The 57544-nt window shown below is 42.8% G+C and overlaps 1 protein-coding gene across 1 annotated transcript; it reads left to right on the forward strand.

Annotated features, from left to right (window-relative positions):
• The first annotated feature begins 3136 nt into the window (after positions 1-3136).
• LOC139156102 (M-phase phosphoprotein 9-like) lies at positions 3137-47656 on the forward strand. The gene is made up of 24 exons (XM_070731417.1): positions 3137-3216; positions 3461-3593; positions 4455-4602; positions 6663-6752; positions 10071-10588; positions 12490-12589; positions 15241-15340; positions 18132-18235; positions 20238-20360; positions 21872-22314; positions 25374-25529; positions 26936-27023; positions 28048-28263; positions 30527-30574; positions 32853-32917; positions 33900-34001; positions 34712-34849; positions 36165-36352; positions 37789-37953; positions 41005-41125; positions 41541-41638; positions 43199-43455; positions 45544-45612; positions 46859-47656. The coding sequence occupies exons 2-24, from the start codon at positions 3490-3492 to the stop codon at positions 46958-46960; spliced, it is 3543 nt and encodes a 1180-aa protein (XP_070587518.1). The 5' UTR covers positions 3137-3216; positions 3461-3489; the 3' UTR covers positions 46961-47656.
• The last annotated feature ends 9888 nt before the right edge of the window (positions 47657-57544 follow it).

The raw sequence follows: 57544 nt of genomic DNA on the forward strand, positions 1-57544 counted from the left end.
AATTTTTTTCTTTTAATTTCAAAGGGATTAAAGTGAAGGACAGCAGAAAAAGCAGGAGATGGATGGATAAATCTAAATATTAAAAATAGATAGGATAGACCGATGAATGTTATGTATGTTTGTAGTCTGAGTGGGAAGGCTTGACTTTTTAATAATTGGGGATTTTAGTTGAATTGGATTTAGGGCATTGTATTATATGCTGTAAACTGCCCCGAGTCCTTGGAGAGGGGTGGCCTGTAATATCAATCAATCAATCAATCTTTTATTTGGTATATTTTCAACTGGAAACATTGATAAAGAAGAAAAAGGAGACAGCGGTAAGTAATTTCCCAGATGGATAAAAATTCAGGAAATAGCATCTAAATGTTGCTAGGTCCAGAGTTGAGAATTGATTTCAAAAAATTGGCTGTAACAGGGGAAACATACCTAACCGATCCTGTAGAGAAGATACATTCTACCCAAAATCAGAAGGAAGAAATATATATACAGTGGTACCTCGAGATACGAGTTTAATTCGTTCCTGACCTGGGCTCTTAAGTCGAGCAGCTCTTATCTCGAACGACTTTTCCCCATAGGAATTAATGTAAATAATTTTAATTGGTTCCAGCCCTCAAAAAACTCACAAAGTTAGTCTAAATTATGCAGAAAGACAAGTTTTTAATGAAGAAATGTACATGTACATATAAATGAATAATGAAGTTTCTTTCACTTAACTTGTAAACTTTCTTAAACTTTTAAATTCCCCAACCCTTTTTGCACCACGGACCGGCTTTAAGCGATCAAGAGAGGAATGGGATAAATGAATGGACGGAGGGTGGGAAGGAAGGAAGGAAAGAGGGAAGGGACAGGAACAGAGGAAGGAAGCAAGGAAACTTATGAAAGGGGAGAGTAAGAGAGGAATGAGTGAAGGGAGGGAGGGAGGGAAGAAGGTGGGAAGGAGAAAGAAAAGAAGAAATAGAGGAAGGGAAGGTAAAAGAGAGAAAGAAAAAGAGCTAACTTCCGCGTTCAGCTTCAGGAGGCAGCTGCGAAGCCGCGCGCGTTTTAAAAGGTTGCAGCCGGCCTGGGGGGCTCGGGGGGGTGCTGGCAAGCCCCCCAGGCTGGCTGCAAGCACCCCCCGAGCCCCCCAGGCCGGCTGCAACCTTTTAAAACATGCGCGCCGCTTCGCAGCTGTCTCCTGAAGCCGAACGCGGAAGTTAGCGTTCGGCTTCAGGAGACAGCTCCTTGGCGCTTGTATCTCGAATTTGGGCTTGTATGTAGAACAAAAATATCTCTCCCCTCCCAGCTCTTATCTCGAGTTGCTCTTAAGTAGAGCAGCTCTTATGTCGGGGTTCCACTGTAAAGCTAAATGTGTTCCTTCCCAGCCTCCTTTTATATTATAGACTAACATGGCAAATGTTTATCTCTTAAGTACAGCTGTCTCTGCCCCTGTTTGATTATGCACTTCTAAAACTCTGTGGAGTTGAAAAAGGAGAGAAATTTAGGTGTGTGTGTGTGTGTGTGTGTGTATACATATATACTGCATATATATTTGCAATCCTACACGGGAAGAAACCCTACATACATACATACATACATACATACATACATACATACAGTGTATATATATACAGTACATACACTGTATGTATGTATGTATGTAGGGTTTCTTCCCGTGTAGGATTGCAAATATATATGCAGTATCTCATCATCTTCAGGCTGGTGTATATATAGAATATATAGAATTTAGAAATTTCTGGCGACGTTTCGTCCCACTCGTCATCTTCAGGCTGGTGCTTCTGTCCTTGTTCTAGGGCGAACACAGACAGAAGCACCAGCCTGAAGATGATGAGTGGGACCTCGATGAAACGTCGCCAGAAATTTCTAAATCCTACACGGGAAGAAACCTGAATATACCAAGACCATCATACCTGTACCCGTGAAAATCTACGAAAACAAATATATATAAAAACATTTGATACATATATATATATATATATATAATAGGATATAAAATAGAATTCTTTATTGGCCAAGTGTGATTTGACACACAAGGAATTTGTCTTTGGTGCAGATGCTCTCAATGTACATAAAATACATTTGTCAAGAATTATGAGGTACAACACTTAATGATTGTCAAACGGGTCAACTAAGCAATGAAGAAGCAATCAATATTAATATAAATCGTATGGATACAAGCAACAAGTTACAGTGGGAGGAGATGGGTGATAGGAACGAAGAGGAGAGTAATAGTAATGCAGCCTTGTGCAGAGCTAAACCAGACAGTTATGGAGCTGCAGATGACAGATTCATACACGAACCCATGCACACATATACATAGAAATGTTGTTTGGCGTGGCCTAGGGGAAGAGCCTTCTCTGTGGGGGCCCCAGCCCTCTGGAATCAGCTCCCTCCAGAGATTCGCACTGTCCCCCCCTCCTCACCTTCCTTAAAGTTTAAAGACCTATCTTTGCCGCCAGGCTTGGGGCCAACGAGTGTAGTATGTCTTACTGTCTGAATGGGAATGAATGATTTTAAATGTTATTAGAGTTTTAAAAGTTTTTTAGCTATATTAATTGGATTTTTTTGATATGTATATTGTATATTGTTTGATATATATGTATGTATGTATATATGTATGTATGTATGTATGTATGTATGTATGTATGTATGTATGTATGTATTAGATTTGTATACTGCCCTTCTCCAAAGACTTGGTGCGGCTCACAAGATACAATATAAAACAATGTTTATACAAATCTAAATAAACTACAAGTTAAAAATCTCACTATATTAAAAACAATCAACAGATATTTTGTGAGCTGCCCCGAGTCCTCGGAGAAGGGCAGCATTCAAATCAAATAAATACTTACTTACATACATACATACATACATACATACATACATACATACATACATGCTAAATTTGTGCTTAATTATAATTGTACCAACATTTCATTTCATTATTCAAAGGACAATTTCAATCTGTTTTGGAGAGTAAATTTTTAAGAATGCTGCATTAATAAATTAAAGTCCTCTACAAATAATTAATGCACACAGAACTCTGGTTGGGAAGAAATAGGTCAGGCATATGATGTTTACCAGGAAATGGATAACTTCCTTTGTGTTTTACAGCGGTCTTTTCTTTGTTCACATTGTAGAGTTTATTTTGGATTTAGCCACCTGAACGAAACAGCAGCAGTAAAAAAGCATTTGTCTGGAATGTTGTGGATATATAAGGCAAGTAGAATTGTTTTCTGATACCAAAGAAACTATACTGAGTATAGGTGTTAATAAAAAAATCGAATGTTTTTCTAAATATTGGCTGGACTTAGTAATGCAATGGTTTGGTCAGACCAAGCAATGAATCTGTGCTTTACAGATTTTAAACACATTTTATGCCAACGATAGCAATCATACTTGCTTTCCTTGCCGAATTATTTTATCAAAGCAAACTAATTTATATGCGTCTAATTTTTTTAAGGATAACCACAATCTTTGCAAGCATGAGATATGGAAAACCTGCGTTTGGTGAAACCAGAGCAAGAGGCACCATCAGCAGACGGTGATGCAAAGAACGTTCGCAACTCGGGTGATTATAACATAAGTAACAACAGGTTAGTGAGATGTGAAGCCAGTGACACGCTTCTTAAACTCTGATCCTATTTTCGGAATCCAATTTTTCAAGTAGAGAAACAAATTTTGATTTTTGGGCTGAGCTTCTCCAAAATCCTGCTTATGACTGACAAGGGATTCATTTTAGTCAACAACACTCATAGAAGAAGAAGACTGACGGCAGAAAAAGACCTCATGGTCCATCTAGTCTGCCCTTATACTATTTTCTGTATTTTATCTTACAATGGATCTATGTTTATCCCAGGCATGTTTAAATTCAGTGACTGTGGATTTACCAACCATGTCTGCTGGAGGTTTGTTCCAAGGATCTACTCCTCTTTCAGTCAAATAATATTTTCTCATGTTGCTTTTGATCTTTCCCCCAACTAACTTCAGATTGTGCCCCCTTGTTGTTGTGTTCACTTTCCTATTAAAAACACTTCCCTCCTGGACCTTATTTAACCCTTGAACATATTTAAATGTTTCGATCATGTCCCCCCTTTTCCTTCTGTCCTCCAGACTATACAGATGGAGTTCATGAAGTCTTTCCTGAAACGTTTTATGCTTAAGACCTTCCACCATTCTTGTAGCCCGTCTTTGGACCCGTTCAATTTTGTCCATATCTTTTTGTAGGCGAGGTCTCTAGAACTGGACACAGTATTCCAAACGTGGTCTCACCAGCGCTCTATATAAGGGGATCACAATCTCCCTCTTCCTGCTTGTTATACCTCAGTTAAGATCAGTGGGAAAACCCTGCAGCTTTTCCGTGGGTTCCACATTGTCTTCGGAGCAAGAATGGATTGTCAGCAAAGCTCAGCCGAGTTTCAGTAAATCAATAATTCATATTTGTGTTTGTTCAACAGAAACAGTCCTTTATTCCAGCCAGATGTCATATCCAATTTCTCGGGCAAAGTTGGTCCTCCTGCAATAACGGAAGAGGTCCGTTTGCTGGCTTCGTCTATGCAAGATGCTCAAAGCAGCAGGGACCCCCAAATACTGAAGAACTGCGAGGTATGTAACATAAATGGTCTTTCCGTGTAGGTCTCTCGGTTATTTTTTAAAAGCAGCCTCACTTCCTCTTCCTACGTTTTATTTATTTGCTAAATGTACACCTTGCCCAGCTCACTATTAAAAATAATAATAATTAATAATAATTTATTAGATTTGCATGCCGCCCCTCTCCGAAGACTCGGGGTGGCTCACAACACAAAGATATTTCACCAGGAGAGCCCTTCACTCCTCCACTCGAAACAGAATATCCTATGAAAATAGACTAACAATCCTGGGCCTAGAAAGCCTAGAGCTAAGGCGCCTAAAACACGATTTGAGTATTGCCCACAAGATCATATGCTGCAATGTCCTACTGGTCAATGACTACTTCAGCTTCAACCGCAACAACACAAGAGCACGCAACAGATTCAAACTTAATACGAACCGCTCCAAACTTGACTGTAAAAAATATGATTTCAACAATCGAGTTATCGAAGCATGGAACTCATTGCCGGACTCAATTGTGTCAACCCCTAACCCCCAACACTTCTCCCTTAGACTCTCCACGATTGACCTCTCCAGGTTCCTAAGAGGCCAGTAAGGGGCGTACATAAGTGCACCTGTGTGCCTTTCGTCCCCTGTCCAATTGTCTCTCCTTTCTTTCACCTATCTTATATATTCTCTTCCTTTCATATATCCTCTCCTCTAAGTTCACTTTTACCCTTATATATATTAGCACATGTCTTTTTTTTTCTTCCTATGTATTTGTGTATTGGACAAATGAATAAATAAAATAAATAAAACAATACACAATGAACAAATCCAATATTAAAAAAACAGATTAAAAACCCCTTATCATGAAAAAATTAATCACACTATCCAAGCAAATCATACATAAATCATAGTGGCTAAGGGGCATATCAACTTCCCCAAGCCTGGCGACATAGGTGGGTTTTAAGGAGCTTGTGAAAGGCAAGGAGGGTGGGGGCAGTTCTAATCTCCAGGGGGAGTTGATTCCAGAGGGTTGGGGCCGTCACAGAGAAGGCTCTTCCCCTTGATCCTGCCAGACAGCATTGCTTAGCTGACAGGACCCGGAGAAGGCCAACTCTGTGGGACCTAACCGGTAGCTGGGATTTGTGCGGCAGGAGGTGATCCCTTCTGCCGCACGAATCAACTCTGGGCAACTTTTGCACAATTATAAAAAGGTAAATGTAAAAAAAAGGCAAAAGATTTATACGATCTGAAGAGAGTATTTTAAAAAATTATAGAATGTGCAGAACTACACATGATGACTAAACGTCTGAATAATCAAACTGAAACAGAATTTTATAAAATATGGGACAAAGTATATGATTGGTGGAATTTTAAAAATAGAATTAATAACTAAATATATAAGAATAAATAATGATTTGAAGAAATATAAGATAGAATGAAATAGTTTATATTATAACTAACTTAGAAGTGTTTATCTTCTCTTTTTTCTGTATTACTAACACTTTGTTTATTCCTTTTCTTTTTATATAAGTACATAATATTTTAAAATATAAAGAAATTTAATTAATAAGTTTAATATTAAAAATATAGAATTAAATTCAATAAGAATGTAATTTACACGTGTGGCATTTCTGCATAGATCTGGTAACAGAGGGGGTTTTATATTCTGTTTATATTTTAGACTTCTACGACAAGCGGAGCAATGGCAGCTCCTTGAATGTTTAATGTTGTATGTCTTTGTCTGTCTTTTTTTGAAAACAATAAAAATATTTTTAAAAATAAAAAGGTAAATGTAAAAATAGTTAACCAATTAATATGTGGTGTTGCCAAGCGCTGAGGTCTGAAATCTTAAATATCTTTCTAGGACTCTAGAATTTTCTAGATTTCAGGTTTTCTTTCTGTCTTTGGATTCTTTTTATTTCTGTTCAGAACAGGTATTAGACAATAGGCTCAAGGCAAAAAGAGAAAACCATCCGTTGTATTATAGTTCAACCAATCGCCTAGCTAGATGTGGGCAAATGGAATTTATAATTCATCAAGGGTGGAAATGCTTTATTTCCTTTGCCGAATCTTATCTTTTCCCCCAGACCAGGTGGCTCCATTTGTTCAGCCTGGTGGAGAGGCAATGCCAGGAACAGATAGTCACGCAGCAAAAAGTATTTTGTCATCAAATCCACGTAAGTTGTTTCATTTAATCTTTGCCCTTTAAATGCTGAACGAATGTCTAGTTTTAGAGCAGTGTTTCCCAACCTTGGCAATGCTGGCTGGGGAATTCTGGACGTTGAAGTCCAGATCTCTTCAAGTTGCCAAGGTTGGGAACCACTGTCCTAGAGAACGTGAGCTGGGAATTGCCAGGGAGGTGGGAATAAGCGATAAGCACGGGGAATACTGTTTACCACAATTTTATCAAATGCCTAAAACAGCTCCTTCGTCGGTGGGGAGTATCGCTCTGTTTACATTTCTCCTCGAAGCCGCGAGATTATTAAATCCATCTGTGTTGCATATGGTTTGAGTGAGTGCGTGTGTGTATATGCACACTTCCTGTCGACCCAGGCTTTCTTTTCACACTTGTGTTGAAATGGGTTTTGTCGATGAAAAGCATCCTCTCCGATAGCTTTGTTTAGTCTCCGCAAATAAACTGCAAAGTTATTTTTTCTGGGAACGTCAACTTTTTCTTTAGCAAGAAGCTTCCGTGGGGCCTCTCTAGGAATCTCCTGGGAGGAAACAGGGCCTCCACCCTCCCTGTGGTTTCCCCAATCGCACGCATTATTTGCTTTTACTGTACATTGATTCCTATGCTAAAAAGTGCTGCTTCTTACAAACCTTTCTACTTAAGAACCTGGTCACGGAATAAATTAAGTTCCTAAGTAGAGGTACCCCTGTAATATGCCAGTCCTCTTTTCTCAGAAATTTCAGTTTTCACCTCCTGTTAAATATGGTCCTACAGGTGAAAATAGATGTCTTGATACATTTCATCTATGCGTTATTTGGTGCATTTTGGAGAAAAGGAGTCCTCAATCTGAGTATTGCATTGGCAGTTCTGTGTTAGCAAAAACTTCAGAAGAGAAGGATTGAGGGGTAGCGATTTCTGACAGTCTCAAAATGGGTGAGCAGTGTGGTCGGGCGGTAGGAAAAGCAAGTAAGGATGCTTGGCTGCATAGCTAGAGGTATAACAAGCAGGAAGAGGGAGATTGTGATCCCCTTATATAGAATGCTGGTGAGACCACATTTGGAATACTGTGTTCAGTTCTGGAGACCTCACCTACAAAAAGATATTGACAAAATTGAACGGGTCCAAAGATGGGCTACAAGAATGGTGGAAGGTCTTAAGCATAAAATGTATCAGGAAAGACTTCATGAACTCCATCTGTAGAGTCTGGAGGACAGAAGGAAAAAGGGGGACATGATCGAAACATTTAAATATGTTAAAGGGTTAAATAAGGTTCAGGAGGGAAGTGTTTTTAATAGGAAAGTGAACACAAGAACAAGGGGACACAATCTGAAGTTAGTTGGGGGAAAGATCAAAAGCAACATGAGAAAATATTATTTTACTGAAAGAGTAGTAGATCCTTGGAACAAACTTCCAGCAGACGTGGTTGGTAAATCCACAGTCACTGAATTGAAATATGCCTGGGATAAACATATATCCATCCTAAGATAAAATACAGGAAATAGCATAAGGGCAGACTAGATGGACCATGAGGTCTTTTTCTGCCGTCAGTCTTCTATGTTTCTATGCTTCTAATATTTACACCCTTCTTGGTAACTGTTTCTCCCTTACCTTTCCTGATGGCCCTCTCCAATAATAGTAACCAACTGTTCCTGAAATTGAAACCAATAAGCAGAGGTATTGTTCTACCTTTCTCTTCTTTCCCTGCATACATTGGTCTACATTTTCCTTTTCTTTAATTTCTGGGTGAATTTTTGCCATTCATACTCACGGAATACTCACCTGTAATGTACGTGTCTGAGGTTGCGTGTTGCATTGGAGAAGCGAGACTACTTACCAAATAATATTTTCTGCCGTTTGATATTTGGAAAATTACCTCGAAGGAATGTCGGTGCCTGTTGCAAACCTGTTTTTTTTGGCTTAATTCTCAAACTTTGTCCTTGTCCGACTCATTGTGGTGTTTTTTAAGTCTTGAGTTTGTCGTGAAATAACAGCGTCGGTTGTGGTTTAATGGGGAAAAGTTTCCAACTTGTAATTCTTCGTTGAGAGAGGCAAGAGAGCTCAGCCCAACGCTCACGTTGTCTTCTTTCGTTTAAGGGCCACTTGGATGGATAGTTCTTACGAACTATGATATTTTCATGCAAGATTTGTTGGGGTGGGGGGTGTCTCGATTCAGTCTCAGCCAAGCCCCCACGAATGGGTCCGTGCATGTGTTGCAAAAAAGAGATTTCTAAGTGTTCATTCGTCTGTCATAACATATTTCAGCATGTGTGTGTGTATGTGTGTGAAAATGTGCTACAGACTAAAACGTGGCTCTTCTCGTGGAGTCGATGAAATGCTGCCTGTTTGAATAAAAGGTTTGATTTTAATGAAAGGTTTGATTTCCCCCCCCCCCCTTCTTCTGCTTCTGTTTCTCCTCCTCCTCCTCGCTTCTTCTTCCTCCTCCTCCTCCTCCTTCCTTTTTCTTCCTCCTCCTCCTCCTTCCTGCTTCCTCCTCCTTCTCATTCTCCTTCTCTTCTTTCTTCCTCCTTCCTTCTTCTTCCTCCTCTTTCTTCCACCTCCTCCTTCTCCTCTTCCTCCTTCTCCTCCTGCTTCTTCCTTCTCCTTCTCTTTCTTCCTTTCTTCCTTCTCCCCCTCTTCCTTCTTGCTTCCTTCTCTTCTTCTCCTCCTCCTGCTCCTCCTCCTTTTCTTTCTTCTCCTTCTCCTCCTCCTTCCTGCTTCCTCCTCCCTCTTATTCTCCTTCTCTCCCTTCTTCCTCCTTCCTTCTTGCTTCCTTCTCCTTTTTTTTCCTCCTTCCTTCTTCCTTCCACCTCCTCCTTCTCATTCTCCTTCTCTTCTTTCTTCCTCCTTCCTTCTTCTTCTTCCTCCTCTTTCTTCCACCTCCTCCTTCTCCTCTTCCTCCTTCTCCTCCTCCTTTCTTCCTCCTTCTTGCTTCCTTCTCCTCTTTCTTCTCCTCCTCCTGCTCCTCCTCCTTTTCCTTCTTCTCCTTCTCCTCCTCCTTCCTGCTTCCTCCTCCCTCTTATTCTCCTTCTCTCCCTTCTTCCTCCTTCCTTCTTGCTTCCTTCTCCTTTTTTTTCCTCCTTCCTTCTTCCTTCCACCTCCTCCTTCTCCTCTTCCTCCTGCTTCTTCCTTCTCCTCCTTCTTCCTCCTTTTTCCTTCTCTTCCTCCTCCTCTTCCTTATTGCATCCTTCTCCTTTCTCTTCTTCCTTCTCCTCCTCCTCCTTCTTGCTTCCTTCTCCTTTTTCTTTTCCCCCTTCCTTCTTCCTTCCGCCTCCTCTTTCTCCTCTTCCTCCTCCTTCTTCCTCCTCCTCCTTCTTCTTTCCAGCACATACAAAATGAAATCAGGCGCTTGGGGAAACTGCAAACCCAGAACGCCTGCTCGTGTGCCAAACAGTCCTCGTCCGTCAGGCTTTCCGACGGCTGCCCATCGCTAGGAAGTCCGATGGGGCTGAAGGCCAACGCCTTCGAAGAGAATGAGCTCTTCAGCCGTCAGTTCCACCCCGGCCCTGCCGACCACCCAGCAGAGGCCACCACCATGCACTCGGAAGGCCTCGCCAACAGTGTTTCAATAAGCAGCGGATACGGTACGTTATCTGCTGCGGAACTCAGTCCCAGCAAATGCGACGACCTTCCGTCATGCATGGAAGACTCAGAGACAATGACCGAACGGCCCAGCCATCCAGCACCAGCCACAGAGGAGGCAGTCGTGTCCAGCAGTCGGGACAAAAGAGAAAGTTCGCAAACCACAATAGGATCTTTTCCATCTCTGAAGGAGAACGAGGGCGACATTCCCGCTCGGTTTGAGCACCGGGTTCACCAAGGTCAGGCCGAGGAACCAGATGGGTAAGCGACTGACACTATTCAATTCGTTAGCTCCATCTTTGAAGTTACCAGCTTTAAAACTTGGCTCTTTATTCTAATACAGTGGTACCTCATGATACGAACCCCTCGTTTTACGAACAACCCGAGATACAAACCCGGGGTTCAGAAAATTTTTGCCTCTTCTTACGAACTTTTTCCTTCTTACGAACCCTCCGCTGCCGCCGCCGAGAAGCCCCGCCGCCCGGCTGTCGCTTTTTGAAACAGCGGGGGGGCTTCCCAGCGTCCTCTTGAACCCGAACTTCCGGGTTCGGCGTTCGGGAGGCCGCCGAGAAGCCCCCCGACTGTTTCAAAAGGTGACAGCCGGGCAGCGGGGCTTCCCACGGGCCTCCCGAACGCCGAACCCGGAGGTTCAGCAAAAGTTCGGGTTCAGGAGGCCGCTGGGAAGCCCTGCCACCCAGCTGTCACCTTTTAAAACAGCCGGGAGGCTTCCCGGTGGCCTCCCGAACCCGACCGAACTTCCGGGAGAAGCGCTGGGGAGGAGCAGAAGGGCCGGCTTGCCTCCCTCCCCAGCGCTTCTCCTAGGAACACAGGGACAGTGAAGGGGCGGCGGGGGAGAACGGGAGGTTCAAGACTCCTTTGGTGATGGCGGCCCGGCTTCCGGGTTTCTAAGTTCTGGGCTTGCACGCATTCATTGCTTTTCCATTGATGTCTATGGGAAACATTGTTTCGTCTTACAAACTTTTCACCTTACGAACCTCGTCCCGGAACCAATTAAGTTCGTATCATGAGGTACCACCGTATAGGGTTTCTTAGCCTTAGAAACTTTAAGGCTAAAGGTTTGTAGGCTCCTGCCCTCCGCACAAAACAGTATAGCTTTAGCAACTTTAAGATGGGTGGGCTTCAACGCCTAGAATTCCTCAGCCTGCATGATTCAAGATGGGTGGGCTTCCTGTCCCAGAATTCCCCAGCCAGCAAGCTTCAAGAGAGGAAGGACTTTAACTCCCAGAATTCCTCAGCCGGCTATGCCGACTGGGGAATCCTGCAATTTTTCCCCATAGGAATCAATGTAAAAGCAAATACTGTAATGCGTGCGATTGGGGAAACCACAGGGAGGGTGGGGGCCCTGTTTCCTGCCAGGAGATTCCTAGAGAGGCCCCACGGAGGCTTCTCCCCACCTTTTCCGGCTCTGTTTTCTCCCAGGAGATTCCTAGAGAGGCCCCACGGAGGCTTCCCCCCGCCTTTTCCGGCCCTGTTTCCTCCCAGGAGATTCCTAGAGAGGCCCCACGGAGGCTTCTCCCCACCTTTTCCGGCTCTGTTTTCTCCCAGGAGATTCCTAGAGAGGCCCCACGGAGGCTTCCCCCCGCCTTTTCCGGCCCTGTTTCCTCCCAGGAGATTCCTAGAGAGGCCCCACGGAGGCTTCTCCCCGCCTTTTCTGGCCCTGTTTCCTCCCAGGAGATTCCTAGAGAGGCCCCACGGAGGCTTCTCCCCGCCTTTTCTGGCTCTGTTTTCTCCCAAGAGATTCCTAGAGAGGCCCCATGGAGACTTCTCCCTGCCTTTTCTGGCTCTGTTTTCTACCAGGAGATTCCTAGAGAGGCCCCACGGAGGCTTCTCCCCGCCTTTTCCGGCCCTGTTTCCTCCAAGGAGATTCCTAGAGAGGCCCCACGGAGGCTTCTCCCCGCCTTTTCTGGCCCTGTTTCCTCCCAGGAGATTCCCAGAGAGGCCCCAACGGAGGCTTCTCTCTGCCTTTTCCGGTTACAATTTCGGAGGCTCGGGGTTTGTAAGTGGAAAATGGTTCTTGAGAAGAGGCAAAAAAAATCTGGAACACCCGTTTCTTATCTAGAAAAGTTCGTAAGTGGAGGTGTTTGTAGGTAGAGGCACCACTGTATTTTGATTCCCCGTCTCTCGGTTTTCTTCTTTGGCAGCATACCTTTAACCTCCTGGGCTCAAAAGTTGAAACAAAACCACCTGAAGAAAACAATGGAAGAAGAGACCGAGCCAAGAAGAGAGCCAATTGTTGACAATGTAAGAGAGTTGCTGAAATCCATACAAAGCGGGGATGGCGGTGGTCAAGGAACATAACAGCTGTGGGTTTGGACTCCCAGAATTTCCCAGCCAGCACCTTGCTGTTCTAGGATTGCACTGCCCATTTAGGCCTTAAAGAGCTAAATACGTTAATCTGGCCTTTTGGCCCAGGATTATGGACTCCAAGTTTGGCAATTTTTAAGACTTGTGGACTTCAACTCCTAGAATTCCCCAGGCAGCCAGCATGGCTGTCTGAAGAATTCTGGGAGTTTATTTATTTATTTTATTTATTTAATTGGATTTGTATGCCGCCCTTCTCCGAGGACTCGGGGCAGCTCACAGCATATATAAAAAAAGAACAGTAATATAATCCAATTAGTACTACAATATTAAAAACAATTGGAAAGAGAAGATTAACCTAAAAAATTAACTTATTAACCAAACATTCAGCAATTATACTTAAGGCATTCAGTGATCAGGGAAAGATCTAAGAGTCCCAAGCCTGGTGGCAAAGATGAGTTTTTAAGCTCTTTTGGAAGGCAAGGAGGGAGGGGGCAGTGCGAATCTCTGGGGGGGAGTTGATTCCAGAGGGCCGGGGCTCCCACAGAGAAGGCTCTTCCCCTAGGTCCCACCAACCGACATTGTTTGGTCGACGGGACCCTAAGGAGGCCAACTCTGTGGGACCTCACTGGTTGCTGGGATTCGTGCGGCAGAAGGCGGTCTCAGAGATAATCTGGCCCTTTGCCATGTAGGGCTTTATAAGTCATAACCAACACTTTGAATTGTGCCCAGAAACTGATCGGTAGCCAATGCAGTCCGCGGAGTGATAGTGAGATGTGGACATTTCTTGGAAGGCCCAAGACTTTAAGTCCTCAAGGCTTAAAGCGGCCAAGCTTGGAGCCCAGAGTGGATTTGATTTAAATCAACTTGATTTAAATCAGGATTTTAAAAAAGTAACTCCCATCTCTTGTCCGGCAGCAGCTCCCAATATTGCAGAATATACAGCCTCATGCTACATAACTCAAGTTTCAAGTTTTATTGGATTTGTATGCCGCCCCTCTCCGAAAACTCGGGGTGGCTAACAGCAATCATAGACAGTATACAATAATAATCCAATACTAAAAGCGAATTAAAAACCCCTTAATATACAAAACCAAACACACATACAAACATACCATGCATACCATTGTAGCAGCCTAGGGGGAGAAGAAATTTCAATTCTCCCATGCCTGGCAGTAGAGGTGGGGTTTAAGTAGCTTACGAAAGGCAAGGAGGGTGGGGGCAATTCTAATCTCTGGGGGGAGTTGGTTCCAGAGGGCCGGGGCCGCCACAGAGAAGGCTCTTCCCCTGGGTCCCACCAAGCGGCGTTATTTAGTTGACGGGACCCGGAGAAGACACACTCTGTGGGACCTAACTGGCCGCTGGGATTCGTGCAGCAGAAGGCGGTCGCTGAGGACTCAGCTTCATTTCATGCTGAATAAACTAAATTATGACCGTATCTTAAATAGAAAACCATCTTTAGATAGATTTTTTACTCCGAAAGCATGTTATTAAAATAAATGTGATAAAAGTAAAAAAAAACCCAAACTGATTTAAATAAAAAAGTCTGATTTACATTTTAAAAAATGTATTTTTAATTTGATTTCTTTTTCAAAACCATCGATTTTTATCGACCCTGTTGATCTCTGCCTTAAGCAGTATTTTCAACCCTCGCTCTCCTTTTTAAATAGGAAGTTCTCCTTTTTTAATGGTTGTATACTTGGGTGGGGTGTAGAGCGGTTGCCTTGCAGCCTGTAATAATCTTATTTATTTACTTATTGGATTTATATGCTGCCCCTCTCCGAGGACTCTTACTTAAGATTTGCAGGCCTTCAACCACTTTCTTCATTCACTTGGGTCAATTATTATTATTATTATTATTATTATTATTATTATTATTATTATTTATTGGATTTATATGCTGCCCCTCTCCGAGGACTCTTACTTAAGATTTGCAGGCCTTCAACCACTTTCTTCATTCACTTTGGTCAATTATTATTATTATTATTATTATTATTATTATTATTTATTGGATTTATATGCCGCCCCTCTCCGAAAACTCGGGGCGGCTAACAGCAATCGTAAACAGTGTACAATAATAATCCAATACTAAAAGCGAATTAAAAACCCCTTAATATAAAAAACCAAATATACATACAAACATACCATGCATACAATTGTAAAGGCCTAGGGGGAAAGAGCATTTCAATTCCCCCATGCCTGGCGGTAGAGATGGGTTTTAAGTAGCTTACGAAAGGCAAGGAGGGTGGGGGCAATTCTAATCTCTGGGGGGAGTTGGTTCCAGAGGGCCGGGGCCGCCACAGAGAAGGCTCTTCCTGGACAAGATGTCAATTCTTGGCTTAGTTTGGAATGACTGATAACTTCAGCCTTAATATGAGTTTATCTGGAAGTGGTCACTTTTAATTGATTTATTAGATTTGTTGTCCATCTTCTTTCAAAGCAACCCACAAGCACTCCTGAATTCGATAGGATTATTCCTAGGAGGGAACATTATTTTTTTCAGATGGTTGGGGCAAATTTACTCTCTTTTGCATAGTCTTTTGACCAATCAATCCCTGGTTTTCTCTCCCCGCCATTCTGCGCAATTACAGGCCAATTCCATCGCTGCTGCCGCCGCCTCGCCATCCACCACTCCGTTTTACCTCAACCAGCAAAATGGGAGCCAAAACTCTTTAGTCTCTGTTTCTTCAGGTACAGTAACCGCCTCTGTCGGTACCTCTTGTAAGCATGGCGGGTTCGTAACAAAGGTGGATTATTTTATTCGCTTGAAATAACTACAGAGGGTAAGTCGAGGCAGAAGCAAATCTGCAATTCGGAAACCGAGTTTGGCGGGTCGCATTGAAGTCACCTGCTGTTTCTCTACGACTGTTTTTCCCAGTTATAACCTAAAAATAGCAATCCTGGGTGATATTTCATTGTAGGACCACATAAGGTAAAAGGTAGAATGTAAGCAGGCTAAGGCTGAGTCATTGGGTGTGAACTGAAATGTGATTGGGCCAGAGCATTATAAGATGCAAATCAACTTCACCATTCTCTTGTTGGTCATTGTTGGTTTGGTTGTTTGCTGTTGATGGTGGTGGCTGGAGCAGTTTGAGCGTGAGTTAGATATTGAGTAGAGTAGTAATAGTGATACGAAGAAACCTGGATAGGATTTAGTACCTACTAGAAACCTGGATAGGTTTTGTATCTACTTGTAACCTGGATTGGTTGAATATCTACTTATTTTATTTATTTATTCATTCATTCATTTGTTTATTTGTTTGTTTATTTATTTATTTATTTATTTGTTTATTCATTTATTTGTTCATTCATTTATTTGTTCATTTATTCGTTCATTCATTCATTCATTCATTCATTCATTTATTAGATTTGTATGCCGCCCCTCTCCGAAGACTCGGGGCGGCTCACAACAGCAATAAAAACAATATAGTAGTGGAACAAATCTAATATTAAAAAACATATAAAACCCTATCATTATTTAAAAAACCAAACAGCACATTCGTACCAAACATAAAACAAAGTATAAAAAAGCCTGGGGGAAAGGTGTCTCAACTTGTAAGTCAGCTGAACGTAGCTGATGTAAAGTTCCTGTAAATAGAAGACTGAATATATTTTTCACTGAAGAATAAACCACTGTTTTATACAAACATGTCTTCAATCATTCCTCTGGTTCATTAAATTGCCACATTATCCAGTCCTCCTGCGTTACTCTGCATATATATATAAGCATGAAACTGATCAGTAAAGACTTCATGAACTCAGTCTGTCTAGTCTGGAGGACGGAAGGAAAAGGGGGGGACATGATCGAAACATTTAAATACGCTAAAGGGTTAAATAAGGTCCAGGAGGGAAGTGTTTTTAATAGGAAAGTGAACCCAAGAACAAGGGGACACAATCTTAGTTGGTGGAAAGGTCAGAAGCAACAGGAGAAAATATTTGACTGAAAGAGTCATAGATGCTTGGAACAAACTTCCAGCAGATGTGGTTGGTCAATCTACAGCAACTGAATTGAAGCATGCCTGGGATAAACATAGATCCATCCTAAAATAAAATACAGGAGATAGTATAAGGTCAGACTAGATGTATGGTGAGGTCTTTTTCTGCTGTCAATCTTCTATGTTTCTATCAAAGTCACAGCCACCTGATTGTGAGGCGAGAGCTCCACCCTTAGGCTACCACACCACTCTAGGCTGTCACAGTCATTAGTGTGAAAAAAGGTCTTTTTTTCCCCCCTAGTGGCTTTGTGACTTCAAACACATGAACTATTGTAAGTTGAAGTCTACCTGTGTTTCTTCATTTTAACTTGGACTCTCTTTCTTCTAATAAGCAGAGAGTCTTGTGCAGGAAATCCAATGCTTTAATCCAATTTATCCTTCTTGAATCGGGATCCGGGGGAAGACTATGTTATTTTATCTATTTATTTTCCAATTTTTAAAATATTTTTCTCCACATTCAACATACAACTTCATATACCATCAACAAATTATGGAGTTCTGGAGACCTCACCTACAAAAAGATACTGATAAAAATGACCGAGTCCAAAGACGGGCTACAAGAATGGTGGAAGGTCTTAAGCATAAAACGTATCAGGAAAGACTTCATGAACTCCATCTGTCTAGTCTGGAGGACAGAAGGGAAAGGGGGGACATGATCGAAACATTTAAATATATTAAAGGGTTAAATAAGGTTCAGGAGGGAAGTGTTTTTAATAGGGAAGTGAACCCAAGAACAAGGGGGCACAATCTGAGGTTAGTTGGGGGAAAGATCAAAAGCAACATGAGAAAATATTATTTTACTGAAAGAGTAGTAGATCCTTGGAACAAACCTCCAGCAGACGTGGTTGGTCAATCCACAGTCACTGAATTTAAACCTGCCTGGGATAAACATAGATCCTTCCTAAGATGAAATACAGGAAATAGTATAAGGGCAGACTAGATGGACCATGAGGTCTTTTTCTGCCGTCAGTCTTCTATGTTTCTATGTTTCTAAATCTTAATACACATAGATCATTATCCAATTACAATAAACTAAATCACATTCCAGGTTTGCTTTACTGTATATTATTTCCTCTGTATCCAACTTTCTCCCACTTCCCTCTTTCTATCTCAGGCGGTTATTCTGCCTCTACTACCTACTTTCTTACTCCTTCTCCTGGGGAAGACTGTGTTAGCTGGAAGGAAGGAGGGAGGGAATCTCAGGCTAAGGGCGACCTTTCAGGTTGAAATATTGCAAAGGACGACATTTTCATTTCTTTTTCTTGGCACAAATCGCCCCGGAGTCCTCCACGGAATTAACATGCTCTCTTTACTTTTATTGCACGTCGGAGCTCCACGGGGGCGAAACTAATGTGTCAGCCCCACCACTTCCAAAAAAAGTCCTCCCCCAAACTCTACCTCGATCTGTTATTTTCCTTTCAAAAATAACCCCCAGGCTCTTTGCTGTCCTTCAATCGGTTTCGAGATGCCTGTTTTTTATCCCGCAGGGCTGACCTATTGGAAATTAGACGAGAAGGAAATGTATCGAGCGTTGCCTAAGAATTTAGGAAATGAATTTTCTACGTTCTCAACCAAGGACTCCTCAGAACAGGTATTGCTGACTTCTGGGGCAGGGGTTTTTCTGCCCTTGGGTTGAATTTTGAGTCTCCCCTCTCTTCCTAGCGTTGTTTGTTCATTGGGGGGACATGATCGAAACATTTAAATATGTTCAAGGGTTAACTAGGTTTCAGGAGGGAAGTGTTTTTAATAGGGGCGTGCATAAGTGCACCAGTGTGCCTTCCGTCCCCTGTCCAATTGTCTCTCCTTATCTCATTTATCTTGTCTTCCTTTCAAATACGTTCATCTATACTTTTATATCTTTTTTTCTATTCTTTTCTTTATATTATTACATATATTTCTCTTCAATGTGTATTATGTATTGGAATAAATAAATAAATAAATAAATAAATAAATAAATAAATAAATAGCCGCCCCGAGTCTTCGGAAAGGGGCGGCATACAAATCTAATATATTATTATTATTATTATTATTATTATTATTATTATTATTATTATTATTAAATAAATAAATAAATAGGATAGTGAACACAAGAACAAGGGGGCGCAATCTGAGGTTAGTTGGGGGAAAGATCAGAAGCAACGTGAGAAAATATTTCACTGAAAGAGTTGTAGATGCTTGGAACAAACTTCCAGCAGACGCGGTTGGTAAATCCACAGTCACTGAATTTAAACATGCCTGGGATAAACATATATCCATCCTAAGATAAAATACAGGAAATAGTATAAGGGCAGACTAGATGGACCATGAGGTCTTTTTCTGCCGTCAGACTTCTATGTTTCTTCTATGTTTCTATCGTTTAACATGTGAGGGATGACAACATGTGTATTTCACGGGTGACAACAATTCTGCTCTCTTCTTAGGGCATTAATTTAATTTAATTTAATTTATTTATCTTTTTCTTTTATGTACACTGAGAGCCTATGCACCAAAGACAAATCCCTTGTGTGTCCAATCACACTTGACCAATAAAATTCTATTCTATTCATAAGCCGCCCAACTCCTTCCAAATTCTGGGTGGCGTGCAGCATTAAGCTGCTTTGGGGACAAGGAGTTCCCAAACTTGGCAAGTTTTTGTGGACTTCAACTCCTAGAATTCTCCAGCCGGCTAAGCTGCAGGTGGCTGGAGAATTCTAGAAGTTGAAGTCCACAAGTCTTAAAAGTGGCCAAGTTTGAAGACCTCAGCTTTACTTTTTCCATGTAGCAGTGTTTCCCTTGGCAAATTTTAAGGTGGGTGGACTACAATATTAGTTTAGTTTAGTTTAGTTTTATTGGATTGAAATGCCGCCCCTCTCTGAAAACTCGGGGCAGCCAACAATATCTATGCTGGCTGGGGAATTCTGGGAGTTGGAGTTCACCCATCTTAATGTTGCCAAGTAGAGAAACACTGGCGTATAATTTGATTTATTTGACTTATATGCCGCCCGATTCCGTAGGATTCAGTGATAAGTGACTGGTGGCCTGTTCTTTGGAGTTATTCTACTTGCCTCTCTTCCCAAAACACTCATATCCTCCCATCTTGGAGAATACATCCGGAACCACCTTCTACCGCGCGAATCCCAGCGGCGAATAAGGTCCCACAGAGTTGGCCTTCTCTGGGTCCTGTCGACCAAACAATGTCGTTTGGCGGGCCCCAGCGGGAGAGCCTTCTCTGTGGCAGCCCCGGCCCTCTGGAATCAGCTCCCCCCAGAGATTAGAACGGGCCCCCACCCTCTTTGTCTTTCGCAAACTTCTTAAGACCCACCTTTGTGGCCAGGCATGGGGGAGTTAAATTATTCTTTCCCCCTAGGCCATTACAAGTTATGGATGGTATGTTTGTGTGTATGTTTGGTTTTTTTATAATAAGGGTTTTTTAGTTGTTTTTATTAAATTGGATTGTTACATGTTTTTTTACCATTGTTGTTAGCCGCCCCGAGTCTGCGGAGAGGGGCAGCATACAAATCCAATAAACAAATGAATAAAATAAATCTAAAAATCTAGTCCATCGTGACATTAAGTAAACGCTTCGACTCTCCGTCTGAACTCTTCCCTCTTAGCTGTGTTCCAGTGACGAGCTGAAGCTTACATCCTTAAAGGACATTTATCATAAGAAGCAGAAGGAAGAGAAACAACTTGCCGAGTGGAATTTCACCCCGCTACAGTCAACTCATCCCCCAGAGGTATTCTACATGATACTAGTAAAAGAGAAACATTAGGACAGGGGGCGGAAGGCACGCTGGTGCCCTTATACATGCCCCTAAATGTAGAACCATTGAATTTCATTTGTTAGATAGCGCCCAAGTCTGTCAAGAGCCTTGTGTTTGGTGTCATCGGGAAATCTGATGAGTTTATTTTATTTATTTATTTATTTATTTATTTATTTATTTATTTATTTATTTATTTATTTATTTAGATTTGTATGCCCATCGATCCCCTCGTCCATGTCATATTCTAACTAATGACCTATAAAGGTCATTAATTCTTTCAAAAAAATATCTTTATTATTAACATTAAAAAAAGACAAAACAAATACAGGACAACAAAAGGAATTTACAATAAAGACATAAACAGAAACTAAAAAAAAAAACGAAACTTAACCTACACGAAGATAAAAACTAACGTGGACTCCAGGAAGGACGTCTTTGTGATGTCAAAGCTCCGCCCATGGAATTCCCTATTGGGATTCCCCACCTCCTTTCCAGCCTCCTGACCGGCCCGACAGCTCTGCGTCTCTTTTGAAAAGCTAACAGCCGGGCGGCGGGGCTTCTCAGCGTCCTCCTGAACCCGAACGCCAAACCCGAACTTCCGGGTTCGGCGTTCGGGGCGGCCGCCGAGAAGCCCCCCGGCTGTTTCAAAAGACGACAGTCGGGCGGCGGGGCTTCTTGGCGGCCGCCCGAACGCCGAACCTGGATGTTCGGCAAAAGTTCGGGTTCGGGTGGCCGCCGAGAAGCCCCGCCGCCCAGCTGTCGCTTTTTGAAACAGTCAGGGGGCTTCTCGGCGTCCTCCCAAACCCGAACGCCAAACCCGAACTTCCGGGTTCGGTGTTCGGGAGGCCGCCCGAACGCCGAACCCAGAAGTTTGGCAAAGTTCGGGTTTGGCGTTCGGGTTCGGGAGGACGCCGAGAAGCCCCCTGACTGTTTCAAAAGGTGACAGCCGGGCAGCGGGGCTTCTTGGCGTCCACCTGAACCCGAACTTTTGCCGAACTTTTGGGTTCAGCATTGGGATTACGCTGAGAAGCGCCCGGCTGTTTCAAAAGGTGACAGCCGGCCGGTGGCGTTTTTTTGCGTTTTTCCCCCCTTGCACGCATTAATTCATTTTACATTGTTTCCTATGGGAAACAATGTTTCGTCTTACAAACTTTTCGCCTTACGAACCTCCCCCGGGAACCAATTAGGTTCGTAAGATGAGGCATTACTGTATTTGGACTTTCAAAACCCACCCTTTGCATAAACAGTCATTCTATAATGTTTCTCACCCACCAGTTTCTTTCATAGTGTACAGAAGCACCGTAGAAGAATTTTATGGATTTTCAATGGATTTAAGCCCCCTTTGAAAACCCGTGAAATAGCGAACCCTCAAAAGATGAACTACATACGAAGTAGCGAGGGATTACTGTAATCATAAATAATAAATTAATAATAGGGTCTTGCCTTATTTCTGACTCCCAACCCCCATGGCCTCCCTTTCACAGATCCTTACCCTCGACCCAACGCTCCACATGAAACCAGGCGAGCGGAATGCGGGGCGGCCTTTGACCAGGTTCTACGCCAGCCCCGAGCGGGCTCCCTTGTCTCCCGATTCCATGGCAGGCCCTGCGTTCTCCCTCCCTTCGGAGGTGGGTTCCTTTTCTCCCACCAGCACGGTGGCGTCGCCCCGCTCCACCGAATCTCCCCGATACACTTCTCACTCGGCAGCCTCGCACGCCGATCCCTGGGGCGGCTGCGAGTTTCAGAAGGCCGCCAACGTCGCCGGCTCTCCTCGTCGAAGCCAGGAGGTTTTGGAGATGGAGGACAACGAGAACTTAACCCTCACGCCGTCTTCCTTGGCCCGGTCGCCAGTTCCGTCGGCTGATCACCGTTTGACGCAGCACGAACTGTCCGTTGCTTGTGTAGAAGATCCCCTGGTGCTCTCCAAGTAAGATCACCCGTTCAGGATGTTGCCTTTTTATAAACAAATCATCGTAATCGTCCGTGATGGAGATAGTCCTTGTCTCAACAGCCACAATTGAGCTAAATAAGCTCCTCAAAACCCACCTCTGCCGTCAGACATGGGGGAACTGAGATATTCTTTCCCCCTAGGCCTTTACAATTTACGCATGGTATGTTTGCGTGTATGTTTGGTTTTACAATAACGGTTTTTTAGTTGTTTTAGTATTGGATTTATATGATGTTTTTTATTAGTGTTGTTAGCCGCCCCAAGTCTACGGAGAGGGGCGGCATACAAATCCAATAAATAAATAAATAAATAAATAAAATAAGTTAATTTTGCCCCGTTTTTAAAAAGTGAATCCCTGCAATTATTAAATTGATAATTGTTAAGTGAATCTGGCTTAACATGGCTTGTCGGAAGGTCACAAAAGGGAACCATATAATAATAATTTAACCCTGGGACATAAATACAAGTCACTCATCAAGAACCTGAATTTTGATCAAGTGACCAACAGTTGTAGGTGCGAAAAACGGCCGTAACTCCCTCGTTTTGTTGCCATTGTAACTTTGAATGGTCATTGAACAAGCTGTTGCAAGTCAAACGGTCACTAACAAACCATTGTATATTTTTGTGGGATTCCATAAAAACTCTTAATTGCTTTAGAGTGATCCATAGCAACTTCCTCCCAGTCGTTCGTATTGGATAAATAACCGGCACTAACTAACTAACTAACTATTTATTTATTTATTTATTTATTTATTAGATTTGTATGCCGCCCCTCTCTGAAGACTCGGGGCGGCTAACAACAATATAAAAAGACAATGTAAACAAATCTAATATTAAAAATAATGTAAAAAACCCCCAATTTAAAGAACTACTCATACATACAAACATACCATCTGTAAATTCTATAGGCCTAGGGGGAAGGGAAATTTCAATTCCCCCATGCCTGATGACAGAGGTGGGTTTTAAGGAGCTTGTGAAAGGCAAGGAGGGTGGGGACAACTCTGATATCTGGGGGGAGCTGGTTCCAGAGGGTCGGGGCCGCCACAGAGAAGGCTCTTCCCCTGGGTCCCGCCAAACGACATAGCTTAGTCGACTATTACAATCTCTGGATAGCTTATACAGGGTGTCCAGCAAAACTGGAAATCAGGGAATTATCAGGGAAATCGGTGGTTTGGGAAATATCGGGGAATTCGTGAAAAAAATGGAATAAATCAGGGGGGAAAAACAAACTATTAAAATGTTTTGCAGGCAGGGATAAATCATGTAAAAAAAAACTGATCGCACTGCCTGCCATTGTCAAGCCAAAATGAGTCTAACTATCACAACAACTTGCTTCCTCAGCTACCGATATTTCTCCACGGCTGAGCCGTTTGGTATGACGTCATCTACGACCGCGGCCTTAACTAGATCGCAAGTTACAGGGAAATGTCAAGGAAATATCAGGGAATTTCAGAATGCTTCCCCCCTGGCCACCCTCTTATAATAATAAGCCTGACAGCATTTCAAAGATGAGATAAGATTTCACACGTAGTTATAAATATACAGTGATACCTCGTCTTACAAACAACTCATCATACAAACTTTTCGAGATACAAACCCGGGGTTTAAGATTTTTTTGCCTCTTCTTCCAAACTATTTTCACCTTACAAACCCAAGCTGCTGCCACTGGGATGCTCCGCCTCCGGACTTCTGTTGCCAGCGAAGCGGCCGTTTTTGCACTGCTGGGATTCTGTTGAGGCTTCCCTCCATGGGAAACCCCACCTCTGGACTTCCGTGTTATTGCGATGCTGCAGGGGAATCCCAGCAGCGCAAAAACGGGCACTTCGCTGGCAGCGGAAGTCCGGAGGTGGGGTTTCCCATGGAGGGGAGCCTCAGGGGAATCCCAGCAGCGCAAAAACGGCCGCTTCGCTGGCAACAGAAGTCCGGAGGTGGGGTTTCCCATGGAGGGGAGCCTCAGCGAAATTGCTTTGGCTGGCAAAAGGGATGAGTTTTGGGCTTGCACGCATTAATCGCTTTTCCATTGATTCTTATGGGAAACATTGTTTCGTCTTACAAACTTTTCACCTTACAAACCTCGTCCCAGAATCAATTAAGTTCGTAAGACGAGGCATCACTGTACCTGTTTGGGGTTCATAATTGAGTGGATAATGCAATGAAGTTTGCCAATGAGTGTACATTCAAACTGAGAATAAAATTATTCAAAGGTCTAAGTCTATTAAGCATGGGAATGGCGCTGTTCTATTTTCACTTTACATACAGACTTTTGAGGTGGGGGGGGAGATCAGCTTTTCGTAAGCAAATTTAAATTCATGTACTGCATGTACATTTTTTTTGAAGTACCAGTTCTATCCCTTCAGTGGTCGGGCAGTAGGAAAAGCAAGTAGGATGCTTGGCTGCATAGCTAGAGGTATAACAAGCAGGAAGAGGGAGATTGTGATCCCCTTATATAGAGCGCTGGTGAGACCACATTTGGAATAATACTGTGTCCAGTTCTGGAGACCTCACCTACAAAAAGATATTGACAAAATTGAACGGGTCGAAAGACGGGCTACAAGAATGGTGGAAGGTCTTAAGCATAAAACGGATCAGGAAAGACTTCATGGACTCCATCTGCAGAGTCTGGAGGACAGGAGAGAAAGGGGGGACATGAGCGAAACATTTAAATATGTCAAAGGGTTAAATAAGGTTCAGGAGGGAAGTGTTTTTAATAGGAAAGTGAACACACGAACAAGGGGACACAATCTGAAGTTAGTTGGGGGAAAGATCAAAAGCAACATGAGAAAATATTTTACCGAAAGAGTCATACATGCTTGGAACAAACTTCCAGCAGACGTGGTTGGTCAATCCACAGTCACTGAATTGAAACATGCCTGGGATAAACAGAGATAAAATACAGAAAATAGTATAAGGGCAGACTAGATGGACCATGAGGTCTTTTTCTGCCGTCAGTCTTCTATGTTTCTATGTTTCAGTAACGTCTGGCAAAGTTGCTAAGATTTTGAAATGTTTTGTTCTGTTCTTTCTTTTTTAAAAATCAGGATTAGGCAGAATTTGAGAGAAAAACACACCCGTCATATCACTGATCTCCGAGCGTATTACGAGTCTGAGATTCTCAGCTTAAAGCAGCAGCTAGAAGCAAGCCATGCCTCTCCTTCCGAGGAAATGAAGAAAACCAATCAAAATCTCACGGACAGGTATTGGCTGAGTTGTTTGGAATATCTTTTCCCCCCCACATCCTTTTTGAAATGATGCTCTGCTAGATAAAACTATTTCTGGACCTTCCCTGTCTTCAGTTTTGACAGCTGGAAACCAAGTGGGCATTTTGAGTAATGGGTCCACCCCTTTTTTCCAGCGATAGGTAAAATAGATTCCATGTTTGATCATAACCCAGACAAGACGGAGTGGTTGTGGGTCTTGCCTCCCAAGGACAATTCCATCTGTCCGTCCATTACCTTAGGGGGAGAATCACTGGCCCCCTCAGAAGGTTCGCAACTTGGGCGTCCTCCTCAATCCACAGCTCACATTAGAGAAACATCTTTCAGCTGTGGCGAGGGGGGCGTTTGCCTGGTGCACCAGTTGCGGCCCTATTTGGACCGGGAGTCACTGCTCACAGTCACTCATGCCCTCATCACCTCGAGGCTCGACTACTGCAACGCTCTCTACATGGGGCGACCTTTGAAGAGTGTTCGGAAACTTCAGATCATGCAGAATGCGGCCGCGAGAGCTATCATGAGCTTTCCCAAATATGCCCATGTCACACCAACACTCCGCAATCTGCATTGGTTGCTGATCGGTTTCCGGTCACAATTCAAAGTGTTGGTTATGACCTATAAAGCCCTTCATGGCACCAGAACAGATTATCTCAGAACCCGCCTTTTGCTGCACGAATCCCAGCGACCAGTTAGGTCCCACAGAGTGGATCTTCTCCGGGTCCCGTCAACTAAACAATGTCGCTTGTTGGGACCCAGGGGAAGAGCCTTCTCTGTGGCGGCCCCGACCCTCTGGAACCAACTCCCCCCAGAGATTAAAATTGCTCCCACCCTCCTCGCCTTTTGTAAGCTCCTCAAAACCCACCTCTGCTGTCAGGCATGCGGGAACTGAGATACTCTTTCCCCCTAGGCCTTTACAATTCTATGCGTGGTATGTATGTATGTATGTTTGGTTTTTATATTAATGGGTTTTTTAAATCGTTTTTAGTATTAGATTACTATTGTACACTGTTTTATTGTTACTGTTAGCCGCTCCGAGTCTCCGGAGAGGGGCGGCATACAAATCCAATAAATGAATGAATGAATGAATAATCTACATCTTTTTTCTGTTTAATTTTCAATGTCAATCTATCCATTTCTGCCCAATCTACTACCTGACTAGCTCTTCATCGCGTGGTATATTTTATTAATTTTATTTATTAGATTTGTATGCCGACCCTCTCCGCATGATAATATATATCTTCATTTTCCCAATATTGTGCGAATATAATCCTTGCTGCTGTTAAGACATGTAATATTAAGTACATATTTTTCTAATCATTTTTTTCCTCTGATATTACACCTAATAATAAAAAAAATGACACTTAATGGTTCTCTGTTTCAACTTTTAGGTGCGACCAGCTAGAAACGTCTCTACACGAAGCCAACGGTCGTCTGCGATCCCTTGAAAATAAAAACAAGGCCTTAGAGATGGAAGTAGTAAGTGTATCTTATGGCTTGGGTCAGGGCTGTCCAACCCTGGCAACTTTAAGGCTTGAGGACTTCAACTCCCAGAATTCCCCAGCCACCACGCTTAAGACAAGTAGAATAGAATAGAATAGAATTTTTATTGGCCAAGTGTGATTGGACACACAAGGAATTTGTCTTGGTGCATATGCTCTCAGCGTACATAAAATAAAATATACATTTGTCAAGAATCATGTGGTACGACACTTAATGATTGTCATAGGGGTCAAATAAGCAATGAAGAAGCAATATTAATAAAAATCTTAGGATATAAGCAACAAGTGATAGTCATACAGTCAACATGGGAGGAAATGGGTGAAAGGAATGATGAGAAAAACTAGTAGAAATAGAAGCGCAGATTTAGTAGAAAGTCTGACAGTGTTGAGTGAATTATTTGTTTAGTAGAGTGATGGCGTTCGGAAAAAAACTGTTCTTGTGTTGAGTTGTCTTGGTGTGCAGTGCTCTGTAGCGACGTTTTGAGGGTCGGAGTTGAAACAATTTGTGTCCAGGATGTGAGGGGTCAGTAAATATTTTCCCTGCCCTCTTTTTGACTCGTGCAGTATACAGGTCCTCAATGGGGAAGGCAGGTTGGCAGCCATTGCTTTTTATGCAGTTCTGATTCTCCTCTGAAGTCTGTGTCGGTCCTGTTGGGTTGCAGCACCAAACCAGAAAGTTATAGAGGTGCAGATGACAGACTTCAACTCCCAGAATTCTCCAGCCAGCATGCTTAAGACAAGTATACTTCAACTCCCAGAATTCCCCAGTTAGCATGCTTAGAACAGGTGGACTTCAACTCCCAGTATCCCCCACCCATCATTCTTAGAACAGGTGGACTCCGACTAGCAACGCTGGCTGGGGAATTCTGAGAAACACCTTGTCTCAAATCTGCATCTTATTCTATCAGATGTCACAGCTGGTCCTGCTGTTTTTTCCGGTGCCGTCGTCTCTCTGGACTCTCTCTCCTCTCGTGTGACCCTTGGCCTGTTCCCCTTTCCAGACAGACTGGCGGGAGCGCTTCGGGGCTCTGAGCGCCACCACCAAATCCTTGCAGGAGCGCCTGGAAGAGATGCGCACGGGCGGCAAGGACAAAGACAACACCATCAGCCGCCTCAAGAGAAGACTCCGCGATCTGGAAGAGGCCTTCGAGAAAGCCTACAAGCTCTCCGACAACAAGGACGCCCGGCTAAAGGAAGAAAACAAGATGTTTCAAAACGTACGTATTGCCCAGTTTGGAATGAATGCCTGGGGCCTATCTATATCTATCTATCTATCTATCTATCTATCTATCTATCTATCTAATCTATCTATCTATCTATCTATAATCTATCTATATCTATCTATCTCTATCTATCTATCTATCTATCTATCTATCTCTATCTATTATTATTTATTTATTATCTATCTATCTATCTCTATCTATTATTATTTATTTATTATCTATCTATCTATTTATTTATTTATTATCTATCTATCTATCTCTATCTATTTATTATCTATCTATCTAATCTACCTATCTTATCTATCTAATCTATCTATCTATCTATCTATCTACCTACCTACCTACCTACCTACATACCTATCTATCTATCTATCTATCTATCTATCTATCTATCTATCTATCTATCTATCTATCTCTATTTATCTCATCTATATCTACAGTATCTACCTACCTCTATCTATCTATCTATCTATCTATCTATCTATCTATCTATCTATCTATCTATCTATCTATCTCTATTTATCTCATCTATATCTACAGTATCTACCTACCTCTATCTATCTATCTATCTATCTATCTATCTATCTATCTATCTATCTATCTATCTATCTATCTATCTCTATCTATTATTATTTATTTATTATCTATCTCTCTATCTCTATCTATTATTATTTATTTATTATCTATCTATCTATCTATCTCTATCTATTATTATTTATTTATTTATTATCTATCTATCTATCTATCTATCTATCTATTTATTTATTATCTATCTATCTATCTCTATCTATTTATTATCTATCTATCTAATCTACCTTATCTTATCTATCTATCTATCTATCTACCTACCTACCTACCTACCTACCTACATCTCTATCTATCTATCTATCTATCTATCTCTATTTATCTCATCTATATCTACAGTATCTACCTACCTCTATCTATCTATCTACCTACCTACCTACCTACCTACATCTCTATCTACCTACCTACCTACCTACCTACATCTCTATCTATCTACCTACCTACCTACCTACCTACCTACATCTCTATCTATCTATCTATCTATCTATCTATCTATCTATCTATCTATCTATCTATCTATCTATCTATCTCTATTTATCTCATTTATATCTACAGTATCTACCTACCTCTATCTATCTATCTATCTATCTACCTACCTACCTACCTACATCTCTATCTATCTATCTATCTATCTATCTATCTATCTATCTATCTATCTATCTATCTATCTATCTATCTATCTATTGGATTTGTATGCCGCCGCTTTCCGAAGACTCGGGGCGGCTAACAACAATAATAAGACAGCATATAATAATAATCCAATACTAAAAACAATTAAAAACCCATTATAAGAAAAACCAAACAGACATACCATGCATAAAATTGTAACGGCCTAGAGGGAAAGTGTATCTCAGTTCCCCCATGCCTGGCGGCAGAGGTGGGTTTTAAGTAGCTTAGGAAAGACAAGGAGGCTGGGGGCAATTCTAATCTCTTGTCGAGAACACCCTCCCAATTTGTTACAGACCCCCAGTCTTTAGTTGGTAGGGTTGCTCCAAAGCCATAGAAAGCCCACGGTTAGCAGTTTGGGTCATTGGGCTACAAGAATGGTGGAAGGTCTTAAGCATCAAACTGATCAGGAAAGACTTCATGTATAGTCTGGAGGACAGAAGGGAAAAGGGGGGACATGATCGAAACATGTAAGCAACGTCAGAAAATATTTGACTGAAGTAGATGCTTGGAACAAACTTCCAGCAGACGTGGTAGATAAATCCACAGTCACTGAATGTAAACATGCCTGGGATAAACATAGATCCACCCTAAGATAAAATACAGGAAATAGTATAAGGGCAGACTAGATGGACCATGAGGTCTCTTTCTGCCGTCAGACTTCTATGTTTCTATGTTTCTGTGAATGAGGGAGGGAGGGAGGAAGGAAGAATCCACAGTAACTGAATTTAAACACGCCTGGGATAAACATATATCCTAAGATAAAATACAGGAAATAGTATAAGGGCAGACTAGGATGGACCATGAGGTCTTTTTCTGCCGTCAGTCTTCTATGTTTCTATTTGGCTGTCTATGAACACGACACCTGTGTCTTTCCACAAAAGGTGGAATTCGCTTAAATTCTTTTGATCGCTGTAACAGATGCTGCAATTTGTGCCAGCTTGACTGTTATTCTAGAATTTTTGAAATCTTACAAAATAATTTTAAAATGTTATTTTTTATATAGCTTTTGGGAGAATATGAATCCCTTGGGAAAGAGCACGAACGAGTTAAGGTAAGCAGGATGATTATTATTTTTTTGCAGAACCGAGTCCATTTTTAGGGGAAGAGGATCAAAAACCAAATAGGGTTTACCTATTCCTTGGACCATGAGTAAAAAGCAGGTTTATTTATTTCCCCCAGAAATAAGCTTTGTTCATCTGCTAAATATTTGTCCTTAGGAGGGATGGAAAGTCCAGCCCTCTCAGATGAATTTGTTACCAGTCTGATCTTCTGTACATATTTCTTTTTAGACCAATTATTGTATTTTTTCAGAGTATTGTGTATTGTGTACTATTGGAGTACTGTGTCCAGTTCTGGAGACCTCACCTACAAAAAGAGATTGACAAAATTGAAGGGGTCCAAAGACGGGCTACAAGAATGGTGGAAGGTCTTAAGCATAAAACGTATCAGGAAAGACTTCATGGACTCCATCTGTCTAGTCTGGAGGACAGAAGGGAAAGGGGGGACATGATCGAAACATTTAAATATGTCAAAGGGTTAAATAAGGTTCAGGAGGGAAGTGTTTTTAATAGGAAAGTGAACACAAGAACAAGGGGACACAATCTGAAGTTAGTTGGGGGAAAGATCAAAAGCAACATGAGAAAATATAATTTTACTGAAAGAGTAGTAGATCCTTGGAACAAACTTCCAGCAGACGTGGTAGATAAATCCACAGTCACTGAGTTTAGACATGCCTGGGATAAACATAGATCCATCCTAAGATAAAATACAGAAAATAGTATAAGGGCAGACTAGATGGACCATGAGGTCTTTTTCTGCTGTCAATCTTCTATGTTTCTATGTTTCTATGTATAGGACGCACCTTGGTTTTTTTGGGAGGAAAAGTCTGGTCAGTTTCAGCACATTATTTTATCCCCTGGTTAAGGCTGAAAAAAACCCTTATTCGGAGCGAGTAGCAATGAAAAAAAAATTCTGCAAAGATTTAGGGCTGGAAAAAATCTTCGGAGAGAGTAGCAATGAAAAAGCCTGCATGCCGGTAAGAGCAGGAAATATCATTAGCACTGGAGAGAAAGCTTCAAAAAAGCTGTTTTCAGAGAATAAGACCCAGCAAATTTTCAGCCTCTTTTAGAGAGCAAAACGGTGCATCTCATACTTCGAAAAATACGCTAGATTGTCCTGTATCAGAAACAGTGGACAGCAGCCAGCTAAATGGCCCTCTAGAAAAAAAGGGACTTGAGAACAGAAAACTGTTCAAGCAGATAGTGAAACATCCACCTCAAAAAAAGACATTTCATTTCATTTTTCATTTTATTGGATTTATATGCCGCCCCTCTCCGAAAGCCCGGGGCGGCTAACAACAATCATATACAATATACAGTAATAATTCAATACTAAAAGCGAAATTTAAAAAACCCTTAATATAAGAAATCAAACATACATACGACACATACCATACATACAATTGTAAGGGCCTAGGGGAGAAGAAGTCTTAATTCCCCCATGCCTGGTGGCAGAGGTGGGTTTTAAGTAACTTGCGAAAGGCAAGGAGGATGGGGGCGATTCTAATCTCTGGGGGGGAGTTGGTTCCAGAGGGTCGGGGCTGCCACAGAGAAGGCTCTTCCTCTGGGTCCTGCCAAGCAACAATGTTTAGTGGACGGGACCCGTAGGAGACCCACTCTGTGGGACCTAACTGGTCGCTGGGATTCGTGCGACAGAAGGCGGTCCCAGAGATAATCTGGTCCGGTGCCATGAAGGGCTTTATAGGTCATAACCAACACTTTGAATTCTGACCGGAAACTGATCGGCAACCAATGCAGACTGCGGAGTGTTGGTGTGACATGGGCATATTTGGGGAAGCCCATGATTGCTCTCGCAGCTGCATTCTGCATGACCTGAGGTTTCCGAACACTCTTGAAAGGTCGCCCCATGTAGAGAGCGTTACAGTAGTCGAGCCTCGAGGTGATGAGGGCATGAGTGACTGTGAGCAGTGAGTCCCGGTCCAGATAGGGTCGCAACTGGTGCACCAGGCGAACCTGGGCAAACGCCCCCCTCGCCACAGCCGAAAGATGTTTCTCTAATGTGAGACATGGAGTTAACCATCCGTGGTGGAAAATGGAGCCCTCCTGATGGATTATAAATATGTGATAAATTATTTGCCAAGGACAAACGGAGAGAAGCCTTAGCAAAGCTTCCCTGCCCCCAGGGGAACTAAAGACAAATTGAATTAATACTCAGCTAATGAAAAAGAGACACTTAAATCATTCAATATTAGTAAAACCAGTGGTTGCGTTAATCCTTAATGTTTCTTTATTTTTTTCTCTTTCCCACAGGATTCTTTAAATATTACTGAGAACAAATTACTCGATGCACACACTCGGATTTCTGATTTGAAGAGGTAATATTGGACCCTTTAACACTAGAAAACCTATTACAGCCTCTCCAATTTATATATTTTTCATTGCATTTTGATGATCACATTTCATGAATAAGTTAACCAAATGTCTTCACTGAGGGTACTGATCAGCAAAGACGTTAAATCAAACCTAGCAAAGAGTTAGTTTGTCAAACTCTGGGCATAGACCTTTAAATAAAAGTGTAATAAAAGAAATATTTCAAGTTGAAAGGGAAATCCAATTTTGTCCCTTTGTTTTATTTATTTTATTTATTTATTTATTAATCAGATTTGTATGCCGCCCATCTCCGCAGACTCGGGGCGGCTCACAGCAATGATAGTACAATGTAAACAAATCTAATATTTAAGTTAATTTGAAACCCCAATTTAGAAACCAATCATACATACTAACATACCATGCATAAATTTTATAAGCCTAGGGGGAATGGAAAGTCTCAGTTCCCCCATGCCTGACGACAGAGGTGGGTTTTAAGGAGCTTACGAAAGGCAAGGAGGGTGGGGGCAACTCTGATATCTGGGGGGAGCTGGTCGGGGCCGCCATAGAGAAGGCTCTTCCCCTGGGCCCCGCCAAACGACATTGTTTAGTTGATGGGACCCGGAGAAGATCCACTCTGTGGGACCTAACCGGTCGCTGGGATTCGTGCGGCAGAAGGCGGTCCCTGAGATAATGTGGTCCGGTGCCATGAAGGGCTTTATAGGTGATGACCAACACTTTGAATTGTGACCGGAAACTGATCGGCAACCAATGCAGACTGTGGAGTGTTGGTGCAACATGGGCATATTTAGGGAAGCCCATGATAGCTCTCGCAACTGCATTCTGCACGATCTGAAGTTCCAATGGAAGAATTATTTAACCCAATCAAGACATTTCCAGCTGTTTTCAGAACCCTCCATTCCAGCAACTAGAATTATACACAGTATCAAAATGGGTAAAATCGATTTTTTCCCCCCTTCTTTCCTTTAGAACAGTCTCGAAACTGGAAACTCAGGTCAAGCAATTAGAACATGAAAACTCACTCAAGTTCCGTTCTTTTGCCGAGGGATCCTTTGGACCATCCTATGCCAGGTAACAAAGTAAGGATTATATCAGGGCGAAAATATGATTTGACTGAAAGAGGAGTAGATGCTTGGAACAAACTTCCAGCAGACGTGGTTGGTCAATTCAGGAACTGAATTGAAACATGCCTGGGATAAACATAAATCCATCCTGACATAAAATAAAGGAAATAGTATAAGGGCAGACTATTTATTTATTTTATTGATTGATTGATAGGATTTGTATGCCGCCCCTCTCCGTAGACTCGGGGTGGCTAACAACAATGATAAAAAGCAACATGTAACAATCCAATTTAATAAAACAACTAAAAACCCTAATTATAAAAACCAAACATACACACAAACATACCATGCATAACTTGTAATGGCCTAGGGGAAGGAATATCCTAACTCCCCCATGCCTGGCGACAAAGGTGGGTCTTGAGTAGTTTGAGAAAGACAAGGAGGGTGGGGGCCGTTCTATTCTCTGGGGGGAGTTGATTCCAGAGGGCCGGGGCCGCCACAGAGAAGGCTCTTCCCCTGGGGCCCGCCAAACGACATTGTTTGATTGACGGGACCCGGAGAAGGCCAACTCTGTGGGACCTTATTGGCCACTGGGATTCGTGCGGTAGAAGACTAGATGGACCAAGAGGTCTTTTTCTGCCGTCAGTCTTCTATGTTTCTATATTATTATTATTATTTTTAAAAAAGTTTCTCCCTTGCTTGTCTTTGTCCTTTCAGCCAATTAGAAAGCTTTGATGTGAGCAGAAGAAAGTGGTTGATCCCAGGGTCTGAATTTTCAATCTTTACCGGTCAGCCATTGGCAGCCCAAGACAATCCCAACGACAATCGACTTGAAAAAGGATTCACCTCTCCTAGGTAAGGAATATCTCCCCACCTCCAGCCCCAGGTGTCTGCTTGCTTGTTTCATTTAATTTGTTTCGGGTCTGGCAAAAGGAACCGACTGCTATGACATTAACCGCTCCAAACGTGACTGTAAAAAATATGACTACAGTAACCGAGTTGTCGAAGCGTGGAACTCATTACCGGACTCCATAGTGTCATCCCCAAACCCCCAACACTTAGAAACATAGAAACCTAGAAGATTGACGGCAGAAAAAGACCTCATGGTCCACCTAGTCTGCCCTTATACTAGTTCCTGTGTTTTATCTTAGGATGGATCTATGTTTATCCCAGGCATGTTTAAATTCAGTTACTGTGGATTTACCAACCACGTCTGCTGGAAGTTTGTTCCAAGGATCTACTACTCTTTCAGTCAAATAATATTTTCTCACATTGCTTCTGATCTTTCCCCCAACTAACTTCAGATTGTGTCCCCTTGTTCTTGGGTTCACTTTCCTAATTAAAAACACTTCCCTCCTGGACCTTATTTAACCCTTTGACATATTTAAATGCTTCGATCATGTCCCCCCTTTCCCTTCTGTCCTCCAGACTCTACAGATTGAGTTCATGAAGTCTTTCCTGATATGTTTTATGCTTCAGACCTTCCACCATTTTTGAGCCCGGCTTTGGACCCGTTCAATTTTGTCAATATCTTTTTGTAGGTGAGGTCTCCAGAACTGGACACAGTATTATTCCAAATGGGGTCTCACCAGCGCTCTATATAAGGGGATCACAATCTCTCTCTTCCTGCTTGTGATACCTCTAGCTATGCAGCCAAGCATCCTACTTGCTTTTCCTACTGCCCGACCATACTGCTCACCCCATTTTGAGACTGTCAGAAATCACGACCCCTACAAATGCAATACTCAGATTGAGGATTCCTTTTCCCCAAGTGCATTATTTTACATTTGGAAACGTTAAACTGCAGTTTCATGTTTACCCTTATATTATCTACGGTTGACCTATCCAGATTCCTAAGAGGTCAGTAAGGGGCGAGTACAAGTGCACTAGAGTGCCTTCCGTCCCCTGTCCTATTGCTCTCCTATATCTCCTCTACCTTTCTTCTATTCCTATATCTCTTCTATTCTTTCATTGATATGTTCTATTACCATATCTTCTTTTCTATTCTTTCTTAGATATATTTTACTATGAGTATCTCCTCTATAACCTTCATCATGTATTTTACTATGTGTATATAGACATATACCCACTAAAACCTAATTGTGTATTGGACAAAATAAATAAATGAAATAAAATAAATTTACCTGAGCTTTTCCCTGACCCTTCTTAGGCACCAGTCTCTGCCGGAGAAGGAGTCCTCTCCAAATTACCTCCCCTCCAACGAAGCCATTGAGAAAGAGATCAAAACTCAAGACATCCCCATCCTCAAAGCCTTTAAGGAGTTCGAAGAACGGAAGGCTTTGAAGAACCGAGGGTCCCAGGCAGAGAAAGAAGAAGGGGCAGCGGTAGAAACTAACAGTAAATGACTTTTTATTACTTTTTATTCCTTTCTTTCTCTCTTTTTCTAAAGTAATTTTTATTAAATTGTTTTAAAGGGCATAGTCAAAAAAGTATATACATTGATATATTTACAATGTTTGCAAAACACACGAAGAAAAAACATATACACCGAAACAAACAAAACAAAACAAGAAACACCATGAACAGTTACAATATTACAAATAACATAAAAAGAAAATCTCATCGATATCCTCTTGGGGGGAGGAAAGTTTCAATCTTATCAAATATCAAGTTATTTTCTGGTGAATAGAAATCATCGGCATTCACTATTGTTCTTTTTGGTTATCAATATATTTTCTATTATTGTTGTTTTTTAAACCGCCTTCAGTGCACTCTTTGTTAATTTAATTCCATACAAATTTTGTCTTCACAAAAACAGTTGTATTTGCATCGTTTCGTCATCTTTTCGTCAATAAATACACGCCTTAACACATTGTTATTGTCGTAATTCAATTTAAACTATTTCTCCTCTTAAACCAATCGTAAAATGTATTCCATATTTTATAATAACCGGAGTCTTCTTTGGATTCCTTTCTATTTCTTCCTGGAAAAGAAATTTTTAAAAAATCCTAACGGATTAAAAAACATTCCTTTCTTGGGAGAATTGTGCTCGCTGTGATTTAAATGAAAATATAATTCTCTGTAGAGCACAAAGCCTTTTTTTAATGAGATATACAAACATCCAAGATGAGTTGAAATCAATCAAATCCCCAGGTCTACCCATGTCACACCAACACTCCGCAGTCTATATTGGTTGCCGATCAATTTCCGGTCACAATTCAAAGTGTTGGTTATGACCTTTAAAGCCCTTCATGGCATCAGACCAGAATATCTCAGAGACCGCCTTCTGCCGCACGAATTCCACTGACCGATTAGGTCCCACAGAGTTGGCCTTCTCCGGGTCCCGTCAACTAAACGATGTCGGTTGGTGGGCCCCAGGGGAAGAGCCTTCTCTGTGGCGGCCCCGACTCTGGAACCAGCTCCCTCAAGAGATTAGAACTGCCCCTACCCTCCTTGCCTTTCGTAAACTCCTTAAAACTGGGGGAACTGAGATATCTACCCCCGGCCTATACAATTTATGTATGGTATGCTTGTATGTATGTCTGTTTAATAATGGGGTTTTAAAATATTTTAAATTGTAAATTGTTAGATTTGTCATGAACTGTTTTATTGTGTTGTGAGCTGCCCTGAGTCTAAGAAAGAAAGAAAGAAAGAAAGAAAGAAAGAAATATCCAGCAATTTTCATTTGGCTTCTCTGAATATTTTGGGGGTTTATCTCCAACGTGTGTCTCTAGGTGCTCACAGATAATGAAAAATTGATTTCATGTGGTGGGGAGAAGGCCCACAAATACCTTCCTGATTGAAACTTTCTCTGCTGCCTTGGCTTATTTCAGAAACAGCTGTTCGGGCTCCAGTTGTTGGGTTCGCCAAGCCATCCTTGGGTCCGAGCTGTTCGCCCGAGAAGAGCAAAGAGCAACCGAGGCACAAAAAATTGACCCCGTCTGGTACCCAAAGATCCTCGTCGCTCCCACCTTCAAACAGGAAGACCAACACACCAAGTAAACATTTTAGATTGTTTAATTTGGTTGTTTTAGAAACATAGAAGACTGACGGCAGAAAAGACCCCATGGTCCATCTCGTCTGCCCTTATACTATTTTCTGTATTTTATCTTAGGATGGATCTATGTTTATCCCAGGCAGGTTTAAATTCAGTTACTGTGGATTCTTCCTTCCTTCCTTCCTTCCTTCCTTCCTTCCTTCCTTCCTCCCTCCCTCCCTCCCTCCCTCCCTCCCTCCCTTCCTTCTCTATTCCTTCCTTAGAAACATAGAAGATTGACGGCAGAAAAAGACCCCATGGTCCATCTCGTCTGCCCTTATACTATTTTCTGTATTTTATCTTAGGATGGATCTATGTTTATCCCAGGCATGTTTAAATTCAGTTACTGTGGATTCTTCCTTCCTTCCTTCCTTCCTTCCTTCCTTCCTTCCTTCCTCCCTCCCTCCCTCCCTCCCTCCCTCCCTCCCTTCCTTCTCTATTCCTTCCTTAGAAACATAGAAGATTGACGGCAGAAAAAGACCCCATGGTCCATCTCGTCTGCCCTTATACTATTTCCAGTATTTTATCTTAGGATGGATCTATGTTTATCCCAGGCATGTTTAAATTCAGTTACTGTGGATTCTTCCTTCCTTCCTTCCTTCCTTCCTTCCTTCCTTCCTCCCTCCCTCCCTCCCTCCCTCCCTCCCTCCCTTCCTTCTCTATTCCTTCCTTAGAAACATAGAAGATTGACGGCAGAAAAAGACCCCATGGTCCATCTCGTCTGCCCTTATACTATTTCCAGTATTTTATCTTAGGATGGATCTATGTTTATCCCAGCATGTTTAAATTCAGTTACTGTGGATTCTTCCTTCCTTCCTTCCTTCCTTCCTTCCTTCCTCCCTCCCTCCCTCCCTCCCTCGCTCCCTCCCTCCCTTCCTTCTCTATTCCTTCCTTAGAAACATAGAAGACTGACGGCAGAAAAAGACCCCATGGTCCATCTCGTCTGCCCTTATACTATTTTCTGTATTTTATCTTAGGATGGATCTATGTTTATCCCAGGCATGTTTAAATTCAGTTACTGTGGATTCTTCCTTCCTTCCTTCCTTCCTTCCTTCCTTCCTTCCTCCCTCCCTCCCTCCCTCCCTCCCTTCCTTCTCTATTCCTTCCTTAGAAACATAGAAGACTGACGGCAGAAAAAGACCCCATGGTCCATCTCGTCTGCCCTTATACTATTTCCAGTATTTTATCTTAGGATGTATCTATGTTTGTCCCAGGCAGGTTTAAATCCAGTTACTGTGGATTTTTCCTTCCTTCCTTCCTTCCTTCCTTCCTTCCTTCCTTCCTTCCTCCCTCCCTCCCTCCCTCCCTTCCTTCTCTATTCCTTCCTTAGAAACATAGAAGACGGACGGCAGAAAAAGACCTCATGGTCCATCTAGTCTGCCCTTACTATTTCCTGTATTTTATCTTAGGATGAATCTATGTTTATCCCAGGCATGTTTCAATTCAGTGACTGTGGATTGACCAACCATATCTGCTGGAAGTTTGTTCCCAGCATCTACGACTATTTCAGTCAAATAATATTTTCTCACGTTGCTTCTGATCTTTCCCCCAACTAACCTCAGATTGGGCCTCCTTGTTCTTGGGTTCACTTTCCTATTAAAAGCACTTCCCCCCTGAACCTGATTCAACCCTTTTAACATATTTAAGTGTTTTGATCCTGTCCCCCCTTTTCCTTCTGTCCTCCAGACTAGACAGATGGAGTTCATGAAGTCTTTCCTGATAAGTTTGATGCTTAAGACCTTCCGCTCTTTTTGTAGCCCGTCCAAAACCCATTTAATTTGATCCGCCTCTTTTTGTAAGTGAGGCCTCCAGAACTGGGCACAGTATTATTCCAAATGTGGTCTCACCAGCGCTCTATACAAGTTTTACTTGTGTAAATACAAGTTTTAAGTACTTGGGCACTTAAAGACTTGCAAACTCCAACTCCTAGAATTCCCCAGTCAGGATATGTCAAAAAATGGCAAGATTGTGCGATCCTATCTCCACTTGTGTTTTTAACGTGTGCATTTTGTTTAACCCTGATCGGCAAATGTCCCTTGTAGCCATCTTGATAGCCTGCAGACAGCTCCTGGGGGAAGGCAAAAATGCCTCACTTTTTGTGAAAAGACAGGGGAAAAACTGTCAATTTTTCACAAAAATGGGGGCAATTTTGCCAGCATCCACGAGCTCCCTTCAGGCTTCCCAAACCTTTTGCCCACCCATTTCCCCCCCCCCCCCCCAAAACCAGCCTGTTTTTCACAAAAATGAGGCTGGTTTTGCCTTCTAATTACCCCTTCTAGCATGACCTGGAGGAGGAATTCTGGGAGTTGAAGTCCACAAGTCTTAAAGCTGTCAATTTTGAGGTTTGTAAAAAGTGTACATGGTTATGAAAAGGATTCTGCTACAGTGGCATTTTATTAAATAACCTATTACTACACCACTTGGTTCAGAATACAGTGTTCCCTCGACTTCCGCGGGGGATGCGTTCCGAGGCCGCCCGTGAAAGTCAAATTTCCGCGAAGTAGAGATGCGGAAGTAAATACACCATTTTTGGCTATGGACAGTATCACAAGCCTTCCCTTAACACTTTATACCCCTAAATTACCATTTCCCATTCCCTTAACAATCATTTGCTCACCATTACTCAGTATTGGATAAGACACTTAGTGATCCTGATATTTATAAACATAATTATTTATTAACAATAATTATTTTTTTTGTTATTTATTTTCAAAAATTATTAGTTTGGCGATGACGTATGATGTCATCGGGAGGAAAAAATTGTGGTATAGGAAAAAAACCGCAAAGTATTTTTTAATTATTATTTTTTGAAAAACCGTGGTATAGGCTATTCGTGAAGTTCGAACCTGCGAAAATCGAGGGAACACTGTACTTTTTTCCTTGTTTTCCACCTCTAACATCTCGGTGCGTCTTATACTCTGAAAAATACGCTAATTGATGGTCCTGATTCCTTTCTTTGTGCCCGACACCTTCTCTAAGATCTAAGGTCTCCTTTCCCGCTTTCTCTTTGCAGCCAAGCGAGAGACCATGTTGACTCCGGTGGCTGTGACCTACAGCCCCAAGCGCTCCCCCAAAGAAAACCTGTCCCCGGGGTTCAGCCACTTTCTTAGCAGGAACGAAGACATGATGACCAGGTATGGGCCCCCTGAGACGGTGGCGAGGGGATCCTCTCTTGTTCCTTGGGTCAAGTTTCCAATTCAGTTCGTGTTTTCTTAAATGGACAGATAGGAAATGGCCTTCGAAACTTTACTCTGGTGGTCCTCAACGTATGGCCAGAATTGGACCCAACATTTCTGTCGCTCAGCGAGGCCTTTGTTAAGGGAGCTTGGCCCCCTTCTATGACCTTTCTCACTGCATTTGTTATGTGAATCGTCGCAGTTTTTAAGCCGTCACTAAACGGGCTGTAAAAAGTTGAAGACTCCTTGCATTGATTCAGTGGCATCAAGAATGAAAATATAAATTTTAGCAGTCCAGCCTTTGGGGAGAGAGAGGGGCTGGTGGGAGGGAAACCTCCGTGCAAGGAACTTAGTTCTGTTTTTTCTGTGCCAGGTTTGACATCCGCTTGGATGAGGTCGCCGCTGCCCCTGCAGTGCAGCACGGCAGCCCACGGAAGCGGCTTCAGTTTGGCTCGGGAGGCGACCCACAAGGTATGTTTTGTACCAGGTGGTGGGGAGCGTTGGCCATTCGGATTTCTCGAAGGCTGCTCTTTCCTGCGACATCACAGAACCTCTTTGGCTTTCCACTGCTCAGAGGCCCCTGTGTGTGTGTGTGTTTAGATTTAGATTTGGAATGGAATGGAATATAGAGGATAGAATATAGAATGGAATGGAATAGAATAGAAAATAGAATGGAATAGAGAATAGAATAGAATAGAGGATAGGATAGGATAGAATAGAATCTAATGGAATGGAATAGAATAGAGGATAGAATATGGAATGGAATGGAATAGTGAATAGAATAGAATAGAATCTATTGGAATGGAATACAATAGAGGATCGAATGGAATAGAGAATGGAATAGAATAGAATCTATTGGAATGGAATGGAATGGAATGGAATAGAGGATAGAATGTGGAATGGAATGGAATAGAAAATAGAATGGAATATAGAATAGAATAGAATAGAATCTATTGGAATGGAATGGAATAGAATAGAGGATAGAATGGAATGGAATAGAAAATAGAATGGAATAGAGAATAGAATAGAATCTATTGGAATGGAATGGAATAGAATAGAGGATAGAATGGAATGGAATAGAAAATAGAACGGAATAGAGGATAGAATAGAATAGAATCTAATGGAATGGAATAGAATAGAGGATAGAATGGAATGGAATAGAAAATAGAATGGAATAGAGAATAGAATAGAATCTATTGGAATGGAATGGAATGGAATAGAATAGAGGATAGAATGGAATGGAATAGAGAATAGAATAGAATAGAATCTAATGGAATGGAATAGAATAGAGGATAAAATGTGGAATGGAATGGAATAGAAAATAGAATGGAACAGAGAATAGAATAGAATCTATTGGAATGGAATAGAATAGAGGATAGAATGGAATGGAATGGAATAGAAAATAGAATGGAATAGAGAATTGAATAGAATAGAATCTATTGGAATATAATGGAATGGAATAGAATAGAGTATAGAATGTGGAATATAATGGAAAGGAATAGAATAGAAAATAGAATGGAATAGAGAATAGAATAGAATAGAGGATAGAATAGAATAGAGGATTGAATAGAATAAAATAGAATCTATTGGAATGGAATAGAATAGAATATGGAATGGAATAGAATAGAATATGGAATGGAATAGAATAGAGGATAGAGTGGAGTGGAATGGAATGGAATAGAGGATAGAATGGAATAGAACAGAAAAGAATAGAATAGAGGATAGAGTGGAATGGAGAATAGAGTGGAATGAAATGGAATAGAATAGAATAGAATCTATTGGACTAGAATAAAGTAGGATAGAATAGAATCTATTGGAATGGAACAGAACAGAAGAGAATAGAATATAACAGAATAACAGTTGGAAGGGGCCCTGGAGGTCTTCTAGTCCAACCCCCTGCTAAGGCAGGAAACCCTATAACGTTTCAGACAAACATCTCCCGGTATTCAATCTCTTCTGAGAAGAACGTGAACCCGGGGTCAATTTATAATCAGACCTTTCTCATTTTTTTCTGTGTCTGTGGGGGGGCAGGACCGCAGCCCAGTCACCCAGAAAGCCGGAGGTCCTCGAAGTCTTCCTCGTGCCCCCAACCCCTGCATTCCAGAGCGAGCAGACATTCGCCAAGGGAAGGTCACGAAGGGGGCCGCTCGGCCCACCCCAGCGAGACAGGCTCCTCTTGGTCAGCGGCAGCTCCCTACTACGAGCCCGAATTCAAGTACGTTTCCCGGATTAAGACCTTGGCAGAGACTGAGCGGCTTTTTGACGAGCTGACGCTAGAAAAGCAACAGGTAGACCTCAGACCCCTCCTGTCCCCTCTCCCCTGGGCTCAACATCCCGTTAGGTTTTCCTTCCTATTTTATCCCCCACAACAACAACACTGTGAGGTGGGGTGGGCTGAGAGGGAGGCATGGGCGGAAAAATCACTCTTGAGGATTTAGGGGTCGTGATTTCTGACAGTTTAATGTTTCCAAATGTAAAATAATGCACTTGGGGAAAAGGAATCCTCAATCTGAGTATTGCATTGGCAGTTCTGTGTTAGCAAACACTTCAAAAGAAAAGGATTTAGGGGTAGTGATTTCTGACAGTCTCAAAATGGGTGAGCAGTGCAGTCAGGCGGTAGGGAAAGCAAGTGGGATGCTTGGCTGCATAGCTAGAGGGATAACAAGCAGGAAGAGGGAGATTGTGATCCCGCTATATAGAGCGCTGGTGAGACCACGGTTAGAATACTGTGTCCAGTTCTGTAGACCTCACCGACAAAAAGATATTGACAAAACTGAATGGGTCTAAAGACGGGCTACAAGAATGGTGGAAGGTCTTAAGCATAAAACGTATCAGGAAAGACTTCATGAACTCAATCTGTAGAGTCTGGAGGACAGAAGGAAAAGGGGGGACATGATCGAAACATTTAAACATGTTAAAGGGTTAAATAAGTTTCAGGAGGAAAGTGTTTTTAATAGGAAAGTGAACACAAGAACAAGGGGACACAATCTGAAGTTAGTTGGGGGAAAGATCAAAAGCAACATGAGAAAATATTATTTTACTGAAAGAGTAGTAGAACCTTGGAACAAACTTCCAGCAGACGTGGTAGATAAATCCACAGTAACTGGGATAAACATATATCCATTGTAAGATAAAATACAGGAAATAGTATAAGGGCAGACTAGATGGACCATGGGGTCTTTTTCTGCCATCAGTCTTCTATGTTTCTAAAGCAGGACTAGAACTCATAGTCTCGAGGCGATTGGCTCAAAATCACCCAGTTGGCTTTTATGATTAAAGTGGGATTAAAACTCACCGCCTTTTGATCATTGGTCCAAAGTCACCCAGTGGGCTTTCATGCTTAAGGCAGGATTCGAACTCACCATCTACTTCCATGGGTTAGGTAAGACTAGAACTCTCCTGGTGATTTATTTTCTTCTGTTCTGGAGACCTTGCGTACAGAAAGATACGGATCAAATTGAACAGGTCCAAAGACGGGCTACAAGAATGGTGGAAGGCCTTAAGCATCAAATGTATCAGGAAAGACTTCATGAACTCCATCTGTCTAGTCTGGAGGACAGAAGGAAAAGGGGGGACATGATCGACACATTTAAAGATATTAAAGGGTTAAATAAGGTCCAGGAGGGAATTGATTTTAATAGGAACACAAGAACAAGGGGGCACAATCTGAAGTTAGTTGGGGGAAAGATCAAAAGCAACGTGAGAAAATATTATTTTACTGAAAGAGTAGTAGATCCTTGGAACAAACTTCCAGCAGACGTGGCTGGTCAATCCACAGTCACTGAATTGAAACATGCCTGGGATAAACAGAGATAAAATACAGGAAATAGTATAAGGGCAGACGATAAATATTATTATTTATTAGATTTGTATGCCGCCCCGCTCCGTAGACTCGGGGCGGCTCACAGCAATGATAAAAACAATATACAATGACAAATCTAATAGTTAGAATCTAAAATAACAATAATACATTTAAAAAGTCTAAAAAAACAAGAGACCCCAATATATAAAACATACATAGAAACATAGAAGTCTGACGGCAGAAAAAGACCTCCTGGTCCATCTAGTCTGCCCTTATACTATTCTCTGTATTTTATCTTACAATGGATCTATGTTTATCCCAGGCATGTTTACATTCAGTTACTGTGGATTGACCCACCACATCTGCTGGAAGTTTGTTCCAAGGATCTACTACTCTTTCAGTGAAATAATATTTTCTCATGTTGCTTTTGATCTTTCCCCCAACTAACTTCAGATTGTGTCCCCATATGACATACGGTCATATCATACACAAAACCCCCTATGTTATGGGGTGGGGTTTGCCCCCCCTCCCCTTTTAAAGCGTTCGTTCCTTCCCGATTTTTCTGTGCAAATAGATTGAATCCGAGCTGAGCCGAATTCCTGGCGCCGGAGGAAGAATGACACTGAAGGCCCGGCTGAGTCAGGTGCCCCTCTCTCTTCTTCTGTCTCTTACGTTGTGCTTGCAGGTAGTCCTCGATTTAAGGTCCACAGATGCACCCCCCCCTCGAATTTCCGCCGCTGAGCAAGACGGCGGTTAAATGAATCCACGCCTGATTTTTTGACTTCTGTTGTTAACGGTTGGGAAGAGAACGAAGTGATCGTACAGTGGCCCCTCTATTTACGAACTTAATTCGTTCCGTGACCAGGTTCTTAAATAGAAAAATTTGTAAGAAGAAGCAATTTTTCCCATAGCAATCAATGTAAAAGTGAATAAGGCGTGCGATGGGGGAAATCACAGGGAGGGTGGAGGCCCTGTTTCCTCCCAGGAGATTCCTAGAGAGGCCCCACGGAGGCTTCTCCCTGCCTTTTCCGGCCCTCTTTCCTCCCAGGAGATTCCTAGAGAGGCCACACGATGGCTTCTTCCAGTCTTTTCCGACCCTGTTTTCTTCCAGGAGATTCCTAGAGAAGCCCCACGGAGGCTTCTCCCGCCTTTTCCAGCCCTGTTTCTTCCCAGGAGATTCCTAGAGAGGCCCCACTGAGGATTCTTCCCTGCCTTTTCCGGCCCTGTTTCCTCCCAGGAGATTCCTAGAGAGGCCCCATGGTGTCTTCTCCCAGCCTTTTCCGACCCTGTTTTCTTCCAGGAGATTCCTAGAAAAGCCCCACGGAGGCTTCTTCCCGCCTTTTCCGGCCCTCTTTCCTCCCAGGAGATTTCCTAGAGAGGCCCCACGGCGGCTTCTCCCAGCCTTTTCTGACCCTGTTTTCTTCCAGGAGATTCCTAGAGAAGCCCCACGGAGGCTTCTCCCCACCTTTTCCGGCCCTGTTTCCTCCCAGGAGATTCCTAGAGAGGTCCCACAGAGGGCTTCTCCCCGCCTTTTCCAGTCCTGTTTCCTCCTAGGAGATTTCTAGAGAGGTGCCACGGAGGCTTCTCCCCACCTTTTCCGGCCCTGTTTCCTCCCAGGAGATTCCTAGAGAGACCCCATAGAGGGCTTCTCCCCACCTTTTCCGGCCCTGTTTCCTCCCAGGAGATTCCTAGAGAGGCCCCACAGAGGCTTCTCCCCGCCTTTTCTGGTTACAGTTTCGGAGGCTCGGGGTTTGTAAGTGGGAAATGTTGCGTTTATAACTACATATTGTTTTATTTTATGGTGGGGAAAATAAAAAAAAAACTATACCCCCCAAAAAGACAGATCCCAAATGGATCCTGAACTCTCTTCTCTGCCTATTCCCACCCAGGAAGCTTTGGAGGATCGCTTGGAAAGAATCAACCGAGTATTGGGATCCATCCGCATGACCCTGAAGAGATTCCAGGTTTTGCGCACCTCTGCCAACGTTTGAACAAGACCGGACGTTGAGGATATATCCCCTTTATTTGCACTAAAGTACAATAACGACGCACTCTGAAAATGCAAACCGTTTTTTTTGTATTTTTCTAAACTCTGCCCCTTTTTACAACCATTCCCTCCTTACACACACACACACAAAACCCTCCCAATATTTTGTACTGAGCCACATATTTTGTAAAAACTCCCTATTTTTGTTATTACAGAAGGAGTCGGACTGTTGGTTTTTTTGTTTTGGTATTTTGCTATTTTTGAAGATGTGGGTTTTTGTTTTTTCTTAAAAAACGGCAGCTCTGAATTCTTTGTAAGACGCCGAGTTTTATCATGTTGTTGATAGATTTTGATGGTGCTCGTCACTTTTAGAAGGTAGAAGCAAAGCTTAGGTGATGTACGTACGCAGCGCGGACTTTTTAACCCGATGCTAACCACGACACACAGCTTCTTCTGCGGAGGTGAGCTGCAAGAAAACATTTCTTAGCTTAAACGATTTTCAAAAATGCACCTTTGCTGAGTGACAGCACAGTGTTACCAATAAAGGAATCGATAAAGTTTGGGGGGGTGAAGCTATTTTCAGTATCCATCCCCTTGCATTCCAGGGAGTGCGACCAGAAGTTCTCTTTTTAAACCACTAGCTTTTATTTGGCATGTTTTATCATGGAAGTATGAATTAAAATTAAGTGTCTAAACTGAAGTTTCTTGAACTGTTTTTTTTTTAAAAAAAGCCGCTTTTACCTTTCCTTCGTCTTTGCCATCACAGTCCAGGTAATTCTTTTTATTTATTTATTTATTCACTTGTCCAATACACAATACATATGGAAGAGAATAGACATGAAGTAATATATATAAAGATAATATGTAAAAATAGAGGAGAAGATATATGAAAGGAAGAAAATATATATGATATATGAGATAAAGGAAAGACAATTGGACAGGGGACGAAAGGCACACCAGTGCACTTATGTACACCCCTTACTGACCTCTTAGAAACCTGGAGAGGTCAATCGTGGAGAGTCTAAGGGAGAAATGTTGGGGGTTAGGGGTTGACACTATTGAGTCCGGTAATGAGTTCCACGCTTCAACAACTCGATTGTTAAAGTCATATTTTTTACAGTCAAGTTTGAAGCAGTTAATATTAAGTTTGAATCTGTTGCGTGCGCTTGTGTTGTTGCGGTTGAAGCTGAAGTAGTCAATGACCGGTAGGACATTGCAGCATATGATCTTGTGGGCAATACTTATAATTGTGCATGTACAGTTCCCATAATGGGCAAGATTTTTTCAGTGTGTATGTGACACAGATCTGGGTTGTCTGTCCGTCTGTCTATCAATAATCCATCTATCTATCATCTCTTCATCTATATCTCTTCATCTCTACCTATCTCCCTTCCTCTATATCTATCTATCTATCCACCTGAGATTTTTAAAACACCCTCGCAGAGGGAATCTGGGCGGCATACAGTAAAATGTATTTGAAAACAATGTATAAAAGTTAACATTTTAAAAGAGGCAAGGATGAATATTAGATAGATATCGATGGATGGATGGATACATAGAGATAGGCAGGTAAGTAGGTAAAGTAGATACAGAGGTAGAGAAAATAGAAGTGATTGATTAGATACATCGATAAATAAATTTGATTGATTGATGCTAGATGCTAGATTGATGCTAGATAGATTATTAGACAGATGATTTGATAGGTAGGTAGGTAGCTAAAATGGATATAGAGGTACAGAGATTAGAAATAAATTGATTAATGACAGATGATAGATTGATAGATGTTAGAGATAAATGGATGATATACATGGTAGGTAGGTACGTACATAGATAGGTAGGTAGCTAAAATAGATATAGAGATAGAGAGAATAGAAATGATTAAGTAAATAGATAAATTGATTAGTGATAGATGATAGATTGATAGATGATAGAGATAGATGGATGATATAGATGGTAGGTAGGTAGGTAAATGATAGATAGAATAGATAGATAGATAGATAGATAGATAGATAGATTAGATAGATTAGATAGATAGATTAGATAGATAGATGATAGATAGATAGATATAGATAGATAGATAGATAGATTAGATAGATTAGATAGATAGATTAGATAGATAGATATAGATAGATAGATAGATAGATAGATTAGATAGATAGATAGATAGATGATAGATAGATGATAGATAGATAGATAGATTAGATAGATAGATAGATAGATGATGGATAGATAGATAGATTAGATAGCTAGCTAGATAGATGATAGATAGATAGATGATGGATAGATTAGATAGATAGATAGATAGATAGATAGATAGATAGATAGATAGATGATAGATTAATAGATAGATAGATAGATAGATAGATAGATGATAGATAGATAGATGATAGATAGATGATAGATAGATGATAGATAGATAGATAGATAGATAGATAGATAGATAGATAGATAGATCCTGCTTTATCAATTTTGCTTCCTCTCGGAAGACCTGGACTGCCAAGTATTTCTCTAGACTAATCGGCCTTCGTTTGCAGCCAATTGCTGCTGCCTCTTGGGTTATTCCTCCCCCCCTTTTTATTTGAAGCTCTGTACCCTTCTCTGATTCTACAGCCAAACCAATCTTCCCAGGGATAATTGATGTACCCTTCTGGTTTCCAATTTCAGACAAGCTATTATCTCTCCCTCCGCCGTCCTTCCTTTGCGGCCTTAAATTTACTCCTGACAAACTCTGCTTCATCGCTGGCTCGCTTTTATTATCACTGGGGAGGGGGGGGGAGAGGTTGTAATTCAGGAAGCTGAGTCATGAAATGGTGGGATGGGGGGGTTTGTTTGTTTCCTGTCCATTCCTCTTTGCATCCCCTACCCCAAGAACCTCCTTCCCCCATTTGAGGCCACTTGATTTTATTTTATTTTATTTATTTATTTATTTTGTCCAATACACAATGAAGGTTTTAGTGGGTATCTATCTATACACACATAGTAAAATACATGATGAAGGTTGTAGAGGAGATACTCACAGTAAAATATATCTAAGAAAGAATAGAAAAGAAGGTATGGTAATAGAACATATCAATGAAAGAATAGAAGGAGAGATAGGAATAGAAGAAAGGTAGAGGAGATATAGGGGGTAGAAGAATGCAAACGTAAGGTTTTAATGCAATCCATCGGTCCAGGGAAGAGTGACATCTGGGTTGGAAAAAGAGATGATGGGGAGGACGAGAAAAATCCAAGCCCCCTCTCTTAACATATACCCTTTCCGTTTTTATTCTTTTAATATCTTTCAGTTAATGGAGAAGGGTTTCGTGGGGGGCTTCCACTCCTTAGGCCTGATGACAGCGCTCCCATCCCACGTTCACTTTTTTCCCTGTTGCACAAATATTTCCAGTTTGCAGCAAATGGGAACAATCACTGGATGGTTTTTTTAATAGATTTTAAAAAATCCTGCCTTTATTTTTTATATGTATAAATAAGTCAGCAAAGATCCATAATAATATATCTACATCTATATCTACCTTCTGTCTGTCTGTCTGTCTATATCTATCTATCTATCTATCTATCTATCTATCTATCTATCTATCTATCTATCTATTTATCTTCTATCTATCTCTACTTTTCTATATCTTCCACCTATCTCTATACTATCTATCTCTATCTCCCTACCTATGATCCATCGATCTATCTAATATATATACAGTATATAGCTACCTCTCTATATATCTATCTTCCATCTACAGTATCTATCTATCTCTATATTTCTATCTCTATTAATCTATCCATCTATATATTCCAACCTACCTACCTACCTGTCTTTATCTTCTATCTACATATCTATATCTTTCTATATCTTCCATCAATCTGTCTATATCTATTTTCTTGTATCTTCCTATCTATCTATCTACCTACCTACTACCTACTTATCTATCTACCATCTATCTCTATCATCTGTCTAATATCTATCTATCTATCTATCTATCTATCTATCTATCTATCTATCTATCTATCTATCTATCTATCTACTGTATCTACCTACCTATCTATCAACCCATTTCTCTCTCCATCCATCCTTCCTCCCTCCCTTCCTTCCTCCCTTCCTTCCTTCCTTCCTTCTATCTGCCCATCAACTATCTATCAGTACATATACTATATTCTTCTAGGTACATCTACTATTATCGAATGCTGCCTCCTATTTTTTTTAACCTGTTTCGTGTGTGTGTGTGTGCGCGCGCGCGCGTAGCCTCTGTGTTCTCCCCCCTCCCTACTCACCCCCTCCAATCCCTCGTCGAGCCCGGCTGCAATTCGCACGGCGGCCAGCAGGAGCCGCCCGAGGGCTGCCGCTGCCGGCGCTGCTTGCCCGGGCCGCAGCTGGAGCGACCCAGCGGCGGCGGCGGCGGCGGCAACGGCGGCCGCAAAGCGGGAATGCGCGCAAAGCTGGAGGCAGCGGTAGAGCCGCGCCGCCGCCGCTGCTTCAAGCCGCCCGCGCGAGCTGTCAAGCCGGAGGAGGCGGAGGAAGGAGCGGCCCGCGTGCAGCCTCAGGGCGCCGCCGCCGCCTTGCATGGAGCCCGCCCCCGCCGCCCGCCCGGCCCCGCTCAGTGGGCCCCGCTAGAGCCCCGGGCCCGGCCTGAGGAGCAGGCGGAGGAGGCCCCGGCCCGCGCTGCGAAGGGGACAAGCGCCCCCACCCCGAGGAGCCATGGCCCCGCCCGCAGGTGAGGCTTTGGGGGGGAGGGCTGTGGGGGAGGGGAGGGAGGGGAGGGGGCGTCCCTGGGGGGGAGGAGCCAGGGCAGGGGGGGCTTTGCAGGTCCTTCAGCCACCCCCCCCCAATTGCAACCCTCCCAAATTCCCCCTTGGCAGGTCCCTCAGCCTCCCCCCCCCCCCCAATTCTCCCTTTCCCTCCCACCCAAGTCCTCCCTTTGCATGACCTTAAGCCTCCCACCCCCAATTGCAACCCTCCCACACTCACCCCCACCCCCCCAATTTTGCCCTTTGCAGGACCCTCCGCCTCCCACCCACCCTCAATTCCACTCTTCCAGAGGAGGGAATTTGGGGTGGGTGGGAGGCTTAAGGTCTTGCAAAGCCCCCTACACCCCCAGTTCCATCCTTTTGCAGGACCTTACGCCTCTCACCCAACCCCCCCAATTCCAACCCTACCACCCTCCCACTCAGTTCCGCCCTTTTCAGGACCCTAAGCCTCCCACCCACCCAATTTCACTCTTTGCAAGACCTTAAACCTCTCACCCAACCCCCCCAATTCCACCTTTGGCAAGACCCTAACCCTCCCCACCCCCCAATTCCACCCTTTACAGGACCTTAAGCCTCTCAACCCCCACCCACCTACCCAATCCCCCCTTTTGCAGGACCCCCAGCTTCCCACCCACCCAATTCCACTCTTCCAAAGGGTGGAATTGGGTGGGTGGGTGTCAGGCTTAAGGTCCTGCAAAGCTTCCTCCACACCCAATTCCATCCTTTGCAAGACCTTAAGCCCCCCCCTCAATTCCAACCCCACCCACCCAATTCGACCCTTTGCAGGACCCTCAGCCTCTCACTTCCCCAATTCCAGGCTTCCAGAGGATGGAATTGGGTGGGTGGGAGGCTTAAGGTCTTGCAAAGCCCCCTACACACCCAATTCCATCCTTTACAGGACCTTACGCCTCTCACCCAACCCCCCAATTCACCCTTTGAAAGACCCTCAGCTTCCCCCCCCCAATTCCAACCCTACCACCCACCCACCCAATTCCACCCTTTCAAGACCTTAAACCTTTCACCCACCCCCCATTTTGCAGAATCCTAACTCCCCCCCCCACCCAATTTCACTCTTGGCAAGACCCTAAGCCACCCCCCCAATCCCAACCCTCCCCACCCACCTCCCAATTGCAAAATTGACCTTTTTAGGACCCTCAGCGTCTCACCCACCCAACTGCAAAATGCCTCCCTTTTCAGGACCCTCCCCCTCCAATTCCACCCTTCGCAAGACCCTAAGCCTCCCACCCACCCCCCAATTCCAGCCGCACAATTTCACTCTTTGCAAGACCCTAACTTCCCACCCAATTCAACCTTTGCAGGACTTTAAACCTCCCACCCACCCAATTGCAACCATCCCACCCACCTAATTCCACCCCTTGCAGGACTTTAAGCCTCCCACCCACCCAATTGCAAAATGCCACCCTTTTCGGGACCCTCGCCCTCCCACCCAGCCCCCAATCCGCTCTTTGCAAGAACTTAAGCCTCCACCCACCCAATTCCACCCTTTGCAGGACCCTAAACCTCCCACCCACCCCCCAATTCCAGCCGTGGCAAAGAGCTTTGGAAGGGGTGCAATTTCCAGCATTATCCCCCCCCCGTAAAAGCCAGGGGGGGCTCAAGAGGGAGAGAAGCCCCATTGCCAAGCTGGCACTTTGTGACACCCACCCTATGCACCCCCCACCCACCCAAAGGGGTCTGGATTCGAGGGCCTGCCCACTTGGGTCTGGGGGAGGAAGAGCAGGCAAGGAGACCCCCTTGTTGTTCCTCACCCCCTCCCCACCTTCTCTGCAGCTGGGATGGAGCAAGAGGCCCTGGTGGAAGCTGGTGTTTATTTGGGGAGGGGGCCGGTGGTTCGGGCTCCTTGGAAGGAGGGGGGGATCTTCAGGCATTTTTCCCCCACCCTCTCAATGCCCCCCTCCTCAACTGAGTGATTCCCCCCTGTGTGTGAATGCTAGCCAGATATAATTATAAATTGGATTTCTATGCCCCCCTCCGAGGACTTGGGGCGGCTCGCCACATATAATGAACAATATACAATATTTTGAATCCAATTCATGAATTAAAAATCTAAAATTTGAGGAACGAGGTTGTTGTTTTGGTTTATTTTATTTTAAAATACTATTGATTTTTTTAAAAACAAAAAACCATAAGCAAACACGTATAAAAAGTTGACACGCCATACAATGCATATACTGTAAGCAGTTTACGGAAACTTGTGCATTTTGAGATAAAGTTGTTTTTACATGGCCTTTTCTACGTTGTCCCCTTTTATTTAGTCTGGGTTTTTTAAATTTCTTTTCTTTTTTTCTCTATCCAATTGTATAATTTTTAATACTTATTATTTGTATATTGACTTGCTTTGCTGGGCACTTGGGACCTTTTTTGGAGGTCTTAATTGTCTTTATATTGTTTCTCGAAGGTGTGCAAGAGGGGGATGGGGGGACGGGGGGGGTGTAGGTGGGCACGCTGGGGCACTTTTCGTGGACGTCCCCTTTACGGACCTCTTCGGAATGGGGTGGGGGAGGTCCACGGTAGAGAGTTGGAGGTTGAAGCTGGGAGGGTTGATGGATGTGACGACGGAGCCTTGGGCAGAGCCTTCCAGGCGTTGGCCCCCCTCTGTTGCTGAAATTGTATTTCCTGCAATTGTGTTTGGACCTTAGTAGAAAGGGGAGGGCTGTCCAGATGATCTCTGGTTTGCCCACCCGCCCTTCCAAGCTACAGCAGCTTTTTGCTTGCTAGGGGTGACCAAAAACAACCAAAAATTAGAATAAGATATTCTCTCTCCCCCCCTCTCTCCTCCCTCTTTCTTTCTTTTTTCTCTTCCTTCCTTTACCTTCCTCCCTCCCTCCCTCTCTTTCTTTCTTTCTTTCTTTCCTTCTTTCTTTCTTGGAAGGAATCAAGGTTGATTTGCGCAGACCGGACAAACACATCCTGTCCTTCCTTCCTTTCTTTCTTTTTCTTTCTTTCTTTTTCTTTTTTCTTCCTTTCCCTTCCTTCTTCCTTCCTTCCTTTATTCCTTTCTTTCTTTCTTTCTTTCTTTCTTTCTTTCTTTCTTTCTTTCTTTCTTTCTTGGAAGGAATCAAGGTTGATTTGCGCAGACCGACAAACACATCCTGTCCTTCCTTCCTTTCTTTTTTCTTTTTCTTTCTTTCTTTCTTTCCCCCCCCTTCCTTTCCCTTCCTTCTTCCTTCCTTTCCCTTCCTTCCTTCCTTCTTTATTCCTTTCTTCCTTCCTTCCTATCTTTCTTTTCCTTCCTTTCTTTCTTTCCCTTCCTTCCTTCCTTCCTTTCTTCCTGGGAAGGAATCGAGGTTGGTTTGACCAGAGCGACAAGCACAGCTTCTCCCGTGGGAGTTGTTGCTGAGCTCTTTGGCTTAGTGAGTTTAGCTGGAGGCAGCCGCTGGTTTTGAGCCTGGTGTGGCTGAGCGCAAGGCCTGCACAAATCACATTAGTCACGGCTTCATCATCGGTTCTCCCCAAAAAGGCCCTGACTCAGCCGGAACCAATTTGGCTGGTTTTGGACCTGATTGGCTTAGCCCAGCGTTTTTATTCTTTTGTTGTTGTACGTTGTTGAGGAATTTGGCTGAGTGATGGATGGACAGGCCTTCCTTCCTTCCTTCCCTCCCTCCCTCCCACCTTCCTTCCTTCCCTCCTTCTTTCCTTCCTTCCTTCCTTCCCTCCTTCTTTCCTTCCTTCCTTCCTTTCTTCCCTCCTTCCTTCCCTCCCTCCTCCCTTCCCATTTTTCCTTCCTTCCTTCTTTCCCCTCCCTCCCTCCCTCCCTCCTCCCTATTTTTCCTTCCTTCCTTCTTTCCCTCCCTCCCTCCATCCTTGCTTCCATCCTCCCTATTTTCCTTCCTTTCTTTTTTCCTTCCTTCCTTCATTCCCTCCTTCTCTCCTTCCTTCCTTCCTTCCTGTTTTCCTTCCTTCTTTCCCTCCTTCCTTCCCTCCCTCCTTCCTTCCTATTTTTTCTTCCTTCCTTCTTTCCCTCCCTCCCTCCTCCCTATTTTTCCTTCCCTCCTTTCTGTTTTCCTTCATTCCTTCTTTCCCTCCCTCCCTCCTTGCTTCCCTCCTCCCTATTTTTCCTTCCTTCCTTTCTTTTTTCCTTCCTTCCTTCCTGTTTTCCTTCCTTCTTTCCCCTCCCTCCCTCCTTCCTACCTTCCTTCCTTCTTTCCCTACTTCTTCTTCCCTCCCTCCTCCCTTCCTATTTTTCCTTCCTTCCTTCGTCCTCCCTCCCTTCCCTCTATCATCAAACAGGAGAGAGAAGCTTTTGCTAAAACTCAGGGAGAGAGAAACCAAACCACGCCATTCACTTTCTTCGCCCCGCAAAACAGCCATCCGTATCCTGTAGCCTGTTTTGTTGCTTAATCATATTTAAAAAACCCGTCGCCAACTTTTTAATTAAAGGCCCAGCGGATGCCGGTTTAATGAACATCACTATGCACAACTGCCTTGAGGACTCAGAGGGGAAAATATAAATACACACACACATACACATATACGCACATGTATACACAAACGTATATATATATATTTATATGTAGATTGTTGTGAGTTTGGGTTTTTTCCCGTGTAATATTTTGAGTGTCTTTGCGACATTTCGGCGAATCACATTCACCATCTTCAGGCTGAAGTTATGGGCTTCGTGCTGCTCTGAGTATGGTGTAATATATTGATTGATTGTTAGAGTTGAAAGGGACCATGAAGGCCATCAAGTTCAACCCCCTGCCCAAGCAGGAACCCTATAGTACACCAGTCAAGTGGCAGTTCAATCTTCTCTTAAAATTTAACATAAAATTTAACATATTTTTGCTGAATTGAAAATGAAGGAAGACTAGTATAGATCTATTTCGAGGTTGTTTCCTCTCATCAGCTAGCCATGCCCTCACTGGGATTTGAACCTGTAGCCTCTTGCCTTGTAAGGCAGAGAATTAACCTCTAGGCCACAGGATCTCCTCCCATCAGCTATATTTATTCATATGTATATGTATATGAGGGTATGGCTAGCTGATGAGAGCTAAAAAGCTCGAAATAGATCCTGGTCTCCGACTCCCTCTATTTCTTTATCAATTCTTTACAAATTTGGAATATATATATATAGGAATCTCTGAGATTTACACGGGAAAAAAACCTGAATATGCCAAGATCTTCATATCTGAACCCGTGAAAATCTACAAAAACATACATACATATACATACATACACTGCTCAAAAAAATAAAGGGAACGCTTAAACAACACAATGTAGCTCCAAGCAAATCAAACTTCTGTCAAATCAAACTGTCCACTTAGGAAGCAACAGTGATTGACAGTCAATTTCAGCTGCTGTTGTGCAAATGGAATAGCTATACAAATGGAAGATTCAATGAGAATATTTCATTCATTCAGATCTAGGATGTGTTATTTGAGTGCTCCCTTTATTTTTGGAGCAGTATATGTATATTATATATATACTATATATAATATATAAACTATATTCAAAGCTATATTCGATTTCACCTAAACGTCGCATAGACACTCGAAATATTACACGGGGTAAAACCCAAACTCAGAACAATCTACATACATACATACATACATACATACATACATACATACATACATACATACTCAACCCTGATAAGACAGGAGTGGCTGTGGGTTTTGCCTCCCAAGGACAATTCCATTTGTCCTTCCATTACCCTGGGGGGGGAATCATTGACCCCCTCAGAGAGGGTCTGCAACTTGGGCGTCCTCCTCGATCCACAGCTCACATTAGAGAACCATCTTTCAGCTGTGGCGAGGGGGGCGTTTGCCCAGGTTCGCCTGGTGCACCAGTTGCGGCCCTATCTGGACCGGGACTCACTGCTCACAGTCAC

This window comes from Erythrolamprus reginae, unplaced genomic scaffold (genome assembly GCF_031021105.1).
Source record: "Erythrolamprus reginae isolate rEryReg1 unplaced genomic scaffold, rEryReg1.hap1 scaffold_278, whole genome shotgun sequence".
NCBI classification, from domain to species: domain Eukaryota; kingdom Metazoa; phylum Chordata; class Lepidosauria; order Squamata; family Dipsadidae; genus Erythrolamprus; species Erythrolamprus reginae.

Excerpts from the sequence above, each read along its gene's own strand:
- LOC139156102 (XM_070731417.1), top strand. The coding sequence starts at position 3,490 with ATGGAAAACCTGCGTTTGGTGAAACCAGAGCAAGAGGCACCATCAGCA. Across the intron at positions 10,589-12,489 it reads CAGGCCGAGGAACCAGATGG|CATACCTTTAACCTCCTGGG; the intron begins GTAAGCGACTGA and ends CTTCTTTGGCAG. Across the intron at positions 12,590-15,240 it reads GAGAGCCAATTGTTGACAAT|GCCAATTCCATCGCTGCTGC; the intron begins GTAAGAGAGTTG and ends GCGCAATTACAG.